Below are 55,540 nucleotides of genomic sequence, written 5' to 3'. Positions count from 1 at the left end.
ATTATGTAAATCAATTTCTGGCATATGCTGTTTCTTTTCTACAATAAAAACTTAAGCTCTCCGGTGATTAGTGCAGAAGATTTAAAATCCATATATACTCATAACAGAAGACCATAAAAGCTTGAACTCTCTCCCCAAGCCAAATATTAAACTTTGACACAGCAGTTCTGTGTGTATTTCTACCAGCCATGGAAGCCACTCATCACATATAGTTGCTGCTGAGGAATTCAATGCAGGCTCTAGAGCAAAACAAATAATGAAAAGGAAACCGCAAATCAATCTTGATCTCTCCCCCCCCCCCATTTCCCAGATGGAAGCATACATAACATTATTTAACAACTTTTTTCCCCCAGAGGGAATCTTTTTTCTACCAGGAATACATACCGTTAATCATCTCTCTTAACTTCACCCACCCAAGAGATTATTCTAATTGTTACCTTTATACGGAGCCTGACAACCGGTTCCCTTACTATGACCAGCGTATAACTCTTTAAAAAATGTCAAGGCAAGAGCACCAAGCGTAAACATGTGTAGGATTGCAAGGTTACCTTATAAGTAGTAATATAGCCATTTATTCATTAATGAGGTTGATAATTTAGAAGCAAATCTTCTGGCCACCGACAACCTGGTAATCTCATGTTTAGATCACTGTCACAATCCGCTTACCATCGATTCCCCTATTGGCCAAACTACTTTGTGTCAAAGACCATATTCACATTAGCCTTCGTTGGCATTTGTTGCCCTCTCCTCACATGCTCCTGTGCAGAACATGAGGCCAATTTCGGGAAGCAGCATGGTAGTTGCCACTCATGAAGTTGCTGGAATGTATGTACATAGCTTCTTGCATAGGTTTTAAGACAGAGGTCAGCAAACTTTTTCAGCAGGGAGTCAGTCCACTGTCCTTCAGACCTTGTGGGGGGCCGGAGTACATATTTTTTTTGGGGGGGGGGTAACAAATTCCTATGCCCCACAAATAGCCCAGAGATGCATTTTAAACAAAAGGACACATTCTACTCATGTAAAAAAATGCTGATTCCCGGACAGTCCACGGGCCGGATTTAGGAGGAGATTGGACCAGATCTGGCCCCCGGGCCTTAGTTTGTCTACCCGTGTTCTAAGATAACATAGTAAAATTCTGTACCGATGGCCGAGAGAGAGGTACAGTCCTACTGCAGAGGAATGTAATGTGATGCTTGCTATGCAGTGTGCCACAATATGTCATGGCCTCTGCATGAAGGGTACCATGAGACTTTTTTGGGACCGGGGAGGGGACACACGACTGCGCTGCTACTGTCAAAAAAACATAAAGTTCACCTTACTGACTCCAAGAGGGCTGCTCCTGCAGCTTCCTTCGATGGTATGTGCAGGGTAGGGCAGAGACAGAAGCCACTTTCCTGTGTATCCTCCAGCCGGCCCAGAGCTTTCCTGTGTATCCTCCAGCCGGCCCAGAGCTTTGATTCTAGTTGTGGTTTATTTTGCGATCCAGTATTTTTAGTATGAATTGAAGAGAGAGTGGCAAAGACTGCACTTAAAGAGTGTTTAGAGAGGCCTCCCTGCTTTACATGATTTCACCAACACGCATGAGGGCCCAGAACGTAGTAAGTTGAGGGGATGGTTGTATATAAAACAAATGGAGAACTCCAAGTTTTAAGATTTCTTTCCAACAACAAAATTGGGTTATATCTTTAGGACCCCAGTCTGTTAATTGACTGGTGTCCAAACAAGTGAATTATGGCAGTTCTGTCACTCGTTGGCTGAAACACTGATAGGCGGGGGCAGCCAGGCTGGCTCATTTCGCAGAAATTGCTTAGAATGGTTTCTTCTACACATTTCTTTTTTAAAGTGCTAGGTTTTTTTTAATGGAAGCTCAGAATCTGGAATCCCTGCCTGAGGGTGCCAATGAAGGCCTTTGCACACACCACGGCACCCATGGGTGCTGGACTGGTGACCCCTGGACCAGTATACAGTTTCCTCAAACCCTTTTGAAGACTGGGATAACAGGTGTTTGTCTCCAGTCCTGTAGAACAGAGATGGTCCACACAATTTAATACATCGTCAGTTTAAATCAATTTATTTAAATCAGGTGAGGCTACTAAAAAGACAGCTCAGATACAAAACACACAAAATTAAACTGTGCTGTACTAAAGTACAAAACTTGCACACGTGTTCAGGAAGAGGGAAACTCAAAATACACCTCAAACACACCATTCTTTCCAAATCTTTGATCATGATCTAGTGGAAGTCGTGCACCAACAATGCAGTTATAACCATGTCTACTCAGAAGTAAATACCACTAAGTCCATATTCTGCGGTAGGCATGTACAGGATGGCAGCCTGAATTTGACTGAACACTACCTTGTGTATGGTACGCAGTTCTAACTATTATACCCAGCTAGGTTGGGTATTACATCATATGAAAGAGGATCCATGTGGTTTCAAAGAAATCCACATTTATTCACAGATAGGAAAGAGGCAAGACTTCTTCCTTCGCAAACCACAATCGCTTACTCTCCGTATAATTTACCCCTCTATTCAAACTGCCCAATGAGTGGAGTGTTAGCTTTTCTCCAGAATTTTAGCAGGTATTCGTAGGCAGGCAAGTTAAATCAACCACATAGGTTCATGTATTTTATGAAAAAATACTTATGCATGTACTGTACAAAAGCATGGCACTAGTTCATGCACTACTTTTCTCTCAAATACTCTCCATATACAGTCTATAATGTGCTTCTATCTGCTCAAAAGACAACAGAAATTCATCTTCAGTTGTAACAAAAACTTCAATTTGAAGCAAAGAAATTACACAGTTCAGTATTTTTCCTATGTCTGTAAGAGGTAACCATCTCATAACAAGGCTGGAAAAGACATCTAGACACTTGGTATCAGCACCTAAGAATTTGAAATATTTTTCTTGCCCTGCCAACAGAACTTTGTGCAAAAGCCACTATTACCATGGGAAGTCCAGTTGAACAAGGAAACATAGTCTTCCACACTGTCTAAATACACTTGTGTAGAGAACTGTATTGGCAAAAAAAAAAAGCAATACTGCTGTACAGTTGAACATGAATAGTTATAAATGCACACTGCTTTTCTCTTACCAGGTCATGCAAAGGCTGAACTGCAGTACATGTGAGAATTCCAAAGGAGGGCTGGTAGAATAATTTTGTTCCACCAAAACCAACCATTAAAATGGGAAGTAAATGACTCAAAGTGCAATACAGAAAATATCCTTAAGGTGATGGGTGAGAATATGGCCCCTACTTTGTACTGTAGAATTGTTAACGTTATGAAAAATCCACCGCAATCTGCAACCCTGTTCAATATGACTCATCTGTTCTGAAATGGAGGCTGAATGTTATTTACATTTCCAGCGCCTCATTGGTTCATGGCCATTTTACATGCTGGATCTTCTTTTTTGATTCCGGAGACTTCAGACCGTTCTGAGGGAGAAAGATTTAAACGATGTTAAGATTGCCCATCCTAAATCATTTAAACATACCTTGTGTGCTATAGAGTTTGGCTTCTGATGCCATCTTGTGGCTAAAATAAAAAATATGGTCGTCACTAAACATAGAAGAGAAAAGCAAGAACCCAAAGACCACCCAATTCCATTTCTAAAATGAGCATGAAAATGACCTTTGGGAACAAGAAATGGCATGCAGACAAGTGAGTGGGTTGGCAGAGCCTAGAAATCAAGCAGGATCTTAATTTCAAAATCTATTCCTAACAGAATTCATATTCCTGAAAAATGAGCATTGTTGAAAGTCAAAGCCAAATGAAGCTTGCCACATTCCGAAATAATGACCCTCACATTTCAGATTGAGTCAGAGAATGATGTTACTGGTTGGCCATAATATATACAGTAATAATGATGAAGTAATTTAGAGAGGAACTCTTTTATGCCCATCTTACAGTTCTTTAACAATAGTAAAGTTGTGTTAAGGTACAATATATGGTAATATTAAAATAATTATTGCACAGCATCCTAGTGACCTGCAGAAACCCAGAGTTAATTAAATACTGCTACAGCTTTCACATTTATGCTACAAGAGATGGCAACAACTATATCTGGTTAAAGGAAACAGATGTGGAATGACTTACGGATGCATCAGATTCTTCTTTCGGAGCAGCTCTCTTTAATTTCACAACAGTAGTTCCTGTTAAAGGCACCAATGGGGGTGACCTTTGACCAGGTGCCATATTGTTATCAACGATAATATTATTCTGCTTAGATTCGTTAATCCTGGATCCCACTTTAATGTCCGGTGAAAAAGTGGAGACAGAAACACATGCTGAAGAATTTGAAGGAACCGTCAGTCCCTTACAAGTAGTGCTGGCACTTCTAGCTGTAAGGAGTTTTAGACTATCAATAGCCCCATTCTCAGTCTTCCTCACTTTTATGCTTGTACTTGTTGAGCTACCATCAAACACAATGAGAGGTCGTTTCCGTAGACTTTCCGCTGGAGCAGTGCTGAACAAAGAAATGGTAACATACTTAGAGACAATATTAATTACTGCAGCACAGATGTAAATGAAACCACAGTCATTACAGATTTACACTATCCCAAACACACTACTTGGAAGCCGGTGCTATTTATTTCAGTGGAACTTTTATCTGGGTTTGTGTTAAGATCAGCAGGTCAGGCGCTGAAATAGATTGGGAATTCATCTAGTGCGGTATGGCACTGCTGCTGCTTTTTTTATTCATTTATTTCACATTTAATCACATGAGCAATCAGGAAAACATTAACACTTAAAAAAAGAATGAACACTGACTGAAAAATTAAGCCATACTCAGAGTAAACCTATTTAAATCAGTGGACTTGAATGTTGCGTATCAGATAAATTAACAACAAAAAAAACATTTTTATTTCTGCTTCTTTAGCTTCAAACAATTTAGGACTTGTACAGTTCATCTCAAGTTTCTTTGCATCTTACAATTGTCTGGGGAATCTGTGGCCCTCAGGATGTGACTGGACTACTGCTCACATTATCCCTGGCCATTCACCATGCTGGCTGGGACTGATGTGAGTTGGGAGCCCAACGCCATCAGAAGAGTCACAGGGTTCACAACCCTGGTCTACATAAATGCTCCTTAACAGTCCCATCACAAGTATGTCCACTCAGAAGGAAGACTGCCGATTTCCGTGGATTTTACTGCCAGTTAAGTGGGAATGCGATTGCAGCCTAAATAAACTGAATCTGCTAATAGGGACCAGTCTATTATGAATAGATGAACCCAAATTTATAGATGTATTTTTTTCCATTTTGATTAATAGTTGTGATAAAAGCAATAGTTGAGACACTTCAGAAGAAACACTCTCTCTATTTCTAGAAGCAAAAACAGGACATGTTTAAATAGTGGTTACTTATGGAAACAGGTTGATGATTAGAATGCTTTTTAAAAAACCAGTGAAAATAACAAAAGGCCCCATGCCAGCACACAGCTAAGCATAATTAAGTACGGTTGATTTAAACTAGAGTTCAATAGAGGAAGCCTTCAGGTTCTATTTTCCTGCCAGAAGAGCAATTATGATATACTTTATCTCCAAGTCATGGTTCAGAGTTGGGCAGCATACAATTTTGTGCTCAAGTCCCAGAATCCAGAGAAATTGATCCCTTGCTTTAGCACTAGTGTTGCTATCATTTACTACATTTGGGCACTGGGATAATGTTCTCTACTGCAAAAAAAATTGTGCAAGGCTTGGTTTTTGTTATTGTCTGTCCCCCCCCCCCCCCCCGAGTGGAGCCACTATCAGCTGATCAAACCCCATCCGCAATGGGACCAGACCCATTTCCCCAATCTTCTGATTGGCAGGCAGGGCAAAGTTAACTCATATCAGCTTCTGTCTGAAACAAGTTGGGGAGATAGGACAGGTTTGCAAAATATAAATAAATGTGGTACCTCACACACATTTAACGAATTTATTCGGCAGATTTATTTAATAGCTAGATACTCTGTTCTGCATGAACTCCGCTGAAAAGTACTTTCCAGTTCTTCATCTAATTTGCTCTCGCTCTGGATTTATCAGACTGCTGACTATGCTACTGCTTTCAATAATAATTCTCTACATCCCTCTGGCAGCGTCAATAAAAAGTAAAAACCATTGTTGTACTTACTGAGCGAGGAGGAACAGGTCAAAAGAAACACGGAACTCCCTTCTGAATGGAAGTTGCATGATAAAAGGTTAAATCCCTTTCCAGGTAGGGCTGGGAAAAGCTACTGCCATAAATCTAGCAGAGCCACTGCCAATACAATACTGAGCTAGATGGATCAATGGTTTTACTTGGTATAAGGAAGGAAGGATTTGTGTGTGAATCCACAAACTAAACTAAACAGAATTACCTTTTGACCTCATGCTTGAACACCTGCTGACCTCTCTTCTTTTCCATCAACTTTCCCCATCTAGTTTTTGGTAACTCACGCTGAGGCAATGGTATGACATGTTGAACATAGAGATCAGTAAGGCCATCTTTACTGATCTTCACTTCATCTTCAACTGGGATGTTCTTCTGTTGCACAGTAATAAAAACCATATTCATTATGACTGCAAATGTTCTCTGGTTAACAAGTGTACACGATACAATTAAAAATCACATCACTTGTAATAAACTTGGTAATCTTCATTAAAACAGTTAGAAATGCATAGAAATTTGCTGTGCCCTGCGAAGGATGCATAGTTCACCTCACTTCAGGAAGCAAAATACGAGTTGGGTGTGGAAACAACAGCTTCCCTTAGCCTGAAGACTCTGAGTGCCCCACAGATTCAAGGTGGGGAGTCTGTGGCCCTCAAGATGTTGCTGGACTCCAGCTCCCATCAAATCCAACCAGCATGGCTAATGGTCAGGGATGAAACAAGCTGGAGTTTGGTAATATCTGAAGGGCCAGTTTCCCTAGTACACCCATACACTGTTGTAATATTATAGCTGCCAGATTGAGACTGCTGACCTAAACTACTTGTCTGAAAGTAGGCTTGTTCCTTCCTTTACTGACCATACTTCTGTGCCTGTTATGCAAGTCCAACATGCAGAAATTTAGCAGATGGGCCTTTTCCCCTCTCAGTCTGAATATTAGCTAAAGAGTTTCACCTGCTTAATGCCCTCATATTATGCTGCTGTTAAAGCCATAAAAAGGAGCACCCCTAATAGACCTATCACTGTGTGGGCATGTAACACCAGTCTCTTTACCCAATGCAGAGCAACCATCATGAATTGGAGCAAACAACATTTTCATGTCATCATAGATGTTTCTGAAGAACAAAGGATGTCTTCAAGTGTAAAGTGCGAGTATAACAATGGTCGTTGACAGGAATATCTGTCAGGGAGCTATTGCAAAGTACTTTTTTGTGTGCCTGTTTTGCAGTGGTATTTTCATATGTTTTGGAGCAACTTTCTGATGGCACTGTTCCCTGAAAAGTGAGTTAAAATTTTTTCAAAATGAATCCACAAGCTTCTGTAAAGAGGAGACTAAGGGGAGATATGATGGTTCCCTTCAAATATCTGGAGGATGGGGGCAAGCCTGTTTTCTCCTGCTCAACTTACAAGAAAGAAGATTCTGACTAAACAGCAGGAAGAACTTTCTGACAGTAAGTGCTGTTTGACAATGGAACGGACTCTCACAAGAGGTGGTAAGACTCCCCTTCCTTGGAAGTTTCAAAGCAGCAACTAGATGGCCATCTGTCTAGTGGCCAATGATCTAGTTGAGATTCCTGCATTGCAGGGGGTTGGACTAGATGACTCTTGGGGTCCCTCCCAACACTATGACCCTGTATAGTCTGAAACACGCATAGGAATTGCAGGGCAGGTGCTGCTACGAGGGCTTCATTTGAATCGCAACCACCACCATTAGGCCTATTATTATTATTATTATTGAATAGGACGCCCCTATTTTCATTAGATAAATGTTGGAGTTATGCGACCCCCAAGCCAAGGACGCAAGTAACTATACAACCTTTAGAAGACATCTGAAGGCAGCCCTGTACAGGGAAGTTTTTTTTAATGTTTAATGTCTTATTGTGTTTTTATATACGCTGGCTGCTGCCCAGAGTGGCTGGGGCAACCCAGGCTGATGGAGTATGAATAATAAATCATCACCATCATTATTATCTGAATCGTTATTATTTGCATTGTTGTTGTTGCTATTATTATTATTATTAGTAGTAGAAGTATTGTCGTTGTTAGTTGAATTATTGTATTTATTATTATTAGAATTATATTCATTTTTTTTTAATCATCATCTATATTATTATTACTGAACAGGGCGTCCCTATTTTCATCGGAGCAAGGTTGGAGGGTATGAACTGGCAACCCGAGATCCGGCCCGGCTTTAAGAACCCGGCGCTCCGCAGTCTTGTCTTGAGCAGCTGCAGGCCGAGAGCGACAGCAGCGGACTCCGCTCGGTCTCAGGTGAGGCTGTTTAACGGTTCCCTCCCTCCCTCCCTCGCCCCGCCCCCTTTCAACCGACGCGCCCCCCGCCCCGCCCCCGCCCCCGTTACCTGCTCCAGCGTCAGCAGAAGGAATTCCTGCGAGAGCAGCTCCGGGTGCAGCAAGAGGTCCGAGTCGGCCCGCGCGCCGCTGCCGCTGCCTCCCTCCCCTGTAGAGCGCTCTCGGGAACCGAGCGCCGCCATCTTTCCGAACGCGAACCTGATTGGCCGCCTGAGCGTTCCTCCTGCTCAGCGGAGGGATTCTTTCCGGTTACCCACAATTCCTGCGCGTGCAACGACGCCGCAGAGATAAGAGATGGGGTGGGGGAGTAAAGAGAGGGCAATCCACGCCGAGTTTCCGGGCACCGCTTGGGAAAGCGGTTTAAAAGAAAGGCAAGAAGACGAACCCCGTTCTCCGTCTGCTCCACAAAACATGTCTCTTCCCACTACGGCCACAGCAAGCGCTGCAAACCTTCCACCAGTTTGACTTCAGTTTGGAGGCGCATTCCTCCCTTGTCTCCCGAGATAAAGGGATGCCAACCCAGGAGGGGAAGGCTGCAGCGATCAGAAGTGGAGGCTGCGTGTCACTCTTCATTTTTTCCTTTATCTTTTTTAGGGGGGGGGAGAACAGGGGTAGATGACGTAAAATCCTGGAGCTGCGCGCATAGAAATATCGCAAAGGAGGCGGAGTCAGGGCCACGAAGGCAGCATCCGGGTTAGGAGAGCTGTGTTTACGTGTGCCGGGAAGTGTGCAGTTGGGAAGCCTTCTATATTCTTGATCAGAATGCTGCATTATCCTTATTAAAATTTGTTCCCTATTGAAAATTCGCTTGCAACTCACCATGCACCTTTTAGAAGTCTTGGTTTCTGTGCGTGTTTTTGTTTTATGCCAATTGGGATGTGCTAAAGGGTGTCTAATTCACACTCATAATCTTGATGCAAACCAGAATACTTATTTTTAACTGTTTGATTTTTGTAAACTGTTTGTAAACGTCCTGTCTGCAGTTCTGCTGCGTGGCTGGCAGAACTCGCTTACCACTGCGGGGGGAAACTCCACATATTTCTTTTATCATGCAAACTTGTGCATGCTGTATATACGTAAGGCCTACTGTGTGGGCCTTCTTCCCAGGTAAATTTGCACCAGATTGCAGAATTGGCCTGGAAATCCACACACCCCTTTGTGGTGGGAAGGTGGGTGGACGTGCCCCTCTACCCAACCCTACTGGCACAGAGAGAGGTGTGTTTTCCACCTGCCAAATGTGTGGGCAGAAGTGCTGCCAGCAGCCCTCGAAAGGCTGTTGTGGAGGGGTTTGGCCAGCCTGGGATCCACTGGATCCTGAGGGAATCCCCCTGTTGTCGCTGAATAGAATTAAACCCAATTTGGGTTTGATTGCTGTGCCAGTGCCCGGCTGGTGCAGTGAATTGCCTTCCCACCTTCTGCTCCAGTGGGAGCAACTGAGCTGTGGGTGTGGCATTGAATGCCGCTTTGTCGCACTACTGCTGCCTGGCTGGAGTTTGAATTTTTTTGTGAGTGAGTTATCTCCGCCTGCTGAAGCCATAGAAACACTACCTGAAGGTGTTGCCATCAAAAATAATATATTGTAGATAAAATTGGCAGTACGTGGATTAGGTTTTTGACTGAATATGATGAGGCTTATTGCTTTGGCATTGATGTGTGAAGGATGGAACCAGTGCTTTTTTCTGGGGGTACACATACTCCTAAACATTTTGTGAATCTTTGTACTTTTGTACATTTACCGTATTTATTTTTCCTGATTTGAAGTATAAAATGGTGGGTTTCTTGAGTCAAAATGAGAGTACCCCTCAACATTCTTTTTTTAGGGAAAAAAAGCACTGGGTGGAACTATGAACACACACCATCATGAAGGACCTCTTGGGCTGAATAATTATAATTTATTTCTACCCCCGCCCATCTGGATGGGTTTCCCCAGCCACTCTGGGCGGCTTCCAATAAAATATTAAAATACAATGGTTTGTTAAACATTAAAAGCTTCCCTTTGTGTATGCATGTTAGTACAGTAACTTGGAAACCACTTCAAGGCTGGCTTTGTGAAATAACCAATTCACATTTCATTACTGTATCCTTATTTTCCTAACAAAAAATATATTTAACATTGTAATCAAAGTGTATCTTCTCAGAAGTATGTTTCACCTGCAAGTAAGCACTTTGGTACTTAAATGAACTTGTATTTGAGTAGTTATACACTGGTATATATCTGCACTGCTAGGCTGTAGTCCTATGCAGCATTATCTGGGAGTTAAGTTCCATTGAATGCAATGGGGTTTATTTCTGAGTATGTATATATGTATAAGATTGCACTTTTAATATTTAAATTGTTAGAAGGTCAGGTCTATAGGAGTGGTTGATTGCACAGATTCTGCCGTTGCAATAGTCAGTATTTTTATTTGATTAGCTCATGCTGCTTGCAGGTTTCCTGTTCATTCCTGGGTTTTGCTACAAACTCCCAACTGGTCTTTGGGCGATTAAAAGGAAAAAAGAATGTGTACACAGATAATTGTGCTTAAACAATACACGTGTCTATGTGCAGCTGCATGGGAGTGGCATAACTGGAGAGCTTATCAATAAATTTGTATTAAGAAATAAAAAAGCCATGTCAACTCAGGTGGTTTTGCTCAGCCCTTGGGCAACAATGTTTTCAAGAAGTCCTGTCTCTTGAGTAGTCCCACCTTTCCCCTTTACTGCTTCCCATACCCTTGCTCTGACCTTCTGGGCACAGTCTGCATCACTGCACAGAAGGAAAATAGGCAGCTGTCAAAAATGTGGACTGGCTCTATATTTCTGCTTATTGTAAATAGTTTTAAAATCACCTCAGTATCAAAAGACTTGCACGTATCTTAGTTCTGCTGTTAAAAACCACACACGGATTCCAGTTCTTTCAATTGAGCTTATTTCCAGATAAATGGGTCTAGAATTTCAGCCTTTAAGGTATTAGACGGTGCCATTCTAATATACTATTTGCATAAAGAGCCTATGCTATGTATGAGAGTCTTGGGACAGTTATATCTAAGACATGGTCTGCTTCACTCTATCCTTCAGAAGACTTGGGAGACTTCTTACAACTACCTGATGCATCACCACAAAGAAAATAATTAACGTAGAAACTTGCTGTACTGGTTGTTAATGTTTGACTCTGCTTTCTGATCCTGCCTAGCCCAGTTAAATGGGAGTAGCTGGAGTAAGCTGAAGGGGAATCAACACATTTGGTATTGCAGTTGTTGCAGAATCTCAGTGATTGCTGTGTGGCCAGACAGTTTTAAGTCCACGTTGTTTTCTCGGGGGTTTCCCTCCTTCCTTGCAGCTTTTGGTTCCTTGTCTTCATAAATGTATTTATTTTATGAAATTATAAGAAAATACATAATTAAGACCAGAAAAATATATTACAACTGAAAAACTTACAGTATACAGCTTTTAGTGTTTCTTGGCATACTCCTTTGTAAGTTTAAATACGTTTCAACGTAATGGAAATGCTCCTTGACCTTTGTTTGTAACTACTGCTATTTAAGTTTCAACATAATTGTCAGTCTGGACTGGACTCGCTTCTCATTTCTTTACAATTCAAATATCCATAAATACATATAAAATCTGCCAACATAGTGTAAGACTTCATGCATCTGTGGTGCAGGAAACCTTACACCATAATAAATCTGTTAATAAATACCATACATGTCATGTGTTAATAGATACCATAATAAAACTTTTAAGAGAGGGGTGGGGAACCTGCAATCTGAGGGCCACGTAGTCCTCAGCTTAATTTCATAGGGCGGGCAAGTAGCAGAGGAATGGTGGCACCAAGAGGCTGAAAAGGGGTGTCCCACCCACTTTTGCATATGACACCACTGATGTGCACTCCCTCCTCACCATTACACCTGGTGAAAAGGCACGACTTCTCTAAGGTGCTACGGATACTAAAATCACTTCCTAGTGTGGCCGACATCTCAGGGCACACTTCCTAGAGAGCAAGCCCCATTGAACCACCCCCTGGAGAATCACTTTACCACTAACATGCCTTGGCATCGGGTTCCATCCCCACCTTAGGACTGCAACCAGGGCTGGGCCCATCCATGAGGCCAGGTAAGGCGATTGCCTCAGCGGACAAGATCCACAGGGGCAGCAGATCCAAATGCAGATTGCAGAATCGTAAAGTTGGAAGGGACCGGGGAGGGGGTTCTCTAGTCCAACCCGCTGCCATGCACCCAATGCCCTTTTAAAATGTTTTGGGGAGCATTATTGGGTTGCTCTTGTTTTTATTTCTATTGTACGCATTTCGTGTTTTTATGTTGTGAACCGCCCTGAGACCTGCAGGTATAGGGCGGTATACAAATTTAAATAATAATAGTAAATAAACAAGAATGGAGGGATCTCAACTGAAGTACCAAGCACAGGTGGCCTTTGCTTTAAAAACCTCCCAAGGAAAGTGCAGTCCAAGGGCACCCCGTCCCACCATCATGCAGCTCTTAAGTCCAGAAAGTTATTCCTGATGAAGAAGAGGAGGAGGAGACGACGACTTTATTATTGGGTTGACCGGGTTACCCCAGCCACTTCGGTCGGCTCCCAACCCATGAAAACACAATAGGGCATCCAACATTTAAAACTTCCCCATACAGGGCTGCCTTCAGACGTCTTCTAAAAACCAGAGGGTTGTTTTATTTCCTTGAACACCCGTCTTTCCTCCTCTTCCTCCTCCCTTGTCCCTGGCAGCTGGAGGCACCTTTCAGGCAGGACTGCGACTCGAGGAACATCCTTTTGGGAGCATCCCTTTCCTCCCGTCCAGCCTGGAATAGCTCCGTCGGTTCGATCCCCGCAGGTTCGATTCCCGTCGGGGGCAGCTGCGTCTTCCTGCCCCGCGGCAGGGGGTTGGACTAGATGTCCTCCCTCCCTCCCTCGCTCTCTCTGCTCCCTCCCCCCCACCCCCGTCCTCAAGCGGGAGGAGCCTCCGCCTGTCAGCCTCGCCTTGTGACCGGAAGGGCCGCGGCGCTGCCGCCGCCGCCGCCCCCGGAGGGAGAGACTCAGCTGCCGCTGGCTTCGACACCGCGGCGGCGGGAGAGCCGCGGAGCAGCGCCGAAGGGGCCTGGAAGGAGGAGCGGGCTCGGCTTGCAGCGGAGGCCTCCCTCGGCTCGGACGGTGAACAGGGGCTCGGTAAAAAAAGAAAAGAAAGACGGCACGCCCGCGCCTTCCTCGTCCCCCTCCTCCTTCACGGCACCTTCCCGGGTCTCTCTGCCTCGGTCCAGCACCCTTTGCTGGCAGGGGGTCAACCCAGCGCCCGCCCCGGGGTGGGCGTGGTGCCCTTGGGTGCTTGGGGCGTCGCTGCTGCTAGCCTAAGACTGCTCGCCTGGCCTGGCTTCTGCGTTGCTTGATACAAAGCTCAGTTTCCCTTTCCGTATCTGGGAGGGTGAAGTAAGTACTACTCGTGTGTAGCAAGTGGATGGGTTTTTTTTTAAAAAAAAAAATTGGGTGGGGGTGGGGGGTAAAGGAAGGAGGGGTGAGGCTGGTGGTAGTGGGCTGGGCTGGGTTGCAGCAGCCGGAGCTCCTCCCTGCATCTTTGTAAGAATGGTGCAGAGACACCATCTAAGCACCATTAGGCTCATATATATTATATATGGCTTTTAGAAGGCAGCCCTGTATAGGGAAGTTTGTTAAATGTTTTAAATATGTTTGATGTCCTATTGTTGGAAACCGACATATACTTTACGCAGACTCGCAATTTACGCACATTTCTTAGCAATTCGGCTTCCCATTCTTACATTCTTGGCGTGTCTCTCTCTCTCTCTCTCTCTCTCCCCCCCCCCCCGTAATTACGGTACCTGCTGCCTTATGCACAGTACTTTTCCTGCTGCACGTTTCTTTCTTTACTTGGTTCTTACTATCTTCCCATTGCTTATACTTCAAGGTTTATTCAGGCTGGCCACAACGCAGGCTCCCTCAGCCTGAAAGCGAGATGAGCACCACAACCCCATAGTCGCCTTTGACTGGACTTGACCTTCCAGGGGTCCTTTACCTTTCTTTACCTTACTTCAAGGCTGTCTCTGTGTGTTTGTAGACCAGCGAGGCTTTAGGCTAACCGGCTCAAGTTCTCGCTAGGTATAGGGGCTGGGCTGATCGCCTCTGTACAGTTTAGAAAAGTAATGACGGCCATATTCCATGCCTAAAGAAAGAAAAGGTCAAGAACTGACCTGGCCTCCACACACAGGTTTCTTCTTCCTGACTCCCTTGGAGCAGAGAGAGAATGCTTGCAGTGGAAAAAAACACTGGTTGTAGGCAAGTTTCGGGGAAGTCACACTGTCCCCAGAAGTGGAGCAGTTCCACACTCTTCATAAGCAGTGGTGTTAGAAAGCCTTACAATATCACCTGCTGGGGTTTCTGTGGTGTGTCATGTTGTTGATGTCTTAATTAGAGTGGCCACAGGTGATCTGTATAAAAGGAAGGTGCCGTAGAGTCATTCTGGTTATCAGAATCCAGGCAGGAAGCACGGGTATGTTGCATTTCACAATTGCAGGTGGATTTACTGTGTCATTCGTGTGTTGCAATATTCAGTTGTGAATTGGCGTGGCTGAGCCTGCTGTTGTTGCATTTATTCTGTGAACTCCTCTGCACTCGAGAGCACATTAGTCAGCTCTGAATGCTCATCGTTGTCATTTATTAGATCTGTGTGTCACCTACTCAACAGCCTCTGTGCGTCTTGAAAATATGCAAAACCACGAATCCAAAGTTTTAAGGCATAATTTACATGTAACTAAACGACAATCTGCAATGAAGCCCCACATTATAGAAAAATCTTAAGTAAACAACTCTCAATATAACAGTAGAATTAAGATCAGTGGAACTGAGAGAAAGGTGAGAAATGATATCACATGGAAACTATTATTGTTATACCTTGTATTCTTCTATTGTTATCGCCACGCTTAATACATGGTTAAATAGCTTTAACATGCAATGGGATGAAAACTGGCAATTGCTCATCATAGTTAGCAAAGCATCGGGGAAAAAGAGCTTTGCTGGAGGAGAAAAAAAGTTCTGCCTAGTGACTAGTCTTTCACCCTTTTTCCCACAGTGGCCAACAAGATGCTCCTAGCAAGCCCAGAGGCAAGATGGCAACCGGTGTCCTCGGCAAATGAAACTGAGGCACACACCTCTTAAAGCCACTGCTTATATCAGAGGTGGGCAACCTTTTTTCAGCCTGAGGGCTGCCTTGTTTCTTGTGTGTGTGTGGGGGGGGGGTGTCTCTTGCCAGTGGTAGGCAGCTCCACAGGCAAAAGTAGGAGGGGCAGCAGGTTAAATTCCAGCCACACACAAAAGCCAGAGGTGTCTACACCAACACATCTCTCCATTCCCCATCGAAGCAATGTGCCCGCACATCTCTCCATATAGGAAAGTGAAAGGCAGTTTGAGGGCTTTTTCCAGCCACACAAAAGCATTCAATGAGAGGTTCGATGGAGGGGCTGACTTGGGTATAAAGGAGAGTCCCCCGGGCCTGAGGTTCCCCACACTTACTTGTTGCATTTATATCCCACCTTTTTCTCCATGGAGCTCAAAGTGGCTTTCATGATTCTCCCCCCTCTTCGTTTAATCCCCACCACAACCCTGCTAAGGCCACCCAGTGAGCTTCATGGCTGAGTGGAGAATCAAACCCTGGTCTCCTAGGCCCTAGTCCGACACTCTTAACCACTGCAATATGTGTGGCAGAAGGAGAATATGATGCAGGTATTTTGATGTCCGATTACACGCCGCACATTCTCTGCTGAGCCACCTTTATCACTGGGAGTGAGCACTTAATTCCAAAAAGTATTCCCAGCCCTTATGATCGCTTTAGAAAGTCAGAAAATTGGACAGCGGCACTATTTAGGATACAAAACATTGGGAAGATCTAGAAGCCGTCTTGCTTTCTTGAAAGGTTTTGAGGGTATACTCAGTTTCGTGTCAGGATTAAAGTGAAAGTGACTCCCTCGCAGCTGTGTGTGCAGGTAATGTGAGTACAGTATTTCTGAAGCTGTAAAAGGAGAGGGGGAAGCCACGGCTGTGTAGGGGCACGGTCTCAGGGCATAGGCAGCCATCTTGCAGTGTCTGGGTGGGGGAATGCCTGGGGACGCCATGTGTGCTGCTTTGGAAAAAAGAAAGCAATCAAGAAAATTGGGCTAGATATATGTTCAGAAATATAGTAAGGGACGGATAGTTATGTCAGCTTTTCAATAACCTTGGGGGGGGGGAAGGAAGGTTACGAAGTGAAAATTTGGTACTGGTTGATATCGTAGTGAAATAAAATGTATGTGAAGATAGGTAGACACATTGATATACACTCACAAGTAAGAATGAGTTATACGGTTGGGTTTGACAGGAAGTCGAATGGGTGTGGAATTTGTGTTGGTACGGGTTATCTAAAATTTGGAGTGGGTGGGAGGTGAGGGTAACTTTATTTTTTTTCTTTTATTTTTTTATGATGGTTAACATATGTTTTCTCAAATGATATAATATGCTATGTTTGGTCTTATATAATTTAAATTATGATAGATCCCATTGTAAAAATTTATAAGGGAATAGAATCGAATATTAGCTAGGGATTGGATAACAATTAAGAACAATAACCAAGCTAACAGACGTTTTTCTCTCTTGTTTACAAAGCTTTTATTTTTATTTGTACATGGAACGTATATGTTACATTTTTTTCTTATTGGTTTACAAAATATATACTGTATAGTTTTGTTATATAATGTACAAAAGATAAATAAATGATCTTTTATGGGGAAAAAAGGAAGAAAGCAACAAAAGTGTACTAAATCAAAGAGAAGTGCATTGCATACATCCTCCTTAAGCAGGGGTCAAGCACCTTTGAGCTACATTCAGCTGGTTATTTCATATATTGTATTTTATTGTACAGTAGACCCACAACTTATGCACATTTAACTTGTGTGCATTTAGCTTTAATTTAATATTTTTAAGGGGATGAGTGTGTGTGGAGGGGACTTTGGCAATCTCACCCACCATTGCATCCAGTGTGTTTTGACTATGGCTTTATGTGCTGTTCCTGGAACATAACGCCTCAAGGAAGTTGTGGGTCTGCTGTATTACAATTTGAATTCTATTGAATTCCAGATCCAAGAATTAAAATCATATAGCATCTAGCACAGCACATTACGATTGCTGCAACAGGCAGAAAAATCATAAGGTGCTTTGACAAGCCTCTCAACAGTTTTAAAGTGGTCCGTGGTGGAAAAGGTTTCTTGGACAAACATACATGCCACCTGCATACCCAGTAACCCAACAGAGGTGCTTTTTTTTCTACCTGCTGTCTGCCTTTGCCTTCCCCTCCCAAGCACCTACCAGATGCTGGAGCCGATAAAAGTTATAGACTGCAGATTTTGAGCAAATCTGCGCCAGTCTGCTTGCCTTATATTAGCTTCAGGCTTAGCCACGTACGGAGACAAGTTAACAGACGTACCATTTCTAGTGTCGCGTCGGAAAGGGCACCTGTTTACAGGCGCTGTTAACAAACTGAAGGAGGTCTGGGCTGATTCCCTTTAAATGTCCTGTTTGTTCTCCCTGCTGCTTGGGTGTGGATAAAAACAAGTCTCTCTTCTCCTTTTCCGCGGCAGGCCACCTGGGAAGCGCGATGAGTGTCAAGGCCTTCAAGCTCGTCCCCGCGGTTGAGCGGGACTTGCTGATGGGCGACAAAGCTCGGATCAACATTGAATGCATTGAATGCTGCGGGAAGAACCTGTATATCGGAACCAATGACTGTTCCATCTACTACTTCCTGCTGGAAGAGAAGAACTCGCCCGCTGAGAAGACGTCCTTTTCCGTCTCCAAACAGCTGCACAAGTACCTGAGTTTTCGGAAGCCCGTGGGGGAGCTGAAAGCTGCGTCGGCGCTCAACAGGCTCCTGGTGCTTTGCGACAACACCATAACGCTGATGAACATGATGAACCTGGAGCCCATCCCCACGGGGGCTAGGATCAAGGGAGCTACGATGTTCACGTTGAATGAGAACCCCATGAGCGGGGATCCTTTCTGCGTCGAGGTTTGTATCGTTTCGGTCAAGCGCAGGACCATCCAGCTCTTCTTGGTCTATGAGGACCGCGTTCAGATTGTGAAGGAGCTTCTAACCCCGGAGCAGCCGTGTGCCGTGGCTATAGACGGCCACTATTTATGCCTCGCTCTCACCACCCAGTACATTATTCTGAACTACGACACTGGCGTTTCCCAGGACCTCTTTCCTTACTCTAGCGAAGAGAGACGGCCCATTGTGAAAAGAGTAGGCAGGCAAGAATTCCTGTTGGCGGGACCTGGAGGATTAGGTAAGGCCGCAATGTTCTCTGCTTCCCGTTGGGAGGATATTGGGTCTGCGCTTAAATCTTGATCCAGTCGAATTTGTTCCCTGGTGCTGTGCTATCCGGTCGTACCAATACCTTATTCTGTGCAATGAGCTGTGATTTCACAGCAGGAGAGCAGGCAGGCGCCAAAGAAATAAGGAAATACCGTATTTTTCCATGTATAAAACTAGGTGTTGTTGTTTTTTTTAACCAAAAAATGGGTTTAAAATTGGGGCTCGTCTTATACACAGGGGTGTTTTCTTGATTTGGAGTTCCCAAAAATAGGGGGGCGTCTTATACATGGGGGCATCTTATATACAGAAAAATGCGGTAAAAAGCAAAAGTTCACATACTGTTGTGGACACTGGGCTGGAGTGCTGCATTTAAAGTATATGACAATAAAGTGCTTATGACAATTATCCAGGCACATCCCAGGCAACAGTTGTAATAGGAATGAATGCACTGCACTGGCAGGGTAAAAGGCTGCGTCCCGCCAGGGCTCTATTTTCTAACTTGAGAAAACGCTAAAAAAATCACAGCCTGGAGGGAGATGTACTGCATATTGTTCTAAAAGCCAATTGTGCGGAAAGGCCCCAAGACTAGCAACCGCCGATAAATCTTGTTTTGATTTTTAAGAAGTAGCATATTGGAAAACTTGAATGAGTAGTCTGATCTTGGAAATTCGTGCTTCCTTACTGCCTGATCCTAATCAGTGCTAGGCATGCTTAAGCCCATTGAAATCAATGGGATTGGGTTTGCTCCGCTCACTGTAGGATCGGGCTGTTGGTGGCATTCCACTAAAATTGAATTCTGGTGGGGGTTTTTTTGGAATTTCGGGTGCCTCCCCCCCCCTGTCACTTACTTGAGTCGTCCAAGGCAGGGCTTGAATTGTAAACAGAATTGTGCCAGGACCTTCCTACTGTAAGAAACAAACTAAGTAAGTAGTGCTTAACTTTGTTAAGCCAACACTGGAGTCAATGGTGCTGCTTCAAGATTCAAACTGCATGCTCTGGGGGGGAATCACAACCTCCTTCCTAATACAGATACCTGTTTATTTATTGTCCTGTTTTCTAACACGCTTGGATTCCTTTTGCAGGTTGCAGAATTAAGGTTGTTTTTGTAAAGCTGCTATCCGTAAGCATTTATTGCTCAGCCGTAGCTCAGTGTAAGACCCCCAGCTTTGCCCGAGATAAGGTGAATCCTACATGGCGTGAATAGCTTGTTAAAGATGAGAGTCCGCTGTTGTCCTCTTGCTTTCCTTAATAAGTGGAGCCTTCTATTCTTATGGTGAGGGCAGGTGGCTATTCGTTTCCAGAGGAAACATCTGTGTACAGTGGTGCCCCGCTAGACGAAAATAATTCGTTCTACGAATTTTTTAGTCTAGCGGTTTTTTCGTCTAGCGAAGCGGCAATGACAGCCGCGCTCCGCTAAACGAAAAAAAAGACGAAAATTTTTCGTCTTGCGAAGCAGTCCCATTGACTTTTTCGTCTTGTGTGCCGGCTTCCGCTAGACGAATGCCGTTCGTCTAGCGAGTTTTTCGTCTAGCGAGGCATTCGTCTAGCGGGGCACCACTGTACTGTTATTAGGCTTGATAGCACATGGAGCAATCCCTAAGTCCTAGATCCACAGGCTTCAGGAGGCAAGGAATGGAGCAGAGGGGCCTCTCCACCAGTGGGCAAGATCTTTGCCAGCAGAGGGGCACGTCTACTGCAGAGAACCACACTATAGCCGTAGATAGTTCAGTGGGCATGTATCTACCACTGAACACTATGGACCTTACTTTCAAACAAATATACATGACTGTTGTTCCACAAGGTGTCCATTCCTTCTACTGTATGGTGAAGGACAGAACATCGCTGATGACCAAACGGAAATGTCATGCAACATTCTTTCTAACATTAAATGCAACTGCGGCACCGAACGTCTGGTTGAAATCAGCATCTGCACAACTGATTCTCACACAATGACCACTCACTCATCAGAGCAGTGGGTGGGGTTTGCGACCTGGCACGGGCTTCCTGTGCCTGGGTGACACCCCCTTTGCTTGCTGGCCGTCGCTCCGCCCCCTCCCCATCTAGCCAATCAGCTGCTGGCTGGGGGGGGGCGGAGCGAGGGCCAGGTAGGGCAGGCTCCAGCCGACCATCCCTCCAGTCGGTCTTTGGAGCGTCAGAACAGTCCACACAACTGATTCTCGCACAACCTATCCTTTTATCTATTTGTTTCTAAAACTCACTTGTGTAGCTGCATATTCCGTACTGGTTAACACAGTTTAAAAAGGTGTAGCTTTTTCTTCCTATGATGCACGGTAGGTTTTGCTTGTTGGTGTGCAAGTTACTGTCATGCTTGAGAGAAACTCTTCTTCAGAGTTCCTGAGAAGGCACTTTCATGGAGAATTCTCAGTAGGTAACTTTATGCAGATAACTGTAGAAGCCGGGCGATCAGCTGGTTGTCCGATCAGACTTCTAACTCATCGCTCCATTTCTAAACCGGCAGGCATGTTTGCAACTGTTGACGGCATTTCCCAGCGTGCTCCTGTTCACTGGTCAGAAAACGTGGTTGGTGCCGCCCTCTGCTTTCCTTACGTAGTTGCACTGGATGAAGAATTCATTACGGTGCATAGTATGCTGGACCAGCAGCAAAAACAGACACTACCCTTTAAGGATGGTCATATCCTGCAAGACTTTGAAGGTACCTAATTGTGTACGTGTGTGTGTGTGTGTGTTGTGAATTACTTTGGGGAAGATCTAAGTCTGTTTTTCTTACAGTCTTTAAAAACATAAAAAGCAAGGACTGGCTCAAGAGCAAACCACCAAACTGCTTTTCTTAAGCCAAGAATGAAGAACTTGTGGTTTTCCAATGTTTTCGGATTCCCAACATCCCCCAACCAGCATGGCCAATTGTCAAGGATGATGGGAGCTGTGGTCCATCATCAATCTGGTTCCCCATCTTAGTCCTCAGCATTTCTCACTCAAAATACTAAGTATTATATTACATTCCCAGGTTATCCGTACTGCTTGGCCTACGTGTAGCCGCAAAACATGCCCTAAGGAGCTAATGAGCTGAATGGCTTTTATTGTTAATTCTCAGGACTGATCACACTCTTATGGAAAGGGCGTATAATCTGTGACTCTCTAGGTGTTGCTACACATCAACACCGACATTTAGCCATGCTTTCTGGGGTTGATGGAAGTTGAAGTTCCTCATCCCTGTTCTGAAGAACGATCATACTCTGGAGCTAAGGAAACCCACATACTTCGAATGTGCATACAGTGATTGAAAAGTTCATATACAGGCAAACCTCTGAAAGGGGTCGCTTTCTGGGTCATTGTGCGTGTCAGCCTGTCCTGTCCCCGCCCAGTTCCTCCGCCTTCTGGGGCCGGAAGTGGCGCACATGTTGGGGCGTTCGTGTGTCACTTGGACGCACACAAAATGGCCGCCGGCTGTAAACAGCTGATTGATTCAAGAGGCTGCACTTCGTATGATAAGGCTCTGTTTTCTAATGTGGAAGATATTTATTGCCATCGGACACAAAATTTCTCTCCTGTGGGAGTGACATGGAAGTACTTCCTGTGGAAGATCGTAGAGACTCAAAAAAACGAAGCGGTTGACAGCGTTCGTTTGGCGCTTTCGGAAAGCATGAGCATAATTTGAGATTGTGCAAGTGCAGCACTCTTAATGTTGTTTGTACAAGTGTTGCTTTGAGCTCATTTTTATGTGGAAATACAACTGGCAAATTCTAAAAATAAACTGGCAGGCACTAGCTAAACCGAACTGATGTGAAGTTTCATTTCTTCATTTTAAAATGGAGGAAGAAAACTTGTTTGTAGAACCACCAGCGACCATTTGTGTGCTTGTAACTTAAATCTATGTTCCATCACTAAAATGTCAGCAAAGATGCCTGATCCCAATGGTAACTACATTTTTGCAAGGCCAGGTGCTGCCTTCCTACTTTGACATTATCTGATATAATGCTGTGTTTGCATTGTGCTGGATTTGCAGAGGTGTATTTTTTCTTGCAAGTTGCATTTAGTTTATGCATCTCAGTGAGTTTTCTATATATATATATATATATATATATATATATATATATATATATATATATATTCAAGTCATTTACGATCATGTAAAATGGACATCTTGTTTTCACTCTTTTTCCCCCCAGGCAGAGTAATTGTGGCTACCACCAAAGGGGTCTATATCTTGGTCCCACTACCTCTGGAAAGACAGATTCAGGATCTTTTGGCCAGCCACAGAGTCGAAGAGGCATTAGTCTTAGCAAAGGGAGCCCGAAGAAATATTCCGAAAGAGAAATTTCAGGTCTGTTGGTATTTTTTTAATGTATCTAGGCATGTGAAGGCAGCAGAATTGCAAGCAACCTTTGAAAAGCTGGAAGTCTTATTTTGAAGTATCTAGAAACTGGAGCCATTTACATGCTAGTATCGCAAGAGAGAGAGAGCAATTCTGAGAGCTGCTTCCAGGATGCCGTCTTTAAGCTATGAGATATCAGGAAGCTGTAGCGCTTAGTTGGATTGGGTGTGTTGAGAGTTAAGATTCTTCCATTTTCAGAGTGATGAGCATCCCTGGAAGCATTTGCAACTGGAATAAAAAGGCCATGTGCCACCTTTTGAGCTGACTAACTTTAATTTTAACAGGACGCGGGTGGCGCTGTGGTCTAAACCACTGAGCCTAGGGCTTGCCGATCAGAAGTTCAGCGGTTCGAATCCCCACAATGGGGTGAGCTCCCGTTGCTCAGTCCCAGCTCCTGCCAACCTAGCAGTTCGAAAGCATGTCAGAGTGCAAGTAGATAAATAGGTACCACTCTGGCGGGAAGGTAAATGGCATTTCCGTGCGCTGCTCTGGTTTCGCCAGAAGCGGCTTAGTCATGCTGGCCACATGACCCGGAAGCTGTCTGTGGACAAACGCCAGCTCCCTCAGCCTATAGAGCGAGATGAGCACTGCAATCCCAGAGTCGTCCACGACTGGACCTAATGGTCAGGGGTACCTTTACCTTTACCTTTTAACTTTAATTTTAAACTATTTCTTGTGAAAGCAAGTTTCATTTACTTCAACAGATCCTGCTTCCAGGCGGAAGTAGTAGTTTAGCAAGCGTAAAAGGTGGTGAGAGGCATTGATGGAATGTAAATATCCGTGTTCATTGGCATCATAATCCCTTTGTTGCATCTCTGAGGGTGGGAGTGACTCCCATACGCATTGTGCTGATAAGCATTGGGCTAGGACCTGGGAGATCAGGGTTCAAATTCCCATTCAGGCATGAAATCCATGGGCGACTCTGGGGCAGTTGAAGTATTTCGGCCTAACCTCCCTCACAGGGGTGTTGTGATGATAAAAGGGGGGAAGGAGAAGACGCACGATGCCACCACGAGCTCCTTGGAAGACAAGGTGGGCTATAAATAAAATAAATTGATTAGATCTTCTCCAAGCTATTAAGCTGTACCAGCTCTCTGAAACAATTTAGGCTTTCTTGGATATAGCATCACCGTTCGAACTTCCCTGGCCCAGCAGCCCTTCATAAAGTCTACCTAAGGGTGGGGGCTTCGCAGTCTCCCCACCCGCTCACCTTCTTGTTTTGCCTTCAAATCACATCTAGCTTGAGCTCTCTTCAGATGGATAACTTGACTCTACTACCAGAGCTTATTTAATGTCCATGGATTCCCCCCCCCCCCCGCCCCTGTGTAATTTTGTATTGCTTAAGGCTAGATAAATTTAATTAAATTACAGGAAAATTTACAAGACAAATTAAAACATCAGATTCTTTTCACCGTAGAGCGTCATTACATTAGCCACAGCTGAGTCCTCTTGTTTCATCTCCTTTCGTTTTGTGCCAGCGCTCATCTTCACATGTTTTTGTATATTTGTTGCTGGTGCATTTATATCTCATCCTCGAGGCACCGTTACGTGATTCTCCACAGACACACAGACACTCTCCCACTCTTTCTCATCTCACATGCACACCCTTTTGTGCTTGCAGTGGTCCTGCGAGGTAGTTTAGTTTGAGAGAGAATGATTGCTCCAAGGTCCACGTGCATCTCAGGAGAGTTCTTGGGACAGGTTGCGATGGGTCTAGAGCACACGATGAGCTTGCCCGGTTTAGCTTCTGCTCAAATCAGTGAAAGGGGTGAACAGGTGAAAATACAGGTGAAACTCAAAAAAATTAGAATATTGTGGAAAAGTCCATTTATGTAAGCAATTGTTTTCATTAGCTACTGGAGTTTAATATATGAGATAGACTCATGACATGCAAAGCGAGATACGTCAAGCCTTTGCTTGTTATAATTGTGATGATTATGGCGTACAGCTGATGAAAACCCCAAAGTTGAAATTGTTAATTTGGGGTTCTCATCAGCTGTATGCCATAATCATCACAATTATAACAAATAAAGGCTTGACATATCTTGCTTTGCATGTCATGAATCTATCTCATATATTAGTTTCACCTTTTAAGTTGAATTACTGAAAGAAATTAACCTTTCCACAATATTCTAATTTTTCGAGTTTCACCTGTAGGTGCGCTACTTGCGGATTTTGAAAACGTTGCATCTCGATTCAAAGTAGTTTGCTTGTAAACTGTTCTACTGCCACATAACGCTTGCTTCGGGTACGAAAACTGTTTGGAAGGCATTTCCACGTCTGAGAGAGCATGAGACCCAGTTGCAACTTGCACGTATGTGCATTTTGCGGCGTGCACATTTCATTGCTACTTTTGCACAGGTGCGCACGCTGGAAAGGCGTACCCGGTGTATGCACACAATCCACATGTTCTTATGCTGTTTCCTTCATGGGATTGATCAGCTCTTTGGGAATCTCATTGACTTTGAAGTGCCTGTAGGTTCTCAGCTCAGACATTGCTGGAGTCATCTGGGCCACTTTCCCATGTGTGCTACTTTCTCTGTTGCAACTGGCACCCTTTCGCAGTCCCCAGAGGACTTGCCGGGAAGCTGATAGCTAGATAGCTATGCTTCGTAGTCTTAGGGTGGACTTGCAGCCTTATCCAACTCTCTGATTCTCCATATTGTGAAAGTCGTACAAATTGCATGCAGTTATGAGCTTTAAATCAAGTCAGATTCTGGCTTAATCCTCATTTCAGCATGGCACAACTAGTGTATGAGCCACTCTCTCTCTCTCTATTTTTCTTTCATCAGTTTCCTAAACGGGTGGTATTTTCCCCTCTTTGTTTCCCATTTAGGTCATGTACAAAAGAATCTTGCAGCAAGCGGGTTTTATACAGTTTGCACAGCTTCAGTTCCTAGAAGCAAAAGAACTCTTCAGGTAATCCCTCATGTGGGGCGAAGAACACTTTTGGAGTGTTACTCAGCAACTGACTGAATCCTTGTGCTTGGGTTTAAAGGCTTCCGAGTTCTGAAATATTGTCATGAGGCAGGACTGAAAAACTTAGAAGGCAAAAGATTTAGGATCGCGGACCAAAGCAAATTTGGGGTTGCTCTTTTTTGACTCAGCAGTGGCTGATTAGTGACGAAACTCTCTGACTGACTCCTTTATGCTGAAACTGTTTCAGGGCCATGAAATAATGCTCATCTGTTCTGCCCGCGGTCTTGCTTGCATCTAGGCAACAGCTGATGTGCCAGGTTTGATTTTGAATCAGCTGGGTGTTTGCAACAATTGCCTTGGTTTTCCCCTTAATGTTGGTATATGCATTCTGATAGGTACTAAACTGCATAGCTTCTGGGAACTGAGCTTTTTGGTTTGCTATTTCACATACAACGGAAGCAATGGTAAGTGCAGAAATAGAATTCTGTTTGTAACGTAACATAGATCTGGGATTACAAACACAGCACCCACGGGCACCGTGACACCCACTGCCCCTTGGGCACCCTCCAAAAAACCCTGCCTGCCCTAACGTTTCTGAGCACAATTCAAAGTGTTGGTGCTGACCTTCAAAGCCCTAAAACGGCCTCGGCTCTGTATACCTGAAGGAGCGTCTCCACCCCCATCATTCAGCCCAGACACTGAGGTCCAGCTCCGAGGGCCTTCTGGCGGTTCCCTCACTGCGAGAAGTGAGGTTACAGGGAACCAGGCAGAGGGCTTTGCCTTGTGGAACGCCCTCCTGCCAGATGTCTGACTTTTAGAAGGCATCTGAAGGCAGCCCTGTTTAGAGAAGTTTTTAATGTTTTATGTTTCATCATGTTTTTAATATTCTGTTGGGAGCTGCCCAGAGTGGCCGGGGAGGCCCAGCCAGATGGGCAGGGTATAAGAAAGAAAGAAAGAAAGAAAGAAAGAAAGAAAGAAAGAAAGAAAGATTAACTTTTGTGGTGTGCATTCATTTCCTTGGCTTCCTGTGGCCCTGCCCTGTGCCATTCCCCACATGAGTTGCAGGCATTCAAACAAAGGGAAGAGGGCAGGACAGCTACAGCCTCGCTTTCCAGGATGCCAACACTCCTAGTTGCTCCTCAGGAAAGGGAAACGAGGAAGAAAAATAAGAAAAGAGCAGGATCTTGCCTTATGAGTGAGGATGAGGTGGCAGGAGAAGTCTAGAGCTTCTTGTGCAGGGGAAAGAACCTGGAGCATCGAAGGAGGGAAAGAGGGTTTTCCCTCATAAGTCACCCACATGGTGGGTCCTAGTGGGACACTAGGAGGGGGCTTGCGGTGCTTTAACCCTTTGTCCCCTGCTGCGGTTCTGATCTAGATTTCTTAATGCTAAGTTATGGGCAGCTGTAACAAGTGTACAGTACAGGTGAAACTCGAAAAATTAGAATATCGTGGAAAGGTTCATTTATTTCAGTAATTCCAACTTAAAAGGTGAAACTAATATATGTGATAGTCTCATGACATGCAAAGCGAGATACGTCAAGCCTTTATTTGTTATAATTGTGATGATTATGGCGTACAGCTGATGAGAACCCCAAATTAACAATCTCAACTTTGGGGTTTTCATCAGCTGAACGCCAAAATCATCACAATTATAACAAATATAGGCTTGACATATCTCGCTTTGCACGTCATGAGTCTATCCAACATATTAAACTCTAGTAGCTAATGAGAACAATTGGTTACATAAATGAACTTTTCCACGATATTCCAATTTTTCGAGTTTCACCTGTACGCATTTCCCTATTATCATTGTATCAATTTGTTTACCGCCCTATACTCGGTTACAACATAAAATCACAAAATAAAAACGCAAAATACATAATAAAAAACAACCCAACAAGTCCCTCCCCTACATCGGATGTCAACCAGCCAAAGGCCTAGTTAAGAGGGAACGTTTTTGCCTGGCGTCTAAAGGCAAAATGAAGGCGCCAGGCAAACCTCCCTGGGGAGAGCATTCCACAGACATGGAGCCACTGCAGAAAAGGCCCCGTTCTCATGTTGCCACCTTCCAGGTCTCACGAGGAGGAGCCGCCCGAAGATGGTCTCAGGTTCTGGGTAGCTTCATATGGAAAGAGGTGGTATTGCACGGTCCTGAGCTGTTAAAGGCTTTATAGGTCAAAACCAGCACTTTGAATTGGGCCTGGAAACTAACTGGTAGCCAGTGCAGTCGGACCAGGATAGGTGTAACATGCTCAATCCGCCTTGCTCCAGTGAGCAACCTGGCCGCTGAATTCTGCACCCATTGAAGTATGTACCAAGCTCAGTGTCGTGTGTGTGTGTGTGTGTGCGTGTGCTCCTCTGTATACTTTCCCCTTTCTTTTTGCTTCATTTAGTTTGACACTGTAATTGCAGAGGCGGCCAGCTGGACGTCCGGGAGCTGATCTCTCTCCACCCCTTCCTGCTGCCTTCTTCCTCTTCCTTCATGCGGACTCACCCTCCCCTCCACGAATACGCGGACTTGAACCAGCTGACGCAGGGGGACCAGGAGAAGATGGCCAAGTGCAAGCAGTTCCTCATGAGCTACCTGAACGAAGTGCGCAGCACCGACGTGGCGAACGGCTACAAGGAGGATGTCGACACGGCGCTGCTCAAGCTCTACGCAGAGTCCGGTCATGAAAGCCTTCTAGATCTGCTGGTCTCTGAGAATTTCTGCCTTCTCGCGGATAGCGCTGCGTGGTTGGAAAAGCACAAAAAGTAAGCCTCTGGGTGACATTTCCTAACCCCCAGTAGAGCTCAAAGTGAGCAATTGGGCTTCCTTAGAAACACCCAGTCCCTACCCTAATTATTTTCTGAGTTTTTTTTTAAATCTTTTAACTAGATGCCCATGTTCCATTTAGAATGATACGAGGCCTCCAGAGAGCAACTCATTTTTCTCCATAACCTTTTTTCATTTTAAAAATGCAAGCAGCAAAATAGCGTTCTAAGTCCCCTAGTGTGCGTAAGATTATTTAATATTGTTTGTTGAAAAAAGGGAGTTTAGAGCGGCTTGCAAAAAGATGGTACCTGCCCTCAGGCTGTTGGTCTAAAAAGTCATGGCATGTGAGGAAAAAGGAATGGGAGGGAGGAGGGAAAAGCAAGCTCAGGCACAGTACACATTCCCAGTGCTTTTTTTCTAGGGATGCTCAAAAGTATGCAGTATTGGTACCTGTTTTTTCTCAAAGAAAAGCTCTGCACATTCCTAAAATAAACATTTCTTCCTCATAACCCCCAAGTGGCTTCCCCTTTTTGCCTTTTAGCATCAGCATAGCTCGAAAAGAGAGCCTAACTTTCGAGAAATGTTCCTTGAGTCACCCACATAAGAACTGTTAGCTGTTGTGTAACTGCGGCATCCGAATACAGCTGTGCTTGTTGCGTAACTGTAGGAGCCTGAACTTCATGGCTGAGCAAGGGTTTGAAGGACCACCTTCCCACTGACTTGTTCCTGCTTCAGCTGAGAAGAGGGCAGAAGACTATCGGACTCTCTTCCAAGTGAACATGAGAACAGCCTGATGAATCAGGCCAGCGGCCCATCTGGTCCTGGTTTGTGTGCTCTTCAGATACTGGCTGTGTTGTGTTCTGGAATCAGGGCTACAACCTTACCCCAAAGTAGCAAATAGGAGGGAGAAATGCGACCTCCTTCACATGTAAAGTGGGAATAAATAGACCCACCTCACAGAAGCTGTGCAAGAATTAATCCAATCCAGTCGGTCTTCATTACAGTCGCAAATCAGCCACAATAATTAAATCATTAAGCCCGTTTATCACACAGAATGCCAAATAATGATTCTACTCATTTGCCTTTTTTTCTTTTTAAACAACACTGCTTCTTACACAGGTTCTTCGCGCTTGGACTCCTGTATCACGCAAACGGTCAAGACGCAGCGGCACTACAGGTTAGAGCGCAACCATGTCTCCAAGGAAGTCAAAGCAACACGCAAATCTTTCATGGCGAACCAAAACGTTTCAACTCATGTTTCAGTTCCCGTTCTGGGCACCAGGCAATTGCCATGCATGTTCATGCATTTAAAGCGGTCGTTGTTGCTCTCCAGGTAGAGAGCTGAGCTAATGAAAGGGGAACGGAATTCCTGATGTCTCCATCAGGTGACAATATCAGTTGAGGGTCAGGCATGCTATTCAGCTGGCTGGTCACCCACTATCCCAGCCAGGTGTATCATCTAGTTGTTCCCTGGCTTCTGTCTCTATTCCTTGTCCAGCTGTTCTGTATATTTGACAGTGCCTCTTCTAAACTGTATGAGGTTAAAACCACAATAGCTCATCTAAGATCAGGTCACCACAAGCCCCTCTTGCCTCTCCGCAGGTGGGGGAAGGTTCATAAGTCAGTGTGAAATAGTAGCTACCTAATCTTAATCAGCTTTAGAGTGCTTGTGGCCACCCTGACATCTTTGCACTTACAAGCCAAAACATTAGAAGCTGGGAGTTGGGTTCGCTTATTAAGAACCGGGTAGAATGCTGCCTGTGTTCTGTGAATAAAAGGGGGTAGAGATATCTGTACATACAAAAAGAAAGAAGGCAGCCAATGATTTGGAGTGTAGACGGGGAAGATCACATCGGGGAGATGGCACAGCATGGGTAAGCGTGCCCAATTGTTACCTGGATGGTGGGCAGGGAAGGATTTTAACATGGGGGCCCCCTTTTTGGTGGCAGCCCTGTGTCGAATGTTTACCTTTGCTCTAGGAGTCCAGTGCAGAGGCAAGGTGAAAGACCTGCACTTTGCACCCGTGCTCAGCTCCTGTTGGTGCTGCTACACAAGTCTTTGGCATCAGTGTGCTAAGTCTGTTGGTTTGGGTAAATTAATATTAACTAACAGCCCGAAGAAAAATAGCAGTTGGCTTTATTGCCATGGGACTGAACCTGAACCTGGTTGTTTTCTGCTTCTTTTCGGCTTCAGTTATGGGTGAAAATCGTTAACGGTGACATCCAGGACTCAACACGCACAGATCTTTATGAGTATATAGTCGACTTCCTTACGTCCTGCGCAGACCATGAATTGGTGTGGAAGTATGCAGAATGGGTCCTGCAGCGAAGTGAAGAGGTTTGTGGCTGGATATCTGTGGGGTGAGGTTTTTGAAATTGCTGTTGCTTGGGATATATGAGTACTGTATCATACAATCGTAGCATCGGAAGGGACCCCGAGAGTCATCTAGTCCAACCCCCTGCAGTGCTGGAATCTTGTGCCCTCCTCCCCAAGGTTGCATACATTGCTGTTGTGCTCGCTGTGGGATGAATTGATTCACATGTCTCAGGAACTACCAACAGCACCAATAGTCTAATTTGGTCTCTGTATTTATTTTTGCTTCGGGACAATCATCACTTTTTGCATTTCATTTCTTTCTAAACCTATTCCACTACCCCACCCCGCAAATGTGTGTATATATACCCGAAAAGGACTGTGCTGCACAAAAGCTTATAGCATAATAAATTTGTTAGTCTTTAAGGTGCCGCAGTATGTTCTCATGTTTTCTGGAACAGACCAACATGGCTGCTGCACTTTGGTCCTGCCTGCGGACTTCTCGCAGCCATCTGGTTGCCCACTGTGAGAATAGCATGCAGGACTAGATGGGCCATTGGCCGGATCCAGCAGAACTCTTCATACATTCTTATTTTGCTGTTGGCATGTCTGTCTGTCTTGAGTGACAATGGAGTGCGTCTCCGGGGTGAAGTCAAACTGTTGCGTTAGTGACCTCCCTGGGGCGCAAACGTGGGCAGTGTGAATGGAGGTCCTGGGCTGTTGCCCAGACAACAAGACCTTGCTGAAGTGGTCCAAAGGAAAGCAGAGCAATATGTTTGGAACCAGCCTAGTTGCGTTAGCAGCACGGTAGTGATCTCCCTGGGGTGTAAGCCTGGGCATTGTGTACAGAGATCCTGGGCTGCCCAGATGACAAGACTTCTACCCACCTGTGAAACTGTGAAATATTCTTTGTAACAAGCTAAACGGTTTGCTCTCTCATTATTTTGTCTTTCTCTGTGTACATTCTTTCGAACCTGTGCTATGTGACTTGCGACCAGAAACACAACTTGGTCTCTTTAAAAATATATTTTTTTAAAAAAAAATTAATGCTTTATTAAATTTAAAAAAGAAAGCATACATTCACGAAAATAAAAATAATATACATACTTAGTTTCTTTCCTTATGCATAATTTCTATGACGACTTCCCATCACCCCAACATGGATCCTATCTAACTTATTATTTCAAACTTTAACAGTCCATATCAATCTCCAATATTTTATTTTATTATGATTTTATATCTTTCTGCAGCAGTCATTCCACACCTGCCAATAAATTCATGTTTTTACAATTCTCACTGAGATATTTTCTATACACTTCCCATTCATTTCTAAATGTTTGTTTCGTATGGTCTCTTAATTTTTCCATCATTTGTGCCAACTCTGCATACTCCAGCAATTTCGCTTGCCACTCCAATTTAGTCGGGATTGTATCTCCCTTCCAGTTTCTAGCTATTAGTATTCTTGCAGCAACTGTGGCATATAATATTTTCCTCATATTTTTTGGAATTTCTGTGCCCAATATCCCTAATAAGAAGACTTATAAAGGAGATCTTAAACATCTTTTTGAGTTCGTTATGTATTATCTCCCAGGATTCCTTTATTTTCCTACACCTCCACCACATATGTAGCATCGTGCCTTCTGCCTCACCACATCTGCAACAGCTGCTTGATCTACTTCTGTACATTTTTGCTAGTCTTGATGGAGTTAGATACCAGGGGTATAACATTTTCATAAAATTTTCTTTCAAAGTGTAGCATGCAGTAAACCTTAGATCTTCCTTCCACAGTCTTTCCCAAGCTTCCACAGGGATATTGTATCCAAAATCTTGAGCCCATTCGACCACCACTGATTTGACATCCTCTTCCTTGACTTCCCAGTCAAGGAGGAATCTGTACATTTTGGAAAGTGTTTCCTCTTTATATTGTATTAGTTCCTTTTCTAGTCTTGATGGTTCTGTAGCAAAACCCTTCCGTTCGTCTACTTTAAATGTCGCGTTGAGTTGGTGATAATGTAGCCAGTCTACAACATGTGTTTGGATTTCCTCAAATCTTCTAATTCTAAGCTGATTGTCCTCCTTTACTAATAATACTTTAAAGGAGGACAATCTCCTTTCATATTTTTTTCCCCTTTACTGCAAACGCTTCTAAAGGAGATATCCACCATGGTGTTTTGGGTTCCAGAAGATCTTTCTATTTAGCCCAAACCAAATATAATGGTTTTCTTATGATGTGGTTCAAAATCCTTTATGGACTTTGACCTTATCATATCCTAGGTAGGCATGCCATCCATATCGGTTGTCAAAACCTTCCAGGTCTAACAAATCTGTATTTCTTAATGTCATCTACTCCCAGATCCAGGTGAGACGGGCCGCCTCGTGATATAATTTCAAATTAAAAATGTATTTTAAAGAGAGAGACAGCAACACAGCTGTGTGTCGTCCCCCCATTAATCCTGTATAAACTGAATATTGTGCATTCCCTCCCACAAACATTCGTTGTTGCACCCTGCCAACTTGTGTCATGTTTTCATCGATTTTAGAAAAGGTCAGATATTTTCAGTCCCTTTTAACAAGTATGAGGCAACAGGAATTGATAACCTGGCACCAGAGATTTGTGTGTGACGTCAGCCATTTATGTAAACTTTGCAAAAAAAAAAATTTTTTAATGCATCTTGCTTTAGGTTGGTGTGTACATCTTCACTAGAAGACCCTTGGAAGAAGAACAGAAGAACAGCTTTAATCCAGACGACGTCATCAGCTGCCTTAACAAATATCCCGTATCACTAGTAAAATATCTAGAGTTCTTGGTTCTAGAAAGAAGAGTGAAAGTAAGTGGCGATAGTTGGAACCGGTAGTATAAAAACTGGTGTGCGTCTGTTGTGACGTTCAGTTTATGCCTGAAGCTCAAAAATAAATCCAGATTGTTCCTTTCGTTCTCTAGATTGCTGCAAGGCAACCATGGTAACTTGCAGCTTTAAAACACTTCTCCTATTCCATTCTGCTTGCTTATTGAGACTCTAAGTAGGCCCATTACCAAGCTGGATAATTTAACACCAGGAGGTAATTATGGCACAAAGTACACACATAAGGTGACCCTTTTGCTTATCTATGGGAGCAAAGGAAAAACAAGAATTACCCTTTACATTATTTGCTCTCGGAAGCCTATTTCTGTTGCAGCGTAAGCAGAGGAGGAAATGCCTCCTATAGAATCCTGCTCCCTTCTCCAGCTGCTTTTGAGCAGTCCTAAATGTGTGTGTGTGTCCCCCCTCCCAATCCCAGAAAGGTGCTCTTGGGCAGCTTCTAAGGCAAAGGTACAATGTCCCTCTACACCAGGCATAGGCAAACTCGGCCTTCCAGATGTTTTGGGACTACAACTCCCATGATCCCTAGCTAACAGGACCAGTGGTCAGGGATGGTGGGAATTGTAGACCCAAAAATCTGGAGGGCCGAGTTTGCCTATGCCTGCTCTACAGTGAGGTGCAGCTCCGAGGACCTTCTGGCGGTTCCCTCACTGCGAGAATTGAAGTTACAGGTAACCAGGCATAGGGCCTTCTCGGTAGTGGCGCCCACCCTGTGGAACGCCCTCCCATCAGATGTCAGGGCAATAAGCAACTATCTTACTTTTAAAAGACATCTGAAGGCAGCCCTATTTAGGGAAGTTTTTAAATATTATTGTTGTTGTTTAGTCATTTAGTCGTGTCTGACTCTTCGTGACCCCATGGACCAGAGCATGCCAGGCACTCCTGTCTTCCACTGCCTCCTGCAGTTTGGTCAGACTCATGCCAGTCGCTTCGAAGACACTGTCCAACCATCTCGTCCACTGTTGTCCCCTTCTCCTTGTGCCCTCAATCTTTCCCAACATCAGGGTCTTTTCCAGGGAGTCTTCTCTTCTCATGAGGTGGCCAAAGTATTGAAGCCTCAGCTTCAGGATCTGTCCTTCCAGTGAGCAATATTAGTGAGCATTATTATTATTATTATTATTATTATTATTATTATTATTATTATTTATTACAGCTCCCATCATCCCTGACCACTGGTCCTGCTAGCTAGGGATGATGGGAGTTGTAGTTCAAGACCCAAGTTTGGGAAACACTGCTCCACATCAAGGACAGGGAACCTTAGGCCCAGGGACCACACGTGCCTCTCCTGACCTCTGTCTGACCAAGACTCTTCCCATCCCCAGGCCGCATCCCTCATTGGTCCTTGCCTTCCTCAAGTGCTTTTAATTGGTTTGATTCTGTCCTTAAATTGTGGTGATGCCTCTTACTTGTCTGATGGAGGATGGGAAGGGGTGGGTGGGTGCCTGACTCTTCGCATGGCCGGAATGTATCCTACTGTAAAAATATAAATAATAAAAAATGCTTCATTCATTTTGCCTGCCCCCACCAATCGCTGCCATGCGGCCCCTGGAAGGTTCCCCACAAGTAAATGTGGCCCTTGGGCTGCAGAGGCTCCCCCACCCCTGCCCAAATCTCCCCTGTCTGATGAAGTGTTGTCTCTGGGGTGTTGGGTGTTCCGGCATGGCTGCTGTCTCCCAACAGCTCCTGCAGCAATGGGGCAAAAGCTTCCTTATATCTTTGCACTAGGAGTGTAGGATCTCTAGAACGTGGAATTAGGCTGTTAAAAAAGATGAGCTTTCCCCCCTCCCCCCCCTTTTTTCTTTTTTAAAAGCCACTCAGTGGGTGGTTAGGAAGAAGTAATTCCAAGATTAGAAATTTTTGCATAACTTCAAATGCTTTAGAAGCACGATTTTATATAATAATTGTTTTACCGAAAGTGAGAAGGACTCTGGCTTAGGTAAGCCCGCTGAATTCGAATGGGTAAGATGCAAATGGAGGGGGAGGGGGAAAGAGTGACAAAATTGTGATAAGGTGAAAGCGGCATATGAATTAATAGATAATAGGATTCGTGCTCCTTGAGTTATTGCTAATGGTGATCATATTTTGAAAGGCAAATGAATTCTTTCTCTTTTAAGTGCTGCTCTGGAATTCCTTTGCTCTTGCAACGCACATGGAATTTCAAACTTCCGAATTTTTCGGAGCACAGATGCCCAGTCCTTTTGAAATGGTTTTCTTTTCTTTTTAACCATTTTGTTGTTTTTGAAAAAAAATGTTGGGAGTATTAATAAAGCTGCTTATGGAGACAGTCTTGGAATTGAAATACTGTCTTTTATACTGGCAGAAGGAAAAATTCCACACCCACCTGGCAGTCCTTTACCTGGAGGAAGTCCTGCGTCTGAAATCACTGGCTGCAGAGAAGAGTGAAGAATTGAGCCAATCGCAGGCGAAGCTGCGCAGTCTTCTGCAGAAATCTGACCTTTATAGAATTCGTTTTGTTTTAGGTAAGAAAACTGAAATTATATTTTATATGCTTCTGATGAAGGGTGTTGTTTTTTGTTTTTTTAACCAGCTACACAAGCAGAGAAAAGGAAAAGAACATTTGAATTGCACAAGGGTGATTTGAACTCAAGTTGTCTGAGGGAGAACGTTAAATGCTTTGTGTTGATGCCGGTTCCTGTTGCATCATTACAGTGTCAGGATAACTCGGGCCTAGTTCAACTTGCTATGGGAACCAGGAGCAGCTCCCTGTGATTCAGTGTATTCCAGAATTTGATGCAGGCATCTGCATAACGTGCCTGATTGCCACAATCCTTCCACTATAACTTTCTGAAGTGAGGGATCCTGGGCAACTAGACATAGCCCATATTAGGTCATTTTGGCATGTGTGTGGGTCTGTGCCCCACTGCAGTATGGCAATGAATGAACCCAGCCAGCAATGTGTGAATTCTAAGAAGTGGCTTTAGTGGCGTAAGAACATAGGTCTTTTAAACTGTGTGTTTAATGCTGCGTTGAATTAAATGCAACTGCACTGCCAAAAATAAGCTACCGTATTTTTCGCTCCATAGGGTGCACCTCATTTTTAGAGGAGGAAACAAGAAAAAAAAATATTTTTCTGGTTTTCCTCCTCTAAAAGCCCTGGTTTTTTTGAGGATCAGCTAAAAGTTTTGCAGCTCCTTTTCCAAAGGGGGAAAAGCAAAGAGGAAAAGCCCCGTTTTTATGGGGTTGAACTCACATTTCTGCAGCTTCTGAAAGAAAGGGAACCTTTTCTACAGTTTCCAGACAGATAATCTAATCAGCCAGTCACATGTCGCTGGGGAAACAAACAACCTCCCTCTGCAGCACATTCAACAAAGGAGGGCGGGGCTGAAAGGGAGCCGGGACTCTTATCTCTCTCCCGATCTCTTGCTGATCAGCTGCTGAGCGGGGTCCTTTCAACACCCCCTTTTCTCTTTGTAAAATAAAAAGCATGATCCTCTTTTGGCCCCTGGGCAATTCAGCTCCAGGGACCACCATTCGCTCCATAAGACGCACAGATATTTCCCCTTACTTTTTAGGAGGAAAAAGTGTGTCCTATGGAGCGGAAAATACGGTAAATATCGGCAGGGGTCCCAGTAACAGGCTTGCACCAGGGTCTTCCCTGGGGCTCTGCTTTCTGCTGCAGTTCCTCATAGCTCCCCAAAAGCTGTTTCTGAGAACTGGGGGGGGATCCTCCAGACTGAGAAGTAAAACAGCTGTGGTAGGTGGGATGCCAGCCCTGTGTCGGAAAAGGAAAGCCTTCTGTTTGTGAATGAGACTTATTTCCATCCTGCTCATTTTATTCAGAAACATAACGACAGGCCCAGAATTCTACACGTAACTGCCCTGCCAAGTGTTGGGAGGGAATTTTTCTTGGTTTTATCATTCTGCTTGCTCTTCGTTCTCAGTTGTTCTTTTAAGACAGCTAGCTTATCGGAGGAATATAGCTTTCTCTTGCACTCTAACAAGGCCTCTGCTTAAAATGTTAACATCCGGCAGATAAAATCAGCGGCACAGATCTTCACATGGAGTGTGCAATACTCTTTGGGAAACTGGAACAGCACGACAAAGCTTTGCATATCCTGGTCCACGAACTGAAGGACTTTGGTGCTGCGGAGGAGTACTGCGTGTGGAATTCGGAGAGCAAAGACCTTCCTTACAGGAAGAAGCTTTTCCACATGCTCCTTTCGGAGTATCTAAATTCCAGCACATCAGAGCACCAACTGGCCATGGCGGCTGTAGACCTCCTAAACAACCACGCGGCCGAATTTGACGCGGCCTGCGTTTTGCAGCTCATACCAGACACCTGGTCGGTGCAGCTCCTATCCTCGTTTCTCTGCGGCTCCATGCGGGAAAGCATCCATGCACAAAGAATGACACAGATCGCACTGGGGTTAGCAAAAGCGGAGAACCTCACTTACACACACGAGAAGGTGAGTACAGTGGACCTTCCAGATACGAATTAAATTTGTTCCGGGGGTCCGTCTGCAGCCCGAAAAGTCCGCAGGCAGAGGCGCCGGTTCTGCACATGTGCAAGGCACGCAGAACACTTCTGCGCATGCATGCATGCGTGGCAAAAGTTTGCCACATTTGTAACCTGAAAGTTACGTATCCAGAGCGGTATGTAACTAGAGGGTCCACAATTTGGCTGTTGTTATCAACGTGGACTGCAAAAAGATCAAACCTATCCATCCTTAAAGAAATCAGCCCTGAGTGCTCACTGGAAGGGCAGATCCTGAAGTTGAGGCTCCAGTACTTTGGCCACCTCATGAGAAGAGAAGACTCCCTGGAAAAGACCCTGATGTTGGGAAAGATGGAGGGCACAAGGAGAAGTGGACGACAGATGGTTGGACAGTGTTCTCGAAGCGACTGGCATGAGTTTGGGCAAACTGTGGGAGGCAGTGGAGGATAGGGGTGCCTGGCGTGCTCTGGTCTATGGGGTCACGAAGAGTCGGACACAACTGAACAACAACAACAAAATCAACATGGCAAAACCATTTTAGTGCAAGGGCAGGGGGAGGCAGCTTCCCAAGGCATGCTTTCAGCTGTGTCAGAAGGGTATAAGCCATGGGAAAGAGGCAAGTCTTCATAGACATGGTGCAAGGAGCCCTCGACATTGGGCTGGGGAACCTGCGGTCCTCCATATGTTGTTGAACTGCAGCTCTCGTCATCCTTGCCTATTGGCCAGGCTGGTTGGAGCTGATGGGAATTTCAAGTTCAGCAGCATCAAGAAGGTATAAGATTGGCTACCTCTGCTTTACACACACACACAGAACCGGTGCGACGGATGTTCTCCCAAAGCTGCCCTATGAGAAGGAAGCAGAGTTGGGAAGAGGGGAGTATTTGCATCTTGTACCAGAATATAATATATAAAATAGTAGGCTATAAGCCCTACCACCACCTTCCATAGACCTCATAAAATTGATACACTGCTTGACTGTAAAAGCAAGCAAACCTCAAAGCAGATTTAAAAACAAAGCAATAGAATTATCATTAAAACGACTATTTAAATGTTCTCAAAAAATTTTAAATTGGCGATAAACCAAAAGCAGATTAAAGCACACGTCTACATATGGAATTTTGCATTTACATACAGATGAACTACATAGCTTTTTAATACCCCTTACTGTCAGGGCTTCCAGAAAGAAACTTTGGAATTGTAGCTTGATTAGTTTACCAAAAAGCATGTCAGGGAATGATCATTGCACCAGTTCTAGTGGACAGCATATGCCACCAGTGAAGTACGAAGAGGGACGCACTAGGCTAAGTCCAACTCACGAGTAGCCCAAACAAAATCGAAAATTCTTTCTAGTTATCAAATTTTCGATTTTGTTTTGACTATGGCAGACCAACACGGCTGGTTTTGACTATGTTTTGACTATGGCAGACCAACACGGCTACCCACCTGTCACGAGTAGCCCCTTTGAAATTAATGAACCTAAATGACTCCTGTCCATTCACTTCAATGGGTCCACTCTAGCACTGAATACCATTCAGAGTAGCAATAGTCTCTCTGGCAAAACGGCAGCCTCTTAACACCTGCATCGCTTCATGTTTTCAGTGGCTCTTTGGCTTGTTTCTCCCGCTTTACAGGTGAAGCTAAAAGGGATCTCAACGGTTCTCTCGGACAGAAAGGTCTGCCAGATGTGTCAAAGCCCTTTTGGTGAGCCTGTGTTCGTCAGGTACCCAAACGGCAGCGTGGTCCACACGCACTGCGCTGCGAACCGACATGTGAATTCCAGCACAAACCACCATCTCTCCAGCCCCAGCGGACGGACATGAAATATGCCCAAGGTAGTGCTAGGTGCTGCGTTGGTTAACTCCTTGGAGTAACCGAAGGAGACTCTGCTGGGCGAAAGAACAAAAATAAGTCGAGGAGAGAGGAGGTTGCCCTTGGGTTGATGGGCAGGACTTTCGTTCAATGTGAAACACGGCCTCTTAAACTGCTGATCTCTTATGAATGTAGGCAGCACAAGAAATTGCAGGTGTTTATATAAATGAACAAATACTTTCCTCACGGTAAGGGTGCTGGGGAGGGGGTGGGGAACGGAAAAGCTTTTAAAAATACATATACATATATTAAAACTTGCACTGAATTCGGTGATCAAGTGGTCTTGGAAGGAGAGCAAAAACAACTCTTCCCCAGAAAACCGATTCTGTCTCTTGAATAAGTGGCATGAAGGAGCACTTTCTCTCAAGAGTAGAGCATAGCCTGCATTATGTCCTCTGCCGGGTCTAAATTTTGCCTGCCGGGACAGCATCATGAACTTGTTCTGTGCTCTTGATACTGGGTTTTTCTTTGTAAAAAAAACAAAACAAAAACGATTTGTTGCACTTTTGAGCCTTTGTCCTTTCTTCTCTGCCATGCAAGTCCATTTGTTACAAAACCTATTGGAAGCGCTAGGACCTCTTGCAAGCTCCTGCTCAAACGGGGGCCGGGGGGGGGGGGAGAGAGATGAGAGGAGGCATGATGACAGGATCACCATGCTGTGGGAAAAAAACCCTCTGTTTCTGACACTACTAATTGCAGCGAAACCACCGGGGTCTGTCACCTGGGTGCATAAACCATCGACCAGAGGTGGGGGTGGGTGGGTGGGAAGGAAGAGTCTTTTAATAAATGTAACAACTTATTTATTATCATACAGATGTTCTGTAAATACAGTTGAATGAAATGGTTTTTATATTGACGTCCCCCTAGGGCAAACACATGTAACCGGTAACCCCAGGTATAGCTTTTGAAGAGTCTACACCTGAGGTTGCGTGAAGAAATGATCTGCGGTTCTGAGCTCCTTAGCAAGAATGGGTTCATTTAAAGGGATTAAGGGATGCATTCACCACAACATCCGTGGTTGCATCGCGATGGTGCGGAGTAAGCTTGATAACACTTAATAAATGCTCTGTGGATACGGAAGTATAGCGTGCCAAACTTCTTTTTTTAAAAGACACCACTGTGTGTAGGTAATGTGCTGTTTTACTACATTATTTGTACATACATACAAACATACACACCTATCTGTGTTGCTCTGGGTCACTCCTAATATTCATTTTAAAAGATTGGAAAAGCAGTGCTGACTCTTTGGGGTGAAACCTTTACATTTATTTTGGGGAGGCTGTGTGCTATTCCTCCAGAAAACCCAAAGCAAGCTTTGGTTGCTTTTCTGCACCTTATAATGCAGGTGTGATGCAGCTGAACAACTCCCTTCATCCCCCGCTCTCTGGGGCTGGTGGTGGGCGGGGGGGGGGGAGCAGTTCAGCAGTATCAGGAGGGTCAAAGGTCCCCCACACCTGACACAGGCTTTTGTACTTGAAGCAAAAGTCCTTGGAACGAAAATGGGCAAAGAGTTTTCTCCTCCCAGAAGGCTCGGTCAACTCTTGTGCTTAGCTAGTGACTGAATAGAACGGACTGTTTAAAGCAGGGTTTCCCAAACTTGGGTCTCCAGCTGCTTTTGGACTATAATTCCCACCATCGCTGACCACTGGTCCTACTAGCTTGGGATGATGGGAGTTGTAGACTTAAGGCCCAGACTAGGTGCGGCATTGTTTATCATGGCATTTGTGTGGCTGCCTAATAACCTCCTACAACCAGTAAACAAGCAGGAAACTATAAAAAACCGTTTAGTACATTAATAAATAAATACAGAAACAATTGCAGCCAATATATATATATATTGAACTAGTTTTCACATAGTAAACAAGATACATGATGTAAAACAATGGATTATAGCTGAGATGTTAAAATCACAAAGGGTGTAAGAGAATTAAACATCCTCCTGGCACCAGAAGGTGCCAGATGAGCCTCTCAGGTAAGGGTATTCCACAGCTGGTGTGCTATTCCTGGAAAGAACAAAATGTGATCTTGCATTTAACAGCACATACATAACCTGGGCTCTTCCATGAAATTAAGTGTTTTAAATCACAACCAACTTTTGCTAGGTTGTGCAAAACGATAGATAAAACGTAAGGCGAGATCTGTGCCTTACTGTGTTTTGTCGGACTTCACACTGCTGATTTGTTGCCGCGTGTTGCTCTTCGCAGGACAAACCTAAATAACATAATGGGGAGTCATGGAGCTAAAATCCGATACTGATTATTTCACTGAGTGTGCTTGGTTGTGTTGGTGATGCTTTTTTCCTAAGTAGAAGAAAACAGAATGATACAGGCAGTATATTTTATTTGGCAGTGTATTTGGTAAGACCACAACACTTGTTTAACCTGACAACGAGACTAGTGTGGGAAGCGGGAAGTGCTTCAGTTTAATGGATAACAAGAACAAAACTCCCCAAGTTTTCTGGGTTACAGTCAATACATTAAAGAAAACAACATGGTGCTGCGAGGGCAGTAACGGAAGATACAAGCTGCTCAGTTTTTTTATGGTTCCTAAACTGCGGATTGGTGCTCGCTACAGACATAAATTGTGCTTGGTCTTATTCTCCTTTTCGTTCGTCCAGGCACTTTGGGGAAGATCTTGAATGTTTTTGGCATGAACTCCAGACAGGCCTCACGGAACTTCTTGATCCTCCAACAATAGATGACAGGGTTGAACACGGACTTCAGGTAACTCAGCCACAACACACAGGTACTGGTGATGTAGAAAGAAGGGCTGTAGTAGAAATTTCTGCTAAACACAGACATCAGGCTAAACACCGTGTGCGGAAGCCAGCACAGAGAGAAGCCAACGAAAAGGATGAGGATAGTCGTGAAGGCCCTGGTCTTGAAACTCATGTCGACGTTCATCTGGTGAGGCTTCTGCAGCCCGGTGAGGCCTAGTTTGCTCACCTGACTCAAGCAGACGCTCTCAGCGTGGTTGTGGATTCTGACGGTGTTGCGACGGACAGTGTTCAGGATGCAAAGGTAAGAGTACAGCATGATGCTGAATGGGACAAAGAAAACAGCCACAAGAAGCATCACGGCGTAGGCTCGGTCTGCAAGACATTCTGTGTAGCCCAGGACACACTGGGGAGCGCGGCTTGGGACTTCTACGAACATCCACCCAACCACTGAAGGGAAAGAGATGCAGAAGGAAAAGGCCCAAGAAACCGCAATCATGACTTTGGCACGGTGGGGGTTGAGTTTATCTTGGCGCTGGACGATGATGAGGAATCGGTCGACACTAATGATCAAGAGTATAGAGACGCCTTCCAAGACGAAGAACCAGTACAGCATGGCAGATATTCGGCAGAAGCGAGCCCCAAAGTTCCAGCTCACCGTCAGAATAGTGACCGCGGTGAAAGGCATGCAGAACAACGACAGCATGATATCCGAGAAAGCCAAGGTAGCTAAAAGCAGGTTGATCGCCGAACGCATGGCTGGTTTCTGGTAGACAATCAGGCAGACGACAGCATTGCCCAAAAACCCAACAGCAATCATGAATAGCATGATAATGGCCAGTAGTATCCTGAGCGGGGTGGGCAGCACTGTGTAACTGGAGTCTGCGAGCCAGGTGCTTGCATTCGGAGCGACAAAGAAGTCTGCAGGAGTCTGGTTGCATGCCATCACAGTGCAAAACGTCGGCATCCGAGATGCAAAACACTCTTCCTGCTATCTCAATGGTGGCTGCCATTTGCCATACAAACTTAAAGCAGGTGTTAGTCTATGGCTAAGTCTGTCTGAAAAAAATGTTTCTTCAGCAAGCGTTGACAAAGCAGGTTGCAGCAATTTTAGAGAAGCACAGGCTTCTGCAGCTCCCCAATAGAAACATGGCCATTATCAAGTGCGTATCTTCAGAGAGACGTGGCTCTGGAAAATCAGAGAAAAGAAATATGGTGGTAACTCATCTATTGGTTTTTAGTAATATGGATACATTGATGGTTTCCTTTCCATCGAAAAAGTATGGACAAGGTACTGAATACTCAATATCATACAACAAAGTGCCACTTCTTGGTTTACAACAGCTAGCTTCTATATTAAACTTACATTTAGATCTATTACATTGGTAAGCCACTTATTCAGTGACTGGGAAAACCTTGGAAACTGGTTGCCTGGCCATTTAATAGCTCCATTTCAGAATGAACCTTAAAACCTTTTTGTTTATAGTATTTCTAAACAATCATATTGAAATATTCAAATCAAAATTGCATGGACAAACATTAAGCAAAAGCAAGCTTCCGAGTTGTAACATGGTTCAGCATGTTCAGAAAAATATTGGCACCTTGTGATTACCTCCACAGTGTGTCAATTATATTAGTTTCATTACTGTGGGATCAGGTTTCATGGCTGCTGACGGCTACAGCGAACACATTCTGTACCAGAGGCCTGAATGGTGGTCTAATCCCGCTCTGTATTCAGAAGCCAATCCCCTTGCTGGGACCGGACTTTCTCTGATACAGGAATCAGCCTGCATGCATGAATGAATAAATGAATAAATAAATAAATAAATAAATGCTTAAAATAGCAGCATGAAGCAACCTAAGATGAAGAAGGGAGCATCCAGATCTTTGCTGGAGTACAACTTCCTTTATGCCTGAGCCTTGGCCATTCTGGCTGGGTCTGATGGGAGTCCCAACAACCTATGTGGAACCACAAGTTCCTCACTCCTGTTGTAGAGAATGGATTTCCCTCTCCCTTTCTCTGTGAACGAAGCAGGCATGAGAATTAAACAAGCACATATGGCTGCCCTAGGTGTAACAAATAAATACAAACCAGCTGAAACACTTACACACATAATCGTATTGCAGCAGCCGCTCAAGTAATGCAGTCTACTCAATAATGCAATTTGGAACATCAGAAATCGGAAGTAACAAAAGCAGGAAAAAGTGCCTTGGAACAGCAGTGTTCCCTTCTGCAGAACCATCAGCTCAGCAATAACAAGATGTTCTTTTTCTGCACAATGTTCTCTCCACAAGCAGCAAACAAGCAGCTCCCGTTCTCTCCTAGGCGTGAGCAAGTTCTCTTGTAGGGTCCTAGGCTGTTTGCTCCAAATCCCTTGTCCCCCCACCTCCCAATATTGCTCTAGTATGATTAAAAAGTTCACACACACACACAAAATGCAACTCATATGTAGCCCTCATCTTCCAAAACTGCAGGGGGGTGATGGTCAGTGCATTCCCCTGCAGGTTTGGCTTTGCTCAGGTGGGTTGATTCCACCCAGGAGTGAGGGACCTTTGGTTCTCCAGAGGTTGCTGAACCACAACTCCCAGCATCCCTAGCCACTGGCCACGCTTTTGAGGGCTGATAGCTGCTGCAGTTCAGCAACCTCTGGAGGGCAAAGGTGCCCCGCTCCTGATTCAGCAAAATAATCAGAGGTCAATTGATTCTTGCCTTCATCCACAGGCAGATTTGAGGAATGTTGAGCTAACCCTTCAGAACAACTGCTGAGTCGGGGTACTGCTTCCTACAGTTCTTGTTTAGTGTTAACTCTCCCCTCCATGTGCTGTCAGCCTCGTAAAACTTTCCTCATGCAGCAACCATGCGCAGTGGCTAGGTGCAGCTGTGGAGTTAGAAGCCTGAACCCAAAGATGCAATGAGCTACATCCGACCTGCAGGCTAGCAGTTCACCACCTGCAATATCCAGGAGTGATAAATTTCCGGTGCATTGCCTTTTTTGGTTTAGCTCCCCACCGCCAACCTCCTGAGGTATCAGAACATTAACTCTTGGATCTGGACCCACGATCTAAGGTAGTTGTGAAAGAAATATAAAACAAAGCCTGTTCACATAAACAACATCATCATCATCATCATCATACCCCACCATCTGATATGTTCCTCCAGAAGTTTGCTTTAATTTATTCCCAACAAAAGATACATTGGTTTCCCCCCCCCCATTAAAATAATAATAATTAAGAAAGAAGTTTTGAAAAGGATGTTTTGAAACAACCTACCCGCTGATCTGTTGTCATTGTAACCTGCTGCCTGTGAGGCCTGGTAGTGAAAAATTGCCCCATTTTTTTAAAAAAAGAAAGAAATTGACACGACAGAGATACATGGGCAATATTTAAATGAGCCACTTAATCTGACAGTTCCAAATGCTTCCTGTTGAAATGAAACATTGGTCTTTAAATAAACGTGCTTTGTTAAATATTGGACAAAAGCAGCACTTCCAACTTGAACCTTGCGATAAGGGCTATCTCTGATCAATGAACCGACGCAGCAAGGTAGCTCTTTGTGAATGGCACAGAGAGCTGTGCATGCCCATTCTCCCCCACACAAGGCTTCAGCGGGGCTCCATTAGCCGGTTGACTCGGATCTCTTCAGGCAAGGAAACAGCATTCGTATCCGCCTAGGTGTCTCCATGGCAATCCCTCGCTTGAAAAGGAGACACGACCTCGGTGGTAAATTAGCGAGCAATCCATCGTAACCAAGGGAGAATAGCGCATATTTGAAGCAAGCTGACAATTTGGGAAATTTAGGGGAAAGCACCCTAAAGCGTAAGTGCGACTGGGCTGGATGAGACCAGAACACTTCCAGAAACAAAGACCAGTCAGGCAAGGGTGAGTCTCACAATCATAGGCTTATTTAAGTGAGTGGATTCCCACAATGAGAAGTTTACCTGCAATGTGCAATGTGCAATCAGTTATAGCTCAGCAGGAATGAATCTGCCCAACGTTCTTGCATAATAATAATAATAATAATAATAATAATAATAATAATAATTTTATTATTTACACCCCACCCATCTGTCCAACGTTCTTGCATTATTATTATAATACCCCGCCCATCTGGCTGTGTTACCCCAGCCACTCTGGGCAGCTTCCAACACATATAAAAACATAATAAAACGGCAAACAAACAAACAAACAAACAAACAAAAACTTCAAGATACAGAAGTTTTTCAGGCCCTGAACAACCTGGGACCAGGATACCTTAGGAACTACCTGATCCATCACCATTCTACCAGATCCCTGGGATTTTCAAGGGATCTACCAAGTGCTCCCTCGTGGCTTAGGTAGCCACCAGCTGCTGTATGTTCAGTACCGTGGGCCCAATTTTACAAAACTCCCTTTCAGCTGAGGTCCAACAGGTCCCTCCCTATTGCATGCCAGGTGCCCATGGAAGACCTTTTAAATGGAATACTGATTTCATTGATTTAACTCGTTTCAGTTCCATTGTACTGATCCTCCTATACATCACTTAGAGATAGACATAATTAAGCGGTATATAAATTGTCTATATAAATAAACAATCTGCTTCATGTGCAAAAGGTTCAATCCTTGGGTGTAGGGCTAAGAAAGAATGATTCCTGAAAGCTTGCACAGAAAGTCCCTGGTTCACTCTCAAGCATCTCAGAGTACGACGGGGGAAGAATGCCCTTTCAGTGGTCTACTCAGGAGTATGTAAACTGGGAGAATTTCCAAGTCTCCCCCTTGACAACTGCAGTCTGCGTCCTTTTCTGATCTCCTGGCCACTTTATCAAGTATTATTAGTCTAACCCAAACGATCTAAGCAAAACGGGGGAACCACCAAACCTTGAGTGTGTCCAAAAATCAGTATCCAATTAAGCAGGTTATTTTAAAGGTATCTTGAAAATGGGGTAACAGGGAGAAACACGAAGTCTGTGCAATCAAAATGAAAATAATGCAGTAAATCAGAACGTGCTTCTGACCCTACACTGGGCAAAAGTTATCATAGGAAAATTTACTCTTAATGGCCTCGTCTGACATTGAGAAGCTTCTGGTGTCAGTTGCAAGATGAGGGTGTGTGCCCCTTTGTGCCCAGGCTACTTCGTGATTTATTATTATTATTAATATTATTTTATTTCTACCCCGCCCATCTGGCTGGGTTTCCCCAGCCACTCTGGGCGGCTCCCAACAGATTAAAAACATCAAACATTAAAAACTTTCCTAAACAGGGCTGCCTTCAGATGTCTTCTAAAAGTCATATAGTTGTTTATTTCCTTGACATCTGATGGGAGGGCATTCCACAGGGCAGGAGCCACTACTGAGAAGGCCCTCTGCCTGGTTCCCTGTAACTTCAATTCTCGCAGTGAGGGAACCACCAGAAGGCCCTCAGAGCTGGAGCTCAGTGTCCGGGCTGAATGATGGGAGTGGAGATGCTCCTTCAGGTATACTGGGCCGAGGCCATTTAGGGCTTTAAAGGTCAGCACTAACACTTTGAATTGTGCTCAGAAACGTACTGGGAGCCAATGTAGGCCTTTCAAGACCGGTGTTTTATGGTCTCGGCGGCCACTCCCAGTCACCAGCCTAGCTGCCACATTCTGAATTTGTTGTAGTTTCCAGGTCACTTTCAAAGGTAGCCCCACATAGAGTGCATTGCAGTAGTCCAAGCAGGAGATAACTAGAGCATGCTAGTGATTGAGATGTACTTCAGGAAAGGGTCATTTTGGGAAAGTTGTGAAGGAGGTGGGCTGTCATGGTGTTAACTAGTGCTAGGTTTGCAAGGCTTCCCCGAGAGATGCTAAGCTGGTGCGTTGGACTACATGGTCTGCCCATCCTTAGGAAACAGAAGCTGACTGAACTGTAGGTTTTTGGAGAAAAGGCTGAGGGCAGGCCAGAACTGCACCACACACTGTAATGACAGTTCCCAGGATTAGGAGAAAGAACAACTCTTAAACTGGCATAAGTCTGAAGCATAAAGGTAAAGGTAAAGGGACCCCTCACCATTAGGTCCAGTCGCAGACGACTCTGGGGTTGCGGCGCTCATCTCGCTTTCTTGGCCGAGGGAACCGGCATACAGCTTCCGGGTCATGTGGCCAGCATGACTAAGCTGCTTCTGGCGAACCAGAGCAGTGCATGGAAACGCCATTTACCTTCCCGCTGGAGCGATACCTATTTCTCTACTTGCACTTTGATGTGCTTTTGAACTGCTAGGTTGGCAGGAGCTGGGACCGAGCAACGGGCTCACCCCGTCACGGGGATTTGAACCGCCAACCTTCTGATCAGCAAGCCCTAAGCTCTGTGGTTTAACCCACAGCGCCACCCGCGTCCCTTAAGTCTGAAGCATAGATTTACCCAAATGCTGTGCAGGATCTTGACGGAATCATTGGCAAAGTGAGTTAAGACGCCAGCCTGCTTGGTTCAGCTCGGTCACTAGGCTAAGGAAGTCAAGGATCTAGTTTTTTTAAACTAAAGGCATTTTAAGAGATGACGCCGAGCTGGAAGATGTTTTAGAGAGATCCACTTCAAGCAGGAGTAGGAAACAGCTGTTCCATCTGTTACTGCCCCAGAGAGGCTCAGCTGTTTTGTAAAAATATTAGGAACTTGGGGTGGCAGAAAGGGAGAAAGAAGCAAAGTTATGAGCACCAAAAATGGAAAGGTTTCAAAACTCTGGAAATCTGGACAATAAATAGGACACACTAAAATATGAAATGAACAGAAAGACAAAAACATCAGGCTGACTGCTGCATTTATTATTATTATTATTATTATTATTATTATTATTACTATTATTACAGATGAGGCAATTCTCCTGAGATGTAAGAACATATATGTTATATAAACTTGAGGAAAAGTGCGTTCAGTAAAGAGTGTACCAGTTATTGGGGGCAGGGGGAGAGAGGTAACTGCTTAACCCAGGGGTTCCCAACCTGGCGCCCACATGGAACTCCTGTGGCATCCATGAAAGGTCTCAGTAAATTTCCCCTCAAAAATCCCTCATCCATTGGAGGCTTACCACTCTCCACAGTCTATTTCCCAGTGATCATTTTCTTCTCGGTTAGGCTCCAACCTTTGAAGTGAACTCGTGGGGGGGGGGAATGCCTCGTCAGAGAGCGAACCTCTAAGCTGTGGGTAAGTTAGGAAGACTCAGAACTTCTGACCTACACATTCCTTTCACTCTCAGAATTTATTCCTCTTCAGTTTGGCTCAAGAAGCATTACTAACAGCAAACAGCACTGTTAAGGAAAGCTAATTTGAGAAAACACAGAAAGATCTTTATCTCTGTGTCCAGAATAATAAATATCAAGGTATTGTGTGGTCACTTATTTTTCTATGTTACAAAATTTGCAGCTTTTTTTTTTTTACTTTTCCTAATTGCATATGTATTAGAATCAAAGACTCACAGTATGGAAGAATTGGAAGGGACCACAGGGTCATCAAGTCCAACCTCCTGCAATGCAGGAATCTCAACCAAAGCATCCATGACAGATGGCCATCCAACCTCTGCTTGAAAACTTCCAAGGAAGGAGAGAAAACGGGAACCCCTGCAATATCAAACAGGGTTTCCCCACAAGGGACTGTTGGCTTTCCAACTGAGCCATCATTTCAGCGAAGTTCCCACTCATTAACATTTTTGACCACATCCCTTCATAAGGACCCTGCATACAAGCACTGTTTCCTTACCAGCTTTGGCAGTTCGTTTCTACGCTGCACATGCTGAAGTGCAATTTAAAAAAAGAAAAGATGAGGAGGCAGAAAATTAAGTGCTGGCTAGTTACATAATACGGACCCGCGTAGCATTTTACAGAGATCGGTGCAACTCAGAACACACACCCCGATTTAGTGGTCGTGGAGGAAGAGTTTTTGGGAAAATGCCTATCAAGAGAGACAGGTTGCTGTTAAGAAAACCGGCAGGATAGCGAAGCGCACCATCAGAGCTCCCAGACAGACCAAACTGCTGCAACCTTGGCGCTAGACAACTACCGCAGGCAGCGCCATGCAAACAGCCAGCCCGGGCTTCAGTTTCTTGCAGCACCGGGAAACGCACGGCTCCCACCCCCCTCCTCTCTCTTTTCTGCTGTGCATGATGATCCCCGGCTGCTGAGTTTAATTCAGGCCAGATGAGTATGCATGGTTAAAAGGGAGCAGGAGGTTTCTCCATTCCCCGTATACGCTTAAAAAAATACAAATTAAAAAAAAATCCGGTATCTTGCCCCTCCAGACAACGCGTGCGCGCATCCGAGCCACGTACCTCGTTTCCGCTGCAAGGAAGCAGGCAGCCGCGGGGGCGAGCGCTGCGCCCCCGGCGCGCTCCATCCAGCGCGCACTCTGCGCTCCCGCCGAGCGCCCATCCGCGCCCAAGCGGCTCCAGGGCTCGGAGGCGGCCGAGGACGAAGGGGAAAGCGCTCCCTCTACAGGCGCTCCCCCGCGGTCCACAACCAACAAGCGAGGGCCCGCTCTTTTTCGGAAACAAAAATAGATACATGTCTTTATACCGCCAACCATTCCCATCCCCAGCGGCTTTTTTTTTTTAAACAAAATTACAAGATCTTACAAGATGGAGCAAGCTTCTTTTCTCCAGCTCGGGAGGGTCAGACTCGAAACAATGGCTTCAAGTTACCACAAAGGAGATTCCGACTAAATATCAGGAAGAACTTTCTGACGGTAAGTCAGAACTGTTCCACAATAAAGAACTGTGAGAACTGTTCCCTAGAGAAGTGGTGGGCTCCCCTTCATAGGAAGTGCTCAGGTTGGATGGCCATCTGTCATGGATGCTTTAGTTGAGATTTCTGCATTGCAGGGGGTTGGACTGGATGACCCTTGGACCCAGTTCTCTCTTGTGGCTCCTAGAAGTTGTCAGCATGCGATAGTGGCCACACCCCAGGAAACGGCTTTGACTGGCCGGCTAAACCTGCATGCGAAGGCAGGCTCCAGTGTATTGAATAGACAAGACCAATAGTGGGTCCAACAGTCAAGAAGGTGCTTTTTGGCTTGTTCACCTGGGAAGGTAGCCCATCTAGGAGAAGAAAAACTCTGGTCCTAAACCTCCACTGCCTTGTGCGGTATCTTTGGGAGAAGAAAAGGCTAAGGAGCAAGCCCAGCACAAATCCAGAGTGCAGTCCCTAAAACGGTTGGATGGTGCTTTGTATGCCTTCCTTCTGGCAACTCCTGCAACTAAGCTGGTGCCAAACATATTGCTCTGCTTTCCTTTGGACCACATCAGCGAGGTCTTGTTGTCTGGGCAGCAGCCCAGGACTTCCATACGCAGTGCCCAAGTTTGTGTCCCAGAGAGGTCACGTCAGTGCTGCTAACGCAACAGTTTGACTCCACAGATGGATGCCTTTTCACACCCACCCACAGCATAACTGAAGGACTGGCATCCTGCATTCATAGAATCCTAGAATGGTAGAGCTGGAAGGGATCCCAAGGGTCATCTAGTCTAACTTCCTGCAATGCATAAATCTTCTGTGCGACATGAGACTTGAACCCACGACCCTGAGATTAAGAGCCTCCTGATCTACCGAGTTATCAGTCAAGAGAAAACTATGTGGCTCGTATGGAACATTTCCCCATTCCCCACTCCCTCTCCTTATCACCAACCGATAAACAAAAAGCAATGAAGTGAGCAAATGGAACTAAAGACAACAAAAACTACATCTGCAGAACATTTAGAGCCACTCCCAAAGCACACAGAGTACGGAGCTTACATCTGTATGTAAACTGTAATTGTGCCACTTTCTTCTTGACATTACCATCTTCATAAAACATAATAGATGGCTAATTATCCACTGGAATGAAAGTCAAGCTTCAAGAGCAGCTTAGGGGGAAAAGAATGGTCCACAAGGGAGAGCGAGAAAACATCTAATCACAAGAATCAAAGTCAGGAAGGCAGTGCCATGATTCAAGAGATGCCTGTTTATAAAACATTTTGGAGCATTTATTCATGATATTTGCATAAAAGGGACCCTGACAACAGAGATCTTTAAGCAGCTTTCTTCAAAATGTAGAAAACACAATTGAACAGGAACATACATCCTAAGAGTGAACATTCCTTTTTAAAGGGCAACCCAGAGGTGATTTGACAATCACCATACATTAAAGGGCAATGTATCTGCAAATGTTTTGGGGTCCTCCAATAGTCAGATCCAAATTATTCATGGAAGACTATCTTACTCAGTTATGAGTGATCACCAAAGAAGGTCAGTAGTCATGGTGACTCTAATTATTATTGCTTAAATATTTTAAAGCAATAGTAATTAGTCACCATAACTACTGACCTCCTTCTTTGGCGATCACTCGTAACCGAGTAAGACTGTCTTCCATGAACATGGTCTTAACAGTGAGTCCAGAAGTGACTGTGGAGGCCACAGTGGGGACATAGGTTTCCGAGCAGGAGTTGATCACATTGAGGATTTGCCAAACATGCCTTCCTCTTAGCCTTCCTCTTAGCTTGTTTCTCCTTTTTGTCCTGAGTTCGTGCTTCTTCAAAGTCCATGATGCCTTTGGTAAAGGCTCCCCAATTGGGAGCGCTCACAGGCCAGTGTTTCCCAATTTTCTGTGCTTAAAACTGTATTTTTAAAGATTTGCGTTGAGAGTGCATTTAAACCTCTTTTGTTGTCCACCAGTATTTCGCTTTCCATTCTACTTACTTTACCTTACAGGGTTCTTGCTAGTGCTATGCTAGCGATAATCTACAAGCAGAATTGTCCACACTGTCAGGAATACTGCAGTTTTTCTGTGTCCATCCCACTTTGAGACAGGCTGCAGCCGCTCCAGAACCCTGCAGTGATTGTTGAGTGGAATACCTGGACATGCAGCTATTACATTTATGCTGAGGGAACGGCACAGGCTACTGACTAGTCACAGGGCCATGTAAATGTTTATTAACAATATAAAGCCCACAAAAACTTGGGGGCAGGGTACTCATCCCAATACAGACTTCTAAGATCACCCAGGGAAATGTTACTCATGGCACCACTCTACAGAACATAGGATGATAGCTCTAAAATGGACATTTTCTGCTGCTGCTACACCACTTTGGAATGCCTTTCACTCTGCTATACGTGAAGCAACAGTTATTTGCTTCAGATATATTCAGGTGTATCTGTTTGTGCCAGCTTTCCCTGATCTCTGAATCAAAGGGCTTCTGTTTTGATATTGATTTAAGTGTTTTTATGTTGATTCATACTGTTGAACACCACTTGGAAATGTTTAAAACATTAAGCGGTTTTGAAATACTTTTAAATTTAATTCAATAAATACAATATTCTAAGGGAAAAAATTACTTTTTTAAAAAAGATGGAAGAGTAAACCTAAAGGCATCGTACAGGTGTGAAGCCTGTGTTACTCTTTCATTCGTCTGAAAATTCACTTTTTGTGGTCTCATCGATGTAAGGCAGAAGAGCCATTGGGGAAAAACAGGATGACAATGATTGGATGATGCCGTCGTACGGATACCTCATAAACAGTAAGCGAAGAATGGCAATTCCACTCTAAACACGTGGCGTGGAAGCATCTTCCTCACAACGGTCAGAAAAAAGTTGTGTTCCAGCTGGCTTCTCTGCAAAATCTTCTGGTGCAAATTAAAATTTCAAGGGTTGGGTGTTCTTTGGACATGCTGGTCTAAATAGCTTGTCAATATATTGGTACTGCTGGCTTCTCAGAGAGGAATGCTGTGATTTCTTATTTTCTCTTGCACCTTTAAGTACATTATTTACATTGGGAGGATGGGCAGCTGCTGTCTCTGAGATGCAACAACAACAAAACGGAACTGGTTACCCACAATTCACTATCCAGTTTCTTTTCTTTCAACTATTGCATTGTCACCTGTATAGGCCATGGTTCCATTATGCTGGGGCTGCTGCCCAGCGTTTCACAGGCTAGGCTCTATAGAAAGCCACTGTCCATAAAAAAGCAGGTAATTGAATTTATCAACACTGTTTTAGAATCAGAGAATTGTAGGGTTGGAAGGGACCCTGAGGATCATCTAGTCCAACCCCCTGCAATCCAGGAATGTGCAGCCGTCCCATACGGGGATTGAACTTTCAACCTTGGTGTGATCAGTACAACACTCTAACCAGCTGAGCTATCCAGGCTGTTATTTACAATGGTAAGAGATAATGATCATGTAATGCATTAATACAGAGACATGTTATTTACCTACTGCCTGAATTCACAGTATCTGTTCCTGTGTAGCTCAAACAATTATTCCTCTATCCTCAGTGGGTCTTTGACATTAACGTAAGTCTCCCACAGCATTCATCCCCTCCCAAATAATAATTGTTAGGGCTAGTAATTAAGATAATCATAGTACATTAACCGTATGATAATTGCATAAATCTGCATACGAATAAAATAATTCTGGAAAGAAAAAAAGCATTCTTCAGTTTTAGATAATGCATACAGGTGTTGAAGCACAAATTATTTTAGAGAAGATGTCTCTTAAGATGCTATCTGCTTCCTGGGGTTTTTGTAATGACTTGTATTAAACATAGGCTGCCTGATTAACAGGGA

The 55,540-nt window shown here is 44.5% G+C and overlaps 3 protein-coding genes across 4 annotated transcripts; 1 reads left to right on the top strand and 2 right to left on the bottom strand.

Annotated features, from left to right (window-relative positions):
* Window positions 1-2,054: 2,054 nt before the first annotated feature.
* Window positions 2,055-8,671, bottom strand: C4H2orf49 (chromosome 4 C2orf49 homolog). The gene is made up of 4 exons (XM_033147647.1): window positions 8,496-8,671; window positions 6,347-6,513; window positions 4,102-4,471; window positions 2,055-3,440 (listed from the first exon to the last, which is right to left on the bottom strand). Exons 1-4 carry the CDS (start codon window positions 8,625-8,627, stop codon window positions 3,384-3,386), a joined length of 726 nt encoding a protein of 241 aa, XP_033003538.1. The 5' UTR covers window positions 8,628-8,671; the 3' UTR covers window positions 2,055-3,383.
* A 4,767-nt stretch (window positions 8,672-13,438) lies between these two features.
* On the top strand, window positions 13,439-40,777 carry TGFBRAP1 (transforming growth factor beta receptor associated protein 1). Of its 2 annotated transcripts, none has more exons than XM_033147646.1 (13): window positions 13,439-13,602; window positions 15,515-15,620; window positions 18,051-18,752; window positions 21,261-21,455; window positions 22,930-23,084; window positions 25,972-26,054; window positions 28,467-28,808; window positions 29,929-29,986; window positions 31,003-31,146; window positions 33,804-33,950; window positions 36,304-36,463; window positions 37,977-38,410; window positions 40,071-40,777. In XM_033147646.1, the coding sequence occupies exons 2-13, from the start codon at window positions 15,575-15,577 to the stop codon at window positions 40,257-40,259; spliced, it is 2,655 nt and encodes an 884-aa protein (XP_033003537.1). In that variant the 5' UTR covers window positions 13,439-13,602; window positions 15,515-15,574; the 3' UTR covers window positions 40,260-40,777. The 2 variants fall into 2 exon arrangements, with proteins under 2 accessions (XP_033003537.1, XP_033003536.1); XM_033147645.1 differs by lacking the exon at window positions 13,439-13,602 and adding an exon at window positions 13,689-13,855.
* A 1,679-nt stretch (window positions 40,778-42,456) lies between these two features.
* GPR45 (G protein-coupled receptor 45) lies at window positions 42,457-44,023 on the bottom strand. The gene has a single exon (XM_033147644.1). The coding sequence runs from the start codon at window positions 43,989-43,991 to the stop codon at window positions 42,855-42,857; it is 1,137 nt and encodes a 378-aa protein (XP_033003535.1). The 5' UTR covers window positions 43,992-44,023; the 3' UTR covers window positions 42,457-42,854.
* Window positions 44,024-55,540: the final 11,517 nt, after the last annotated feature.

Source organism: Lacerta agilis, chromosome 4 (genome assembly GCF_009819535.1).
Source record: "Lacerta agilis isolate rLacAgi1 chromosome 4, rLacAgi1.pri, whole genome shotgun sequence".
Lineage (NCBI taxonomy): Eukaryota > Metazoa > Chordata > Lepidosauria > Squamata > Lacertidae > Lacerta > Lacerta agilis.
The sequence above is the reverse complement of the archived record's forward strand: the minus strand, read 5'-3'. Positions and strand labels throughout refer to the sequence as shown.

Bases quoted from the DNA above. Each gene is read 5' to 3' on its own strand.
- C4H2orf49 (XM_033147647.1), bottom strand. From the start codon at position 8,627: ATGGCGGCGCTCGGTTCCCGAGAGCGCTCTACAGGGGAGGGAGGCAGC. The intron at 6,514-8,495 runs GTAACGGGGGCG...ACTGTGCAACAG, and splicing joins TTCTGCTGACGCTGGAGCAG to AAGAACATCCCAGTTGAAGA. The intron at 4,472-6,346 runs GTAATTCTGTTT...TTCTTTGTTCAG, and splicing joins TTCAAGCATGAGGTCAAAAG to CACTGCTCCAGCGGAAAGTC.
- GPR45 (XM_033147644.1), bottom strand. From the start codon at position 43,991: ATGCCGACGTTTTGCACTGTGATGGCATGCAACCAGACTCCTGCAGAC.
- TGFBRAP1 (XM_033147646.1), top strand. From the start codon at position 15,575: ATGAAACTGAGGCACACACCTCTTAAAGCCACTGCTTATATCAGAG. The intron at 28,809-29,928 runs GTAAGCCTCTGG...CTTCTTACACAG, and splicing joins TGGTTGGAAAAGCACAAAAA to GTTCTTCGCGCTTGGACTCC. The intron at 29,987-31,002 runs GTTAGAGCGCAA...TTTCGGCTTCAG, and splicing joins AAGACGCAGCGGCACTACAG to TTATGGGTGAAAATCGTTAA.